Here is a 72,089-nt window from a genome sequence, read left to right on the forward strand (position 1 = left end):
ACCATATGCCGCGAAACGACCGCCGGGCGAACCGCAAGGCCATCTCTAGTCTCCATTCACCAGAATGGAAGAGTGCACAGCAATTTTCGGGAGTCCCATAGAGGTGAATAGATAGGATAGCGCACCACACATGTACAGGCACCTCTCCTACAATACATTCCAACAGGAATCACTTTTCCCCCACCACACTTTCCACTTCCCATAAAGTCCATACAGCGTCCCACTGCTGCGCAAGAGATCCACTGCTTGAGGGATTAATGTATTTTCGTGCAAAGTCTATATGTATGTTGCAAAATGATTTTACAGGCCATAACAACCGATACCAGGAGAAAGATCCAGCCGGAGAGGAGCAAAATCTGTAATGAAAAAGCTTTAAACCAGCTCCTGAGGAGGAAGAACAAGGAAAGAGACATTGTGGAGCATGCCAGTGTGGAGAGGAGGTGCGTGCAGAAATAGAGACTGTGGAGATTACTTGTGGTTACTTATGGACTCCGCAGCTAATGTGTCCAGGGGATAAAAGGATTTGGGAGACCGGACATGCTTTATAAGCAGAAGGAGGGGGGACAAGCGAGCGAAGCTTAGTGTAGGCCTGACATGACAGGGTTTGTAGGTGTTCTGTCTTCTTACGCGTTCTCTGGAGAGGGGTCTTCTGGTTTACCTGATGAGGAGAGATTTTCCTCGTCTTTGTCATTTATTTGGCAAAAGATTCAGGGTAATCTGAAGAGGATGAGTGAGAGATATAAGAGTGTGGCGGATAAGAAACGTGTGCCTGGTCCGGACCTGAATGTTGGTGATCTGCTGTGGTTGTCTACAAAGAATATCAAACTGAAGGTTTCCTCCTGGAAGTTGGGTCCTAAGTTTATTGGGCCTTACAAGATCTTGTCCGTCATCAATCCCGTTGCCTTCCGTCTTGATCTTCCTCAGACTTGGAAGATCCATAATGTTTTTCACAAGTCCCTATTAAAACTTTATGTCCAACCCACTGTACCCTCCTCTTTGCCTCCTCCTCCGATTATTGTTGATGGTAATCTTGAATTTCAGGTCTCGAGGATTGTGTATTCTCGCATTATCCGCGGTTCTCTTCAGTACCTCGTTCATTGGGAGGGTTATGGTCCTGAGAAGAGGATGTGGGTCCCAGTGGTGGACATTAAGGCCACTCGTCTCATCAGGGCTTTCCATAGGTCTCATCCTGAGAAGGTGGGCTCTGAGTGTCCGGAGTCCACCCGTAGAGGGAGGGGTACTGTCACCGCCAGTTCTGTGAGAAGATCTGGCAGACGCTCTTCTCTACCTCTTGTATGATGTTCTTTGTTTTGGTTTCACTTTCTCATCTCCTTTCCTTCTGCCAGGTGTCACTTATTTCGACTAATCGTCTTCCTTTATAATCCCTCCCATACTGCCTCACTTTGCGGTTTATACTACTTCCTGGATGAGGTGTTCACTGCTGGAGGCTGCTTCTGCTGTTTGTTCAGATAAGTAATTTACTTTATTGTGTTTCCTTGCTGGCTTGATTCTAGGTAACCCTGACTCCGTCCGTATTAAGTGCAGGGAGCCGGTGGTCGTGTCCCCTCACTATTATAGGGTTTTCAGGTGTCACACAGTATTAGGTACACGGGTATGCAATCGTCTACCATACAGACCCTTGCATGTGCATAGCAGTCAGGGAGAGCTCTTAGGGTTTTATAGGGCTCACCTATAAGCCCCTTAGTTTGGGATCAAGCCAGTCGCTCGTTTATTTATATGTTCCAGCTATCTGCTAACTTTATCCGTGACAATAACAAACCCTATATGGCATCGTTCTTTGACATCTATGGTCTTTTGGTATGCTACAGCTGCAATTGCCTTGACTGAAGCATCGCAAAAAATATACAGTCTTTGCATCTTGACTTCAGTTGATGGAACGGAAGCATAGGGTCGTGCCATGTGAAGGCTGGTCAAAGCTTGGAGAGACTTCTTCCAACCTGTCCACAGGTCCTTTTTCTCTGTGGGAAGCGGATCATCCCAATCAGACTTCTGTGGTGAAGTCTCCTAACATCATTTTACCTTGGATGGTAAAAGGGGCTACGAATCCCAGAGGATCATATAAGCTGTTTATGGTGAACAGGACTCCTCTGCATGTGAAGGGCTTTTCTTCCTTGCTGATTTGGAAGGTGAATGTGTATGCCTTTAAATCCCAGAGCAAACTGAGGCTCTGCTGCATGGGAAGGGAGTATGTGCTAAGAACCAAGTCCTTTAGATCATTTGAATGGTCTTGGGGTGAGAAGGCCTGGATTTAACTCACAGCTGTTGGAGGCGATTTTGTGCAACCTCAGATTACACAGAACCCAGAGCTCTTTTCAGGAGATTGATTGCAATCTGATTCGTGTGTGTGGATTTCAAGCAGTCGTCCACGTAGAAATCTTTTTCCACAAAGGACCTGACATCCGACCCATACTTTGCTTCACCCTCTCGGGCTGAATGTCTGAGACCATAGATAGCAACTGCAGTGGAAGGACTTTTTCCAAATATGTGCACTCTCATTCGGTACTCTACAACGTCTTCATTGGGGTCGTTGTTGCGGTACCAGAAGAAACTCAAGTAGTTTCTATGAAAATCTCTATGGAAGCGAAGAAGTACCTGTCATTGAGGTTTGGACCAGACAGTTACACATCGTTTAATGACAGATGATGTGACACTTAGATTGCACACAGGTGACATCATTTCACTAATTATGTGACTTCTTAAGGTAATTGGTTGCACCAGAACTTTTTATGGGCTTCGTAACAAATGGGGTGAATACATGCGCACATGCCAATTTTCTGTTTTTTATTTCTAAACAATAGTTTCATTTATATATTTTTCTCATTTCACTTCACCAACTTAGACTGTTGTGTTCTGATCCATCACAAAAATTTCAGATTAACAAAACATTGAACTTAAGTCTGTAATGTAACAAAATACGAAAAAAGTCAAGGGGGGTGAATACTTTTGCAAGGCACTGTATAAAAGGAGGTCTTGAACATATCACTGCTAACCACTGAGGAAGGGGAATGGTCCCCGAAACGCGTTTGGTGTATCAGCAGTGTAAATAACCAGAATAGCCTACAATATTTATCCGTGCCCCGCTAACTGCATCTGTCCCGGACAATTTGGTGTTACACATAAGAAAATTTTTCCTGTCTCCAGCCCAAATCCTCTGATCTGGTAGCGGCACACAGCTTGGAACTTGCGGACCATCGAGTAGCTGGCCGGCAAGTCAATTTACCAGCAAAGGACCGCAGCCAGCAGCCACATAACATCCAGACGAGCTGCATAGAGACCGGGTAAAACAACCAGACCACGTGGGACGCCACGCGATCTTGTGCAGCAACCAGCGGACAAATAGACCTAAAAGAGAGGTACAGCATGGCTACAAGTGAGAGAAGCATCATATCCAAAGGAGCGGTAACGTATACTTGAAAGAATTATTTTTGATATAGCAATCCATCAAGTAACAGTGATATTTTTTGGGAAGAAATTACTTATCATTGGTCGGATGTACAGTACAGACCAAAAGTTTGGACACACCTTCTCATTCAAAGAGTTTTCTTTATTTTCATGACTATGAAAATTGTAGATTCACACTGAAGGCATCAAAACTATGAATTAACACATGTGGAATTATATACATAACAAACAAGTGTGAAACAACTGAAAATATGTCATATTCTAGGTTCTTCAAAGTAGCCACCTTTTGCTTTGATTACTGCTTTGCACACTCTTGGCATTCTCTTGATGAGCTTCAAGAGGTAGTCCCCTGAAATGGTTTTCACTTCACAGGTGTGGCCTGTCAGGTTTAATAAGTGGGATTTCTTGCCTTATAAATGGGGTTGGGACCATCAGTTGCGTTGAGGAGAAGTCAGGTGGATACACAGCTGATAGTCCTACTGAATAGACTGTTAGAATTTGTATTATGGCAAGAAAAAAGCAGCTAAGTAAAGAAAAACGAGTGGCCATCATTACTTTAAGAAATGAAGGTCAGTCAGTCAGCCGAAATATTGGGAAAACTTTGAAAGTAAGGGCTATTTGACCATGAAGGAGAGTGATGGGGTGCTGCGCCAGATGACCTGGCCTCCACAGTCACCGGACCTGAACCCAATCGAGATGGTTTGGGGTGAGCTGGACCGCAGAGTGAAGGCAAAAGGGCCAACAAGTGCTAAGCATCTCTGGGAACTCCTTCAAGACTGTTGGTAGACCATTTCAGGGGACTACCTCTTGAAGCTCATCAAGAGAATGCCAAGAGTGTGCAAAGCAGTAATCAAAGCAAAAGGTGGCTACTTTGAAGAACCTAGAATATGACATATTTTCAGTTGTTTCACACTTGTTTGTTATGTATATATGTAATGACCGGCGTCACGCAAAGGGAGGGAAATGGGAAGGCCCTGTCCAAGAGAGAGGGAAAGGTGGTGACCCCTGACTCACCTTGAGGCTGGCACCTGACTGCCCTGACGTCCCTAGACGGGTTCCTCACCCGTACGCCGATCACGTGCCTAAACCCTGGCTTTCCCTAAGATGAGCCCTATGTAGTGAACGGGGCGGTGGGATCACTAGTCCGCACCACTGACACTAAGAGGAAAACACCAAGGAGAGGACAGACAATACAGACAAACATATAATCCCAGGTGGGCGACAACAGCAGACCACTAAGGCCCAACAGGGATCCGGATGGTAACGTTCTGGAACAACAACCAGGGAACACAGCTACACAGCTCCAGTGGGTCAGTATAGAAGTCCAGGCAGGAAGCTCTATATCTGGCAACCAGAGAAGTGAGAGAGGGGAATATAAGGAGGTTAGGAGTGCTGGACAAGAAACAGCTGAGGAGAAGAAGCTACGGATCCCTGAGTGAGCCAAAAAGGGTTGCAAGGCAAACCCAGAAAGCTACCATTAAGACACAGCACTATCTTTGTACATAGAACGCTCAGCCACCCGCTGCGACTTCCTTACCCCGGGTATAACGGAGTCAGACGTGGCTCTTGACACCCTCGTGACAATATAATTCCACATGTGTTAATTCATAGTTTTGATGACTTCATAGTCATGAAAATAAAGAAAACTCTTTGAATGAGAAGGTGTGTCCAAACTTTTGGTCTGTACTGTATACTTGATCATTAAGACTGTTGGTAAAATATACATTGGAAACAGCACTAATTTGCCTGGATATAGGAACATTATGATTACATTACCAAATACTGTGCAAACAATGTACATATAGCGTTCGGATTTCCCATTGCAGCAGTTGAATTCCAAGCCATTCCAACAAAAAAGAAAGCTTTTTCTCTGCACAGATTGGGGATACACACTATGTGGATAATCCCCATCACCTCATTGAATATTACACGGTTATACTGATTGATTTTATAGTGTTTACAAGTTTCATTTGAATTATTTGCACTTTATGCTCTGTATGTTCTATATTTTTTTATATGGAATATTAGGTGCACCTAGGTTCAAGCAATTTATGTGTTTTATAATTTTGGAATAAATCCGTGCATTTTATAACTAGATTTGAGTGTGTACCATGTGATCTCAGGTAGCAGAGTGCCCTCCTGTTTGTTCCAACAATTACAACTAGCTGAGCAGCCCTGCATAACATCATGTCCCTGAAACAAAGGTAGATCTCTCACCAGATATGCTTTTACAAGGATGGTAGAGTTTGAGAAGGAGATATGCAGAAGTACAGCTCTGAACTATGTCCTGGAGACTGGAGACTTCTCTTTCCCAAAATGCTTTGCACTCCCACAATGCAGCAGTCTTTGTAACAGGAAAAACAAAGTGTAATACAACTTAAAACTGCTAGATGGTGCTATAACTACACTAAACACTTCAGAAATACCAAGACTGAGGCAGACGTGATCTGTAACGATTCTCTAACCCTGCTGGCCAGAACAGTAGGGGAGCAGGATTAGAAAGAGTTAGCTGGTCTGGGCTGGGTAGAATTTACTTTAGAGGGGGTCAGGATTGGCTGTGGAGGGTTGCAATTTTAAGAACGGTGGGGCAAACCAAGGGCTACGTGACTTCCAGCTCTAGGACCTTTAGTCTTGCCAGGAGAGAGGACCAGGTGTGACCAGGTCGCCTTCCTTGTTTTTTGGCTTGTGGTCAGAAGCGCACCCACAGGGTATTCCAACGGGCCTGGACCCCCCCCCCCCACTAGAAGCAGTCCGATTTTTTTCTTTCCAGTCAGGGCCAAACCGCCAATTAGATCAGTGGAGGTTCTGCGGAGCAGTGGGAGTTGAACACTTCCATTGTGCGCTCATTTCTCTATATTCAACTGTATTACCGTCCTTAGGACAGAGATACAGATGAATGATGCCGATCCCTTACCTGTTCCCTCTGATAGGGCACTTGTGCCTGCAGCCTATCAGAGGCCCGCTCAGGTGGCTAGATCACATCATTATCATCACACTGCCTGAGTCGGGCAGCATACAGCGCGGGACACCAGCAGATAGAGGCCTGCATTGCATCACTGCCTGCCGTAAAGAGGTAAGTATTAGTGCTTTTTTTTGTTGTTGGCACAATGCAGCAGAGGAGCACTATGGGTGCATCTAGGGGCACTAAGAAGGGGCATTTTTTACTGGCATATTATGGGGGACACTATGGGTAAGGGAGGACAGAAGCACTATGGGGGCATCTACTGAGGGCACTAAAGGGCATTTTATACTGGCAACAATATGGGACCAATATGGAAACATCTGCTGAGGGCACAAAGAAGAGGTATTTTATTGAGCCATATTATGGGGGCACTATATAGGGGCATTTTATACTGGGACACGTTATGGGGGTACTATGGGGAAAGGGGAAAGATAAGCACTATGGGTTAATCTACCGGGGGCACTATATAGGAGCATTTTATACTGGCATATTATGGGGCACTATGAGGAAGGTGGGAGAGGAGCACTATGGGTACACTTACTGGGGGCACTATATAGGGGTATTTTACACTGGCATACATTATGGGGCACTATTAGCTTAACTGCAGGCACAAAAAGTTTTTGGAACTGGCACACAGAACGGAGGCATTTTTGTACTAGTTCACATAATTAGGAGGGGGCGCATTTTAAAGGTCATTTTTAGTACTTTCTACTGTCACATTATAAGGAGAATTATTACTACTAGGGGGCATTATGGTGTATACAGCAGTGTACTGAATGTGAGGTATGAGGTGTAATAGATACAGTGTGTACAGATATATAGTATATATAGCAGGGTACTGATATGTAAGGTAGTAGGTATAATAGATGCAGTGTGTACAGATACAGTGAGGAACAGAAGTATTTGAACACCCTGAGATTTTGCAAGTTCTCCCACTTAGAAATCAGGGAGGGGTCTGAAATTCACATTGTAGGTGCATTCCCACTCTGAGAGACAGAATAAAAAAAAAAAAGGAAATCACATTATCTGATTATATGATTTTTAAAGAATTTATTTGTCTTGCACTACTAAACATAACTATTTGAACACCTGAGAAACAGCAAGAATTCTAGCTCTCAAAGACCTGTTACTTTTAAAAAGTCCACCTCTACTCCACCCATTAATCTAACTTAGTAGCACCTGTCTGAGCTCTTTAAAGACCTCTGTCCATGCCACAGTCAGTCAGATGCCAACTACTACCATGGGCAAGACCAAAGAGCTGTCAAAATATACCAGAGACAAAATTGTGGACCTCCACAAGGCTGGAAAGGGCTACATGGCAATTGCCAAGCAGCTTGGTGAAAATAGATCAACTGTTAGAAAATGGAAGAGGCTAAAGACGACTGTCAGTCTCCCTCAGGCTGGGGCTCCATGCAAGATCTCACCTCGTGGGGTATCACTGATGATAAGATAGGTGAGGAATCAGCCCAGAACTACAAGGGAAGAGCTGGTCAATAACATGAAGAGAGCTGGGACCACAGTTTCCAAGGTCACAGTCGGTAGAACACTATGCCGGGACCACAGTTTCCAAGGTCACTGTCGGTAGAACACTATGCCGTCATGGTTTCAAATCATGCATTGCACGGAAGGTTCCACTGCTCAAGTCATCACATGTCCACGCCCATCTGAAGTTTGCCAATGACCATCTGGATGATCCAGAGGAGGCATGGGAGAAAGTCCTGTGGTCAGATGAGACCAAAGTAGAACTTTTTGGTCTAAACTTCACTCCTCGTGTTTGGAGGAAAAAGAAGGATGAGTTGTATCCCAAGAACACCATCCCTAAGCATGGGGGGGGGGGTAACATCATGTTTTGGGGGTACTTTTCTGCGAAAGGGGACAGGACGAAGAGGATGAATGGGGCCATTTATTGTGAGATTTTGAGCAACAACCTCCTTCCCTCAGTCAGAGCATTGAAGGTGGGTCGTGGCTGGGTCTTCCAACATGACAACGACCCGAAGCATACAGCCAGGATAACCAAGGAGTAGCTCCTAAAGAAGCATATCAAGGTTCTGGAGTGGCCTAGCCAGTCTCCAGACCTAAATCCAATAGAACATCTTTGGAGGGAGCTGAAACTCTGTGTTGCTCAGCGACAACCCCGAAACCTGACAGATCTAGAGGAGATCTGTGTGGAGGAGTGGGCCAAAATCCCTTCTGCAGTGTGTGCAAACCTGGTCAAGAACTACAGGAAACTTTTGACCTCTGTAATTGCAAACAAAGGCTTCTGTACCAAATATTAACACAGATTTTCTCAGGTGTTCAAATACTTATGTTCAGCAGTGCAAGACAAATACATTCTTTAAAAATCATACAATGTGATTTCCTAAATTTTCACCTACAATGTGAATTTCAGACCCCTCCATGATTTCTAAGTGGGTGAACTTGCAAAATCGCAGGGTGTTCAAATACTTCTGTTCCTCCTCACTGTATATAATATATGCAGCAGTGTACTGATATATGAGGGACGAGGTATAATAGATGCAGCGTGTACAGATCTATAGTATATACAGCAGTGTACTGATATGTGAGGTACGAGGTATAATAGATGCAGTGTGTACAGATATATAGTATATACAGTAGTGCACGGATATATGAGGGACGAGGTATAATAGATGCAGTGTGTACAGATATATAGTATATACAGCAGTGTACTGATATGTGAGGTACAAGGTATATTAGATGCAGTGTGTACAGATATATAGTATATACAGCAGTGGACTGATATGTGAGAGGTACGAGGTATAATAGATGCAGTGTGTACAGATATATAGTATATACAGCAGTGCACTGATATATGAGGGACGATGTATAATAGATGCAGTGTGTACAGATATATAGTATATACAGCAGTGTACTGATATGTGAGGTACGAGGTATAATAGATGCAGCGTGTACAGATATATAGTATATACAGCAGTGTACTGATATATGAGGGACGAGGTATAATAGATGTGGTGTGTACAGATATATAGTATATACAGCAGTGTACTGATATGTGAGGTACGGGGTATAATAGATGCAGTGTGTACAGGTATATAGTATATACAGCAGTGTACTGATATGTGAGGTACGAGGTATAATAGATGCAGTGTGTACAGATATATAGTATATACAGCAGTGTACTGATATGTGAGGTACGAGGTATAATAGATGCAGTGTGTACAGATATATAGTATATACAGCAGTGTACTGATATATGAGGGACGAGGTATAATAGATGCAGTGTGTACAGATATATAGTATATACAGCAGTGTACTGATATGTGAGGTACGAGGTATAATAGATGCAGTGTGTACATGTATATAGTATATACAACAGTGTACTGATATGTGAGGTATGAGGTATAATAGATGCAGTGTGTATAGATATATAGTATATACAGCAGTGTACTGATATGTGAGGTACGGGGTATAATAGATGTGGTGTGTACATATATATAGTATATACAGCAGTGTACTGATATGTGAGGTATGAGGTATAATAGATGCAGTGTACAGATATATAGTATATACAGAAGTGTACTGATATGTGAGGTACGAGGTATGATAGATGCAGTGTGTACAGACATATAGTATATACAGCAGTGTACTGACATGTGAGGTACGAGGTATAATAGATGCAGTGTGTACAGATATATAGTATATACAGCAGTGTACTGATATATGAGGGACGAGGTATAATAGATGCAGTGTGTACAGATATATAGTATATATAGCAGGGTACTGATATGTGAAAGGTACGAGGTATAATAGATGCAGTGTACAGATATATAGTATATACAGCAGTGTACTGATAAGTGAGGTACGAGGTATAATAGATGCAGTGTGTACAGATATATAGTATATACAGCAGTGGACTGATATGTGAGGTACGAGGTATAATATATGCAGTGTACAGATATATTGTATATACAGCAGTGTACTGATATATGAGGGACGAGGTATAATAGATGCAGTGTGTACAGATATATAGTATATACAGCAGTGCACTGATATGTGAGGTACGAGGTATAATAGATGCAGTGTACAGATATATAGTATATACAGCAGTGTACTGATATGTGAGGTACGGGGTATAATAGACGCAGTGTGTACAGATATACAGTATATACAGCAGTGTACTGATATGTGAGGTACGAGGTATAATAGATGCAGTGTGTACATGTATATAGTATATACAACAGTGTACTGATATGTGAGGTATAATAGATGCAGTGTGTATAGATATATAGTATATACAGCAGTGTACTGATATGTGAGGTACGGGGTATAATAGATGTGGTGTGTACATATATATAGTATATACAGCAGTGTACTGATATGTGAGGTATGAGGTATAATAGATGCAGTGTGTACAGACATATAGTATATACAGCAGTGTACTGATATGTGAGGTACGAGGTATAATAGATGTGGTGTGTACAGATATAGGAAAAATTCTTACCTGGGATTTTACTTTCCTTGAGTCCGTAGGCAGCACAGAATGGGTTAACTCTGTTCTCATCCGATCCTAGGACCGCCCACCTAGATAATAGGTACAGATTAAAACAATTAACTCATTAGTAGTGACCTATAAAGGTTGCCTTCTCCAGAACCTCCTTGTGTTAATACAAATAGACTCAGACCAAGAATTATGCCAAAAAACAATATAAGAAATTTATTAGGGAGGGTATACTTGTGCTGCCTACGGACTCAAGGAAAGTAAAATCCCAGGTAAGAATTTTTCCTTTCCCATTTCGTCCTACGGCAGCACAGAATGGGATTTTCATAGATCACAAGGGGGGGTATCCTCACTCAGAGCTGCAGACAGAACCCCGGTACCAAAGGCTGAGCTCCTAGCGTTAACATCCAAACGATAATTCTTGACGAAGGTCAGGGAGGAAGACCAGGATGCTGCATTGCAGATTTCTTCAATAGAGACCTGTGCGACCTCTGCCCAAGAAGTAGCCGTGGCCCTGGTGGAATGTGCTCTTACTGGAAATGGAGGTGATATCTTTTCCAGAGAATAGGCTTCCATTATTGTGGCTTTGATCCATCTTGCCAGAGTATCTTTAGAAGGAGAAGAACCCTTTCTTGGCCCAGAGAAGAGGACAAAAAGGTTTTCTACTGCTCTGAATTCTCTTGTTCTTTGTAAATAGATAAGTAGAGCTCTTTTAACATCCAATGTATGTAAGAGTATCTGGTTCTCGTCCATAGGCTCAGGAAAAAATACTGGGAGGAACGACTCTCTATTTTTGTTTGCTGTTGAAGGGACTTTAGGCAAAAAGGCTGGCATAGTACGAAGTAGAACCCCATCTGGCAGGAAACGTAAGTATGGGAATTTTGAAGACAATGCCTGAAGTTCCCCCAGTCTTTTGGCAGACGTAATTGCTGTGAGGAATAGAGTCTTGCAGGAAAGCCATTTGTAGTCCACTTCTTGTAATGGCTCAAACGGGGGAGCTGCAAGCCTTTTTAGTACCAGAGAAAGATCCCAGATGGGTACTGGGTCTCTATGAACAGGTTTGAGCCTCTTGATTGCCTTGAAAAACCGGAATATCAAAGGATGATGAAGGAATTCATTCTCTGTTACCGAGTTTATTGCCGTCATGTGGGATCTTAGAGTATTTGGCTTGAGCCCTTTCTGGAACCCATCTTGGAGGAACTGCAGGATGGCAGAAATATTGATGGTTTCATGGCTGGTCTGTGACATCCAGGATAGAAATAAATTTTCTCCAGACTTTAGCATATTTTCTGTTGGTAGAGTCTTTCCTAGATGCCAGCAGGGTGTTGATTACCGATTGTGACAAGCCCATTCTCTCTAGTCTACCTCTCTCAGCCTCCAGGCCGTAAGGTGTAGACGTTGTAGATTCTGATGATACAGGTCCTTCTGCAACAGGAGATCTGGCCGCAGGGGGAGTTTCCAGAAGTTCCCCTTGGACAAGTGAAGAAGAAGGGGAAACCACGACCTTCTCGGCCAAAATGGCGTGATCATAATGGCCTGAGGCTTCTCCTCTGCTATCTTCCGAAGAACTCTCGGGATGAGAGGTACTGGGGGAAATATATAGACGAATAGGCGTTCCCAGCTCATGGAGAAGGCATCCACCACTGTTGGACTGTCGAAGCTGTTCAGTGAACAAAACCTGCTCAGTTTTCTGTTCTCTGCTGTCGCCATCAGATCCCATGCAGGAGAGCCCCACTTCTCTGTAATTTGGTGAAAAACGGATTGATTGAGCTCCCATTCGGCTTGGTTCACAGTCTTCCTGCTCAGATGATCCGCTTGCGTATTGCAGCAGCCCCTGATATGCGCTGCTTTTAGTTCCAGCAGGTGTGATTCCGCCCAGCTGAAAATAGTTTTGCACAGCTCCAGAAGAAGTCCGCTCCTCGTACCTCCCTGTTTGTTCAGGTAGAATACGGTAGTCAAGTTGTCCGAACGGATCAGAACGGATCTCCCTACTATATCGGACTTGAAGTGGCGAAGAGCCAACAGGACCGCCTTCAGCTCTTTGTAGTTCGAGGATTTCATCCTGTCCTTGTGTGTCCAGAGGCCTTGCACCCACTTGTTCAGAAGAAGGGCTCCCCATCCTTGGCCGGAGGCATCCGTAGTTATGATCACTGGAGACAGGAACTGGAAGCTCTTCCCTTTGACTAAATTTTCTGTGCATAACCACCATCTGAGGGACTGAATTGTCGCTGGATTCAGCCTTATTCTCGCGTCCAAATGGAGTCTGGAGCATCGCCAAGCTCGCAGCATGTTCATCTGAAGATCCCTGCTGTGGATATTTGCCCAAGGGACAGCTTCTGAAACTGACGTCATATGACCCAGAGTCTTCATCACCCTTCGTACTGAAGGAGAGTGGAGGGACATCAGAGTTTTTATTTCCTTCTTCAGTGCTTCCACCTTTGGCATGGGAAGATAGAGCTTCATGGTGACAGTATTCACTAGGAACCCTAGGAAGATCTTGGACGTTGCTGGGACCGTGTCCGATTTTTCCCAATTTATTAGGAAACCCACAGACTGTAAGAGGTCCACCGTCTGTTCCAGATGTTGATGCAGGAGTTTCTCCGTACTGGCTACCAGCAACCAGTCGTCTAGGTATGGGAAGATCTGGATCCCCCTCAGGCGAAGTTCTACTGCAATAAGTACTGCTATCTTTGTGAAGATCCTCGGGGCTGAACATAACCCGAAGGGAAGAGCTCTGAACTGGTAATGCAAAATTTCTCTTCCTCTTTTGATGGCAACTCTCAGGAATCTTCTTGACTGTGGATTTATAGGAACATGCAGATAGGCGTCTTTGAGATCTAAAGAAGCCATAAACAGGTTCTTCCTGAGGACAGCAGCAATGGATCTCATCGTCTCCATTTTGAAATGGATCTTCTTCAGATGATGGTTTAAGTAGCGCAGGTCTATGATCAGCCGACTCTTCCCATTCCCTTTGGGTACGCAGAAAATTCTGGAGTAGATTCCGGAGTTTTTTGAATCGTTTGGAACTGGTTCCAAAGCCCCCTTTTCTATGAACTCCCTTAACAAAAGAAAGATCTGTGGATCTCTTGGTTTGTTCACAGTAAACCTGTCTTTCGGAGCGCGACTGAACTCCAGATTGTAGCCATCTTGTATGATGTCCAGAGCCCAGCTGTCTGATGTAATTTGAAGCCAGCTCCGGTGAAAAAGGGATAATCGACCTCCTACCCTTACAATTCTGGCGTCAGAATTCCTGCTTCTGAGGCCTATTGTCTTCCGTTTTCCTTTTAGGTTTCTCCGACAAACCCCAAGTTATACGGTCAGTTCTTCCTCGGCTTGAGCGACTTCTATAGCCTGATCTTCTAGGATCCTGTCTGTAGGAACGAAAACTCCTGGGTTTCTCCTTCCGCTTGGCTTGAGGAAAACATAGTACTTTATCCTCCATATTCGCCTTCAAGAGTTTATCCAGATGAGACCCGAACAATTCTCCTGGCTCAAAAGGGAGGGAACATAAATTGTTCTTAGAAGATGGATCCCCAGACCAGAGCTTCAACCAGAGCGATCTTCGTATGGAGTTGGTGAGAGCCATGTTCTTCGCCGTAAACCTTATCGTGTCTACTGGGAAATCACAGAAGAATTCCGCCGCCAGCTTCAGGTTAGGTATTTGCTTCAGGAGGTCTTCTCTGGGGACCCCGTCTTCAATGTCCCTGCCAAGATGGCTTAACCATACTCTAAGAGCTCGCGCCACTGGGACAGACGCCATGGCCGCTTTATTAAGAGACGCTAGATAGGTGTGAGACCTCTTAAGGAGGCCATCCGCCTTCCTCTCCATAGGGTCCTTCAATAAAGCCGAGTCATCTGATGGAAAGAATGATTTTCTGGCTAATCTCGTCACTGCTGGGTCTACCCTAGCAGGGCCTTCCCAGCTCGAGGATTCCGCTGGATCTGTTTTATAAACTGCTCTGAATCTGGAGCCTAAGTTCAGCCTTGCCACTGGATGTTCCCACTCCTTATGCATAACTGCATCAAGAACAGGGTGACCTGGAAACACTGACGCCTTCTTCTTCGGAAAGTAGAAGAGATTATCCTCGTCATGGCTACTGGCCTTTTCCTTACTGGTTTCCATGATACTCTTTACCTCCTTAATAAGATGATTCGTGTCAGATTTATTGAATAGAAAGTTATCCTCTAGAACCGGCGACTCCGAACTATAGGAGACTTCGCCTTCTGACCGTGAATCCCCAGAAGAGGAAGATGGAGACCGACGTCTCCTCTTTTTTGATGACTTTTTAGGCTTAGTTTGTTTGAGAAAAGCCTTGAACAGAGACATCATCTTGGCGGTGTCGTCATCTGATGTTTCATCTGGATGGGAACACTGCTCGCAGATGTTAGAGGTATGGTCCTCCAGTAAGGGCTGCAGACAGAAGATGCAGAGTGCAGGTTCAGCTCTCTGTTTCTTCTTAACAGGTGCAGTTCCCTGTGCGTCCTGGAAACACCTGAGGCAGAGATCCTGCAGGAAGTCGTCAGGAAGGGGTTGGTCTCTTGCGAGCCCTCTTGCTGGATGTGGAGGACATCTGTAATAAAAAAATGAAGGAATAAATCATTCCAAATAACAGCAGGGCAATGAGGGGTTAACTGCCTGGCATAGGACAGGCAAATACCTTCAAATCGCTAGAGCTCAGCTGCCTAGGCACCAGGGCAGCTGAGCACTGCATAGTCCCGCTTTTTATACCTGACATTTGAATTTGGCGCCCAAAGGAATGGGCGTGCGCCTATGACGTCAGACGCCGCCGCGTCTGCGTTCCACGATGCGATCCACCTGCGAAACCGGAAGTAGAAGATAGCCGGCAATACCTGAGACGGCACAGCGCTTGTCAGCCAAACCAATGGCCGGACGCTGAAGGGACGCAGGTGGGAGGTAAGCGGGACGAGAGTGGAGCCAGGGAACCATACATGGCTGTAACCACTCTCCGGCCTGGACCTTGGAAACAACAAGGTACAAACGGCCATCTCCAAGGTGGATCCATAGGTGGGCTTCATCCTCTGATGAGGACAATAAAAAAACACAAGGAGGTTCTGGAGGAGGCAACCTTTATAGGTCACTACTAATGAGTTAATTGTTTTAATCTGTACCTATTATCTAGGTGGGCGGTCCTAGGATCGGATGAGAACAGAGTTAACCCATTCTGTGCTGCCGTAGGACGAAATGGGAAATAGTATATACAGCAGTGTACTGATATGTGAGGTATGAGGTATAATAGATGCAGTGTGTACAGACATATAGTATATACAGCAGTGTACTGATATGTGAGGTACGAGGTATAATAGATGCAGTGTGTACAGATATATTGTATATATAGCAGTGTACTGATATGTGAGGTACTAGGTATAATAGATGCAGTGTGTACAGATATATAGTATATACAGCAGTGTACTGATATGTGAGGTACGAGGTATAATAGATGCAGTGTGTACAGACATATAGTATATACAGCAGTGTACTGATATGTGAGGTACGAGGTATAATAGATGCAGTGTGTACAGATATATTGTATATATAGCAGTGTACTGATATGTGAGGTACTAGGTATAATAGATGCAGTGTGTACAGATATATAGTATATACAGCAGTGTACTGATATGTGAGGTACGAGGTATAATAGATGCAGTATGTACAGGTATATAGTATATACAGCAGTGTACTGATATGTGAGGGACGAGGTATAATAGATGCAGTGTGTACAGATATATTGTATATACAGCAGTGTACTGATATATGAGGGACGAGGTATAATAGATGCAGTGTGTACAGATATATAGTATATACAGCAGTGCACTGATATGTGAGGTACGAGGTATAATAGATGCAGTGTGTACAGATATATAGTATATACAGCAGTGTACTGATATGTGAGGTACGAGGTATAATAGATGCAGTATGTACAGGTATATAGTAAATACAGCAGTGTACTGATATGTGAGGGACGAGGTATAATAGATGTGTTGTGTACAGATATATAGTATATACAGCAGTGTACTGATATGTGAGGTACGAGGTATAATAGATGCAGTGTGTGCAGATATATAGTATATACAGCAGTGTACTGATATGGGAGGTACGAGGTATAATGGATGCACTATGTACAGATATATAGTATATACAGCAGTGCACTGATATGTGAGGTAGGAGGTATAATAGATGCAGTGTGTACAGATATATAGTATATACAGCAGTGTACTGATATGTGAGGTAGGAGGTATAATAGATGCAGTGTGTGCAGATATATAGTATATACAGCAGTGTACTGATATGTGAGGTATGAGGTATAATAGATGCAGTGTGTACAGATATATAGTATATACAGCAGTGTACTGATATGTGAGGTATGAGGTATAATAGATGCAGTGTGTACAGATATATAGTATATACAGCAGTGTACTGATATGTGAGGTACGAGGTATAATAGATGCAGTGTGTGCAGATATATAGTATATAAAGCAGTGTACTGATATGGGAGGTACGAGGTATAATGGATGCACTATGTACAGATATATAGTATATACAGCAGTGCACTGATATGTGAGGTAGGAGGTATAATAGATGCAGTGTGTACAGATATATAGTATATACAGCAGTGTACTGATATGTGAGGGACGGGGTATAATAGATGCAGTGTGTACAGATATATAGTATATACAGCAGTGTACTGATATGTGAGGTACAAGGTATAATAGATGCAGTGTGTACAGATATATAGTATATACAGCAGTGTACTGATATGTGAGGTATGAGGTATAATAGATGCAGTGTGTACAGATATATAGTATATACAGCAGTGTACTGATATGTGAGGTACGAGGTTTAATAGATGCTGTGTGTACAGATATATAGTATATACAGCAGTGTACTGATATGTGAGGTACGAGGTATAATAGATGCAGTGTGTGCAGATATATAGTATATACAGCAGTGTACTGATATGTGAGGTATGAGGTATAATAGATGCAGTGTGTACAGATATATAGTATATACAGCAGTATACTGATATATGAGAGGTACGAGGTATAATAGATGCAGTGTGTACAGATATATAGTATATACAGCAGTGTACTGATATGTGAGGTACGAGGTATAATAGATGCAGTGTGTGCAGATATATAGTATATACAGCAGTGTACTGATATGTGAGGTACGAGGTATAATAGATGCAGTGGGTACAGATATATAGTATATACAGCAGTGTACTGATATGTGAGGTACGAGGTATAATAGATGCAGTGTGTACAGATATATAGTATATACAGCAGTGTACTGATATGTGAGGTACGAGGTATAATAGATGCAGTGTGTGCAGATATATAGTATATACAGCAGTGTACTGATATGTGAGGGACGAGGTATAATAGATGCAGTGTGTGCAGATATATAGTATATACAGCAGTGTACTGATATGTGAGGTACGAGGTATAATAGATGTGGTGTGTACAGATATATAGTATATACAGCAGTGTACTGATATGTGAGGTACGAGGTATAATAGATGTGGTGTGTACAGATATATAGTATATACAGCAGTGTACTGATATGTGAGGTACGAGGTATAATAGATGTGGTGTGTACAGATATATAGTATATACAGCAGTGTACTGATATGTGAGGTATGAAATGAGGTTTCTCTAACCTCATTCACATTGCTGATACTGTATATAGCGCTGTGGTTTTTCTGCACAAGAATCCACATGGAAAAACAGCACACAATCTGCAACGTGTGCAGGTGTCTCTAAGGGTGGCGCCTCATTTACAACCTCCCCCCATTCATTCAGGACCTCCATAAATTGTTGGACATGAGAACAGCTGCAAAGAGCTTCTCTGACCCTGGAGGACCTAACAAGTTCATGCATTGCACAGACAGCCGGTTGATTTCAATAGAGACATCATGTAATACTTTATTTGGCCTGTGGCGGTGCTGTAGAGAAATCTCACACTTACTGCCTGGTCCCCTCGCAGATCGCAGCCGATCACTGGGATTTCCAGCATCCGGGACGCACTGAGAACAGTTCATTTTCTGGAGGGGCCGGGAATGAATTAAAATTGCACTTCGTAGCAGTTTATATATTTCGACTTCTAAGCCATAAAGATGCCGGGATGTCAGATCGCACTTACTACAGAAGTTTAACTGCTCCTATACTGCAGCGATCAAGGCACTAAACCGCGGGGTCTTAATAACGTATTGTTACGGCCCGATTTGGCACCCGGCAGCCATTGGCTGATTCTCCCTCTCTGTATCTCTGAATACCGCAGGGCACGCTCTCTCCCTTCCCAGGCCTGATGAGATGAATAGCTATTATTAAAGTAGCCGGGCCCGTTAAAATATAAAATCCGACGCCGCGCGCTCAGCCCCCGTGGAGGATCATTAAACTGAATCTGTTCAGGCGATGAAGTTTCTGCGCAGAAAGGACTCGCGAGAAATGCGCGGCCACAAAAGAAGAAATCTAATTTTCAGATCCTGACATCCTGATTGATGGGAGATGCCTCGCTCCGAGCGGCGCAGGCTTTGTGGAGTCGAGCGCCGCTGGATTTTTTCTTCTATTTTTTTTGGTGGAAGAACTTCCCGAGCCGAGATAAAATGTGACAATAGGAAACTGACAAGCAGGAATAGAGACAAGAAGAAGAAGAAGAAGGGGATAATTTGTAGACGCCGACAGGCAGGGGAGCGGGGAAAGCGTCTGAAGCGACCGCAGACTCCGGAAGAGCGAGAAGAGACAGATTAACATCAAACAAAAGGAAGAGTCTGAAAATAAACCAAAGGAGAGGAGCGGGCACAGAGCCCAGGAAGACATGGTATCTCCTCCCAGGCTCTGCCTCCCCCCGCAATCGCTGACTAATAGACCGTTCTATTATTGGTTAGATAGTGATACTATGTTGCAATTCTTAAAGGGGATGTCCATTTTACTGTAAAAATAACTTTAAACAGCTCGTAATAAAAATTCATGAACTTTCTGACAGACTTCAGAGCAGATTTAGTAAAATTGGCGAAGGCCTTTTAGGTAATTTGGCGCAACTACTGGCATTCCATATACCGGAAAAGCAAACCTGTGCCATAAAAGACCTCTGTTTTTAAAAAAAAGCTCCACCCACTTTGGCAAGATAAGAGTAGCAACGAAAGACTTCACAATTGTTTGCGCAAAATTGCGCACTTTCGCAAAAATCTTCAACTTTGGAACGGCTGCATAACTATATCTAAACTCCCCTTTCCTGCTTCAGTTCGCCACCATTTTTGAAGATCCCTGCTTGCCGTCAGTGAAACAGAGCACTGTTTAAATCCATCCTGAGCTATCTACAGCTGGGGGTTTGTTACAATGTATCGGTGTAGGTAAAGATGAAGAATGAAGGTCAAGACAGGATATTAGTTTGTTATATTGTTGTGTTCAGATCTTAATTAAAAGAAGAGTCTTTCTGTTCACTGAAAGCAAGCAGAGCTGGTGAGGATTTGAAATGATCATTGCTTACATCCATAACTACCGAATGCTGCCTACAACTGAGGGTTTGTTACAATGTATCAGTGCAAGGGTCCATTTACACGTGCGTAATTTGGGTCCGCATTCGTTCCGCAATTTGCGGACCCATTCACTTTCAATGGGGCTGGAACGGATGCGAATCCGCATTTCTGGGATCCACATATGCATTTTCGGGATCCGCATCTGTTTTTTCGGGATCCGTTTTTTCGGGATCCGCAATTCCGTTCCAGAAAAAAAAAAAACATGTCCTATTCTTGTCCGCAATTGCGGACCAGAAAAGGCATTTTCTATTATAGTGTCTGTGATGTGCAGATCCGCAAATTGCAGGTGTCCGTGTTTTGCGGATCTGCAAAACACTTACGGACGTGTGGATGGACCCTTAGGCCTCATGCACATGGACATATTTTTTTTTTCCGTTTACGTTCCGTTTTTGCGTTCCGTATACGGTACCATTCATTTCAATGGGTTTCCCCCAAAAAACGGAATGTACTCCGTATGCATTCCATTTCCGTATTTCCATTTCTTCGTTCCGTTCAAAGATAACGGACAAGGATAGTACTGTTCTATCAGGGGCCAGCTGTTCCGTTCCGGAAAAAACGGAATGCACACGGACGTCATCCGTATTTTTTACGGATCCGCTTTTTGCGGACCGCAAAATATTGAAAAAGCCATACGTTTGTGTGCAATAGGCCTAATGAAGATCAGGACAAGACAGGTTTGCTCTGCAGTTGTATTTAGATTTGAATGAAAGGAAAAATCTTTATGTTCACTGACAGCAAGCCGAGATCTGAGAAAATGGTGAGGAACTGGAATGTTCATTATTTACATGGTTCCTGACCTAATGCTGCCTACAGCTGAGGGTATGTTTCAATGCATCAGAGTCGGTAAGTATGGCGAATGAAGATCAGGAGAGGAGACAGGTTTGTTCTGCGGCTTTGTTTAGCTGTAATAAGAAAGGAGAATCTTTCAGTTTACTGACAGCAAGCAGAGATCTGACAATATGGTGAGGTATTGAACAGCTATTAGAAATTCATCTATAAAACAATTTTCATCTGATCGTCGCTGTATAAAGAAAAGTTCAGCAGTTTTCTAAAAGGATTTTTGGGACAAGTCTTCTCCTCTTTCAAGATCCCTGCTTGCTGTCAGTAAATTGGAATATTCATCCTGACTTAATGCTACCTACAGCTGAAGAGCAGTTACAAGGCAGAAAAGAAGGATGAAAACAGGTTTGCTCTGCTGCTTAGTTTAGGTCTAAAGGTAAAGGAGAATGTTCCCATTCACTGTCAGCAAGCAGACATCCCAAGCAATAGATTGTGGCGTTGCAGAAATTTTCATTATATGGTGATACTTTGAGTTCTCATTTTTCTTCATTACAGGGGGTGACCACTTTGTTTTAAAGATAATTCATCATATAAAAAAAAAGCTGGAAAACCCCTTTAATATCTCTGCTTGCTGTCAGTGAATGTCGCTGATACATAGAATGAGTGGCAGGAGTGAGAGCTGGATATGGAGCAGGGTTTTAGGATGTGACCGTTGCCCGAGGACAACACCCCCTGCATTTTGGTAGCTTGCCATGCATCATTTCACCACTAGGGGGGCTGTGGTACTGCGCTTTATGGGATTGGTCACATGATCAGGCAGCTCCTCTATTAAAAATACACAGAAAAATCGGTATCTCTGGCAAAATGACTGATTTGCTCTTTTCCCATACATTTCTCTATTTAAATAAAGCTAATCCTGACTCGGGCGTCCCAAATATCTGATGTTACACAGATTTTTAATTATCTCTGTTGATAAAGGGTTAAGTGACCTTTAAATATTAAAGGGCTCCACATCCCGGGAGCCTTACGTGCGAATATCCACGCTGGAAATGTATCCACGCCGCCTTGACATTTTATGCTGTGAGGGCCGCAGGATACCTCTGGGTACAAACGTCTCACAACAGATGTAGGGTCTGTTATATAACTGCGGGCCCTAAAGGTCCCAGGGGCCCGCTACCGTATCTGAAGAGGTTTCCATCAGCTGTCGGCACTTATATGCCTTGCAAGCAGATGGCACAGCAGAATTCCTCTGCCCAGATCGTCTTTAGGTTGGTGCCCAGAATTTGTGGACGCTGTGGGGCTCTGACCTTTAGGTCGATCATGGGGCGCAACTTTGGGAATCTAGGAAAGTCGGTGACATGTAACATTGTAACTGATCAGTTCTGACATTGTATAGAAGCGTATGGCCCCTTTATACAGTGCTGTGCGGTACTATGTGGCCCCCAGGTCACCATTTAGGCCCCTGGACTGAAATTCCCCCAGCTGATCTGATAACATGGTCATTACCAGCTCCTGCGGATGATACCGCCACCCCGTGCTCCTAATCTGCTTAATGCATTAAAGGACGGCATGAAATCAATTTTTAAGCAGCACAAATGTCTCTAAAGAGGAATCAAGGCAGAAAAATCACATTTCATTTGCTCCAGAGGAGACGCGATGATTGTTCTATGGAGGTCACGGTCTGTACTGTCAGAAACTGAAGTGATAACGAGACTTGTATGTATTCAATATCGTTATATAGCAGACAACACCCAGGTTATACCAGCATGGTCCATATCATACAAGAAGATGTATAACTTATACCAGCTGTACATATAGAACAATATAATAGGAGATGCCCAGGTTATACCAGCATGGTCCATATCACTGTATACAGGAAGATGTATAACTTATACCAGCTGTACATATATAATTATATACAGGAGATGCCCAGGTTATACCAGCATGGTCCATATCACTGTATACAAGAAGATGTATAACTTATACCAGCTGTACATATATAATTATATACAGGAGATACCCAGGTTATACCAGCACGGTCCATATCACTATATACAAGAAGATGTATAACTTATACCAGCTGTACATATAGAATTATATACAGGAGATGCCCAGGTTATACCAGCATGGTCCATATCACTATATACAAGAAGATGTATAACTTATACCCGCTGTACATATATAATTATATACAGGAGATACCCAGGTTATACCAGCATGGTCCATATCACTGTATACAAGAAGATGTATAACTTATACCAGCTGTACATATATAATTATATACAGGAGATGCCCAGGTTATACCAGCATGGTCCATATCACTGTATACAAGAAGATGTATAACTTATACCAGCTGTACATATATAATTATATACAGGAGATACCCAGGTTATACCAGCATGGTCCATATCACTATATACAGAAGATGTATAACTTATACCAGCTGTACATATATAATTATATACAGGAGATACCCAGGTTATACCAGCATGGTCCATATCACTATATACAAGGAGATGTATAACTTATACCAGCTGTACATATATAATTATATACAGGAGATGCCCAGGTTATACCAGCATGCTCCATATCACTGTATACAAGATGTATAACTTATACCAGCTGTACATATATAATTATATACAGGAGATGCCCAGGTTATACCAGCATGGTCCATATCACTATATACAGAAGATGTATAACTTATACCAGCTGTACATATATAATTATATACAGGAGATACCCAGGTTATACCAGCATGGTCCATATCACTGTATACAAGAAGATGTATAACTTATACCAGCTGTACATATATAATTATATACAGGAGATACCCAGGTTATACCAGCATGGTCCATATCACTATATACAGAAGATGTATAACTTATACCAGCTGTACATATATAATTATATACAGGAGATACCCAGGTTATACCAGCATGGTCCATATCACTATATACAAGAAGATGTATAACTTATACCAGCTGTACATATATAATTATATACAGGAGATACCCAGGTTATACCAGCATGGTCCATATCACTATATACAAGAAGATGTATAACTTATACCAGCTGTACATATATAATTATATACTGGAGATACCCAGGTTATACCAGCATGGTCCATATCACTGTATACAAGAAGATGTATAACTTATACCAGCTGTACATATATAATTATATACAGGAGATACCCAGGTTATACCAGCATGGTCCATATCACTATATACAGAAGATGTATAACTTATACCAGCTGTACATATATAATTATATACAGGAGACACCCAGGTTATACCAGCATGCTCCATATCACTATATACAGGAAGATGTATAACTTATACCAGCTGTACATATATAATTATATACAGGAGATACCCAGGTTATACCAGCATGCTCCATATCACTATATACAAGAAGATGTATAACTTATACCAGCTGTACATATATAATTATATACAGGAGATACCCAGGTTATACCAGCATGGTCCATATCACTGTATACAAGAAGATGTATAACTTATACCAGCTGTACATATATAATTATATACAGGAGATACCCAGGTTATACCAGCATGGTCCATATCACTATATACAAGGAGATGTATAACTTATACCAGCTGTACATATATAATTATATACAGGAGATGCCCAGGTTATACCAGCATGGTCCATATCACTATATACAGAAGATGTATAACTTATACCAGCTGTACATATATAATTATATACAGGAGATACCCAGGTTATACCAGCATGGTCCATATCACTGTATACAAGAAGATGTATAACTTATACCAGCTGTACATATATAATTATATACAGGAGATACCCAGGTTATACCAGCATGGTCCATATCACTATATACAGAAGATGTATAACTTATACCAGCTGTACATATATAATTATATACAGGAGATACCCAGGTTATACCAGCATGGTCCATATCACTGTATACAAGAAGATGTATAACTTATACCAGCTGTACATATATAATTATATACAGGAGATACCCAGGTTATACCAGCATGGTCCATATCACTATATACAAGAAGATGTATAACTTATACCCGCTGTACATATATAATTATATACAGGAGACACCCAGGTTATACCAGCATGGTCCATATCACTATATACAGGAAGATGTATAACTTAGGCTACTTTCACACTAGCGTTCGGAGCGGATCCGTCTGATGTTTCATCAGACGGATCCGCTCCTTTAATGCAGACGTTCGCATCCGTTCAGAACGGATCCGTCTGCATTAAAACTTAGAAAATTTTCTAAGTCTGAAAGTAGCCTGAGCGGATCCGTTCAGACTTTACATTGAAAGTCAATGAGGAACGGATCCGCTTGAAGATTGAGCCATATGGTGTCATCTTCAAGCGGATCCGTCCCCATTGACTTACATTGTAAGTCTGGACGGATCCGCTCGCCTCCGCACGGCCAGGCGGACACCCGAACGCTGCAAGCAGCGTTCAGGTGTCAGCTCACTGAGCGGAGCGGAGGCTGAGCGCTGGCAGGCGGATGCATTCTCAGTGGATCCGCCTCCACTGAGAATGCATTGGGGCCAGACGGATGCGTTCGGGGCCGCTCGTGAGCCCCTTCAAACGGAGCGCACGAGCGGACACCCGAACGCTAGTGTGAAAGTAGCCTTATACCCGCTGTACATATATAATTATATACAGGAGATACCCAGGTTATACCAGCATGGTCCATATCACTATATACAGAAGATGTATAACTTATACCAGCTGTACATATATAATTATATACAGGAGATACCCAGGTTATACCAGCATGGTCCATATCACTATATACAAGAAGATGTATAACTTATACCAGCTGTACATATATAATCATATACAGGAGATACCCAGGTTATACCAGCATGGTCCATATCACTATATACAAGAAGATGTATAACTTATATCAGCTGTACATATATAATTATATACAGTATATACCCAGGTTATACCAGCATGCTCCATATCACTATATACAAGGAGATGTATAACTTATACCAGCTGTACATATATAATTATATACAGGAGATACCCAGGTTATACCAGCATGCTCCATATCACTGTATACAAGAAGATGTATAACTTATATCAGCTGTACATATATAATTATATACAGGAGATGCCCAGGTTATACCAGCATGGTCCATATCACTATATACAAGAAGATGTATAACTTATACCAGCTGTACATATATAATTATATACAGGAGATGCCCAGGTTATACCAGCATGCTCCATATCACTATATACAAGAAGATGTATAACTTATACCCGCTGTACATATATAATTATATACAGGAGATACCCAGGTTATACCAGCACGGTCCATATCACTATATACAAGAAGATGTATAACTTATACCAGCTGTACATATATAATTATATACAGGAGATACCCAGGTTATACCAGCATGCTCCATATCACTATATACAAGAAGATGTATAACTTATACCAGCTGTACATATATAATTATATACAGGAGATACCCAGGTTATACCAGCGTTCTCTATATCACTATATACAAGAAGATGTATAACTTATACCCACTGTATATATATAATTATATACAGGAGATGCCCAGGTTATACCAGCATGGTCCATATCACTATATACAAGAAGATGTATAACTTATACTAGCTGTACATATATAATTATATACAGGACATACCCAGGTTATACCAGCATGGTCCATATCACTATATACAGGAGATGTATAACTTATACCAGCTGTACATATATAATTATATACAGGAGATGCCCAGGTTATACCAGCATGGTCCATATTACTATATACAAGAAGATGTATAACTTATACCAGCTGTACATATATAATTATATATAGGGTATACCCAGGTTATACCAGCGTTCTCTATATCACTTTATACAAGAAGATGTATAACTTATACCAGCTGTGTATATATAATTATATATAGGGTATACCCAGGTTATACCAGCATGGTCCATATCACTATATACAGAAGATGTATAACTTATACCAGCTGTACATATATAATTATATACAGGAGATACCCAGGTTATACCAGCATCGTCCATATCACTATATACAAGAAGATGTATAACTTATACCAGCTGTACATATATAATTATATACAGGAGATACCCAGGTTATACCAGCACGGTCCATATCACTATATACAAGAAGATGTATAACTTATACCAGCTGTACATATATAATTATATATAGGGTATACCCAGGTTATACCAGCATGCTCCATATCACTATATACAGAAGATGTATAACTTATACCAGCTGTACATATATAATTATATACAGGAGATACCCAGGTTATACCAGCACGGTCCATATCACTATATACAAGAAGATGTATAACTTATACCAGCTGTACATATATAATTATATATAGGGTATACCCAGGTTATACCAGCATGACATTCTATTGGTATTACTATTATTACACTTCTACACTGCGTATTGCCTATGAATATTGCTGCTCTGCTACATTTTCTGGGCTCAGAAGACTTTCCGTGTGTTACTGTAAATTAAACATCGCTCTTCCGATTTTATGATCCATTATTGATTTGGCGCTTCTACAGGAAAAGGTCACGGTGTATAATTTAATAGGGTCAGGAGTGAGTGAGGGTCCTGTGCACTGAAGGGGAATGTTTGCTGTAGTAAACCTCAGCTGCTCCCTTGGTGGAGGTGGCATGGTTTGTATTACGAGTGCTCCCTCTAGTGGTGAAGCTGGGAAGGACGAGCAGAGGGCATGTATATTCATAATGGTATATACACACTATACAGGTAATTGAGTCCTGTGAAATATCTGGGGTGTAGGATTGGTGATCCCCATCATTTACTAGAATAAAACCTTATGGTGTTTACCTTTGAGGTGATCAGGGCTCTAATGGCGTGGATTCTAGTTAAGTGGCCACCTGTAAGGTGATTTTTGAAGGGTCCCAAATAAGGATGAGCGAAACAGAACTTTGCTATTTTTCGGACAGCAGACGAGGCTAAATATTTTCTGGTTCGTTTCGGACAAATTTTAACGCCATTTTAGCGTTCATGTCGGCCGGAAAACAGCACTAGGGAGGAAGAAGAAGTGTTCTCACATGACTCTGAGAGGAAGTGGTGGGGGGAGGGGCCCGAGCAGAACATCATTCTGGGCTTGGCTGTGAATGAAGATGGATGGGTCTTACAGTGTCTGCCTGGAAAACTACCAACCAGGGAGTCATGGAGAGGCCGAAATCAATCAGGGAGATTCAGAAATCAATCAGGGAGAGTCAGAAATCAATCAAGCTTGAATTCTACTGCCAGGGAAAGCTAAGGGAAAGGATAGAAATACAAAGAAGAAGAAGAATTGTGTGTGTGTAGAATAGCGACAGGCAGGGAAAGCTGTCAGCCAGGAAGTGAGAAGTGTGGTGCTGAGGCTGGTTGTGCCTCCCAGCAGAACTGAGGCTGCTGCAAGGAGATAGTTTTTTTTCCCATTTTCACAGAAATCCTTTTATTTGGGGGGGAAGGAGGGAGGTGGTGGAATAAGCAAAAACGGTACCAACACGTGTACTACCATTAATCTAGCGTAGCATATAGAATACTAGTGAGAACTCTGTGTCAGGTCATCTCACATATATAATGGTTTAGTTTGTTTCGTTTGAAAAAACGTATACATCAGTGAGAGCAAAATATTAGGGTTAATCCATCTATTATCTACACACACACAGAGTTCAGTTCCAGGTTTTATTTTTATTTTTTGAAGGGGGAGAGTTGAATTTTATGAAACCAGCATGTAGGTGATCAGTACACCAATACATACTAGGGTAACAATTTACCTGTGAGCGTCTCCGTATATTCAGTTTCCACACAGTTGAGATTATACATTTTTGGGGATTTTTTCAATTTAATAAACCAGAATATATACATGATTACTACAGTGACACACAGGGTAGGGCAGCAATCTACCTGTGAGTGTTAACATGAAATTGTGCATCAAGCCTTAAATGTCCGTTTCCATGAATTTCACTTCCACGCGGTTGGAATTTATTTTTATTTTTTGGGGGTTTGGCGGGTTCAATTTCAATTAAATTAAACCAGCATATAGGTGAGCAGTACACCAATGCAGACTAGGGTAACAGTTTACCTATGAGTGTTAAAGGGGTTGTCTCACTTCAGCAAATGGCATTTATTATGTAGAGGAAGTTAATACAAGGCACTTACTATATTGCTTCCTTTGTTGGCTGGATTCATTTTCCATCACATTATACACTGCTTGTCTCCATGGTTATGACCATCCTGCAATCCATCACCTATTTTGTGGCTGGGACCGTGGTAGCACACAGAGGCTAGTGGTTTTTTCGATAGTGTGCAAGCATGACCATCACTGATGGATTGTAGGGTGGTCATAACCATGGAAACGAGCAGTGTAGTGTTGATCGAGCACCAAAGTGCTCGTGTGCTCTACTGAACACAATGGAAGTCAATGGGAGAACCCCAGGCTCCCCCTGCTCGGAAGAGAAGAGGGTGTCTGGATCACAAAAAAAAGATTAGAAATTGATGGAAACCCCATCAAAATGGTTTGGAAACAGGATTAAGAGGATAGCTGGATGCGTCTTGGACTTCTATTATGTACGACATACAATAGACAACCACATGAAGGCTATATGCCAAAAGCCAGTTATGTGCAAGCCATCAATCTATCCATGAGACAGATGACAGGCTTAGTCATCATACCTTACAATGGCAGCCTCATCTTACAAACCAGCTCTCATCTGACTGAGAGCCAGTAAGCTTCAAAATTACTTCAGATCTGTTGGATGGCTTGGGTGGACCTGCGCACCTAGAAAAATATCATTAGGGAGACAAAAAGTTTTCTGATTGTCCTAACATAATATTTAATAACCTTTCTATACAGTTTTGTCATGTAAAAACTCATTTGCATAAACATGGGCATATGGGAAAGACATGCAAATGATCAGAATCTGCCTTGTTTTTCAGCTGAAAACTCATTTGCATGGAAAATTCGCGCTCTACACTACTCATGAACAGCGCCATCTATTGTATTCATAGTCTTATGACAAGAATAATAGTCTTTGAGGTTTACTGGTTCTGCACACAGTTCGTGAAAAGTTCTTAAAGCAACCATGCATGAAAATCGCACCGCATCCGCACTTGCTTGCGGATGCTTGCGATTTTCACGCAACCCCATTCATTTCTATGGGGCCTGCGTTACGTGAAAAACACACAAAGAGGAGCATGCTGCGATTTTCACGCAACGCACAAGTGATGCGTGAAAATCACTGCTCGTGTGCACAGCCACATAGAAATGAATGGGTCAGGATTCAGTGCGGGTGCAATGCATTCAACTCACGCATTGCACCAGCGCGGAATACTCGCCCGTGTGAAAGGGGCCTTAGTCAATGTCCACCTGACAGCACTTCCTGCTGATGTCTTCTGTACCACTGGGCAGCTTTATACCAAGTGTAACGCCCCGAGTGGCATTACCACACTTACGCCATGTTTCTATCTGGGTATGCAATCTTAATGTCATTTTATACAGTACATTTATTCCAGGTCCCATATATTGTGCATTTCCTGTTATGCATCTGTTTATGTTCAAATGTAATGTGCCTGGTTCACCAGCAGGTGGCAGAAAATATGGCAGAGCAGTATATAGAATAGAATGGAACCTTCCAGTCCATTCTGACCCCCCTGTGGAAGAGTGGGTAAGTCCCATATCCTGCAGGAAGAGTAGGGACCAGTTAGTTCTAGCTCATCCCCTGCTAAGGTAGTAGGTGTGCAGAGCTGCGTCCCTCCTGGATGTGTGTTGCCTACGCCAGACAGAACACCTTCAGTTCTGCTGGAACAGAGAGACCACATCTAGAAGTCTCATTAGCCCGGAAGAAGTTGCCCTGTGCCTAGCCATAGAGTCAGACAATGAGAGAAGTTGCAGCAGAAAGCCAAAGGAAAAGTTCCTACTGTATTTAATCCTGTCAGCATAGCAGAGCCGAGAGGGTTTGCCTGCCATTTGTATGCTAAAGCTTGCTGGAAACCAAGAACAAGTCTGTAAACCGCTTGAAGAAACGTTTATGCAAAGTAAAGCTGCAGTTGAACTTCATACAAGGTCGGGACTCCATTTATTTCATCATCTCCTTCATCAACTATCCCTTGATCTGCTTTGTCCGACAACGCCAGGGGTCCAGTGTATCCAGGTAGGAGCACTGTGACACGTGCAACACCATTAAGGGACATTATAGGCTACCCTTACACCACTCTGGCATTCCTACACCTGGGTACCACCAACACCATCTACTTAAGGTGACTCAGTGCAATGCAACTGGCGTCACAACAAAACTCTTTCACTTGAAGAGACCCCTGGTAGTACCCCGTCCGTTGCACAAGCAATTAGGCTTCATTTCCCTACTTGAGTTAAAAATATGATAATAAAACTGGCTGCTATTGCAGCGGTCCCAGGAGGAGCCAGAGAAGAGGATGAGAGTGGTAGTGGCTCTGGCTATGACAGTGACTTTCTTCACATTGTTGCTCCCTAGGGCAGGGCAGAGACTAGAGGGCAAACCCTTTCTTCCTCCAGGACACAACCCGACTCTGGGGCTCCTGCCTGATTGTAGTTGGGTGTCCGTGATGCTAAGTGATTAAATGGGTGCCAGGCAGGGCGTGTAGAGTGCAATGGTCAGAGTATGGTGAAGGAGTTAGTAACAAAGCCAGTGGTTAATAAACATCTTTTTTTTTTTTGCAGAATTGCAAAATAGGAGTTGTGGTACACCCAACGATAGCAAAACACAGTTCCACCTGTACACAGCGCAATTCTCTTCCAGTTAACGATGTATGGATTTAGGCAAGGATGAGCGTTATGGACCTCATCCCTCTCGATCTGTCTCAATTCTCTTCCAGTAGAATTTAAGGCGGACAATAGTACTCTTTCTATGGTGGCTGTAACGTCCACTGAGGGATATGACTGGCCAGGTTGTATCCGGGTGTGAAGGGTGTCTTAACAGTGCCCCTCACTGCACTAAAGTCTTAACAGCAGGTTACAGTATCTTACTGACTCCAAAGCATGACCATGTAGACCATAAATTCTCTATTTCTCTCCTTAATCTTACTCCTTCTCCTCTTCTGTAGATCATGCAGAGATCGGTGAGTCTCTGTAGCTTTTTGGGCCTAAGAAGAGGCAACACAAGTTACAGCTTCCATCCTCTACAAACCTTAGTCTGGATTAACAGAGCTCGGGGGAGGATCCTGGATCCCCACCAAACTTCCTGCAAGGTCTGAGCTAGGATTGTTGACCCTAGCTGCGCCTTCCATAAATGGCTATGCTTTATGTGAAGTACCCCAGTGCAGGGGTTATCTGCAAATAGGTTTGTTCTTCAAAGCTATGTAATGCATTGGTATACCATATGTTACATATTTCCACCAGTATAGTGTACATGGATGGCAGGATGGAGGGTTAATAATCCTGGCTCAGCCCTCTTAGGAGGTTATATGTGGGGTGGCCCCACCCCTAACCTTTAGGGGGAGTGTAGACTGGACTTTCAGAGAAAAAAGAAGCAAAGTCCATGTGGTCCTTTTCTTGGGTCTGAAGTTCCAGAGACTAAAAGATCTCCACAAAGAAAAAGACAGAGAAAGAGAGAGAGAAGAAGCGAACTTCGAATCTGCATTGCCAAGCATAGGAGTCAGTGATGTAACCTGCTACTACAGTCATTCAGACCTTACTGCAGTGGAGGGACACTAGAGAGGAAACAGAGCCATAACTCCCATCCTTGCCTAAATCCATTCACCGCTATCTTGGAGAGAATTGAACTGTGAACAGCTGGGACTGTGTTTGTTGTGTTTGATGTACTACTACTCCTATTTTTCACTGCAGTAAAGAGAGACCTGGTTTCCTGACTCCTACATCATATGCCAGCCATTGCACTCTACACTCCGTGCATTGCACCCATCCAAACAACTAACATCCAGGGCACCCCAACTACCATCAGGCAGGAGCATCAGAACCAGGGTGTGCCCTGGGGGAAGAAAGGGTGTTCCCTCTCCTTATGTTGCACTGATATTAGGTCGCTGCAGGTGCAATACATAGCATGACATAACATTACATTATATAACATAATGACATTTGCAGATTCCCCTTTGCTCTGGGGTACTGCACTATGGGGCTCAGTGTCCCTATGATAACACTGTTCTGCCAGAGCGAGCAGCAGGTAGTGTTATCATGGGGATGATGTAACGTTTCAGGTTGTTCTCCTTTAAGAATCCGCAGCCGTGCATGGAGGTAACATTCAATGTGTATTCTTCTTAAATTCCATATCTCAGCACGTGGCAATTACCGAAAAGAAGGCTGCTGATCCGAGCAGCCCAATTATAAGGGGACAGCAATTTTCCAGCCCATCACGTTTTCAAATGAGACTTCTTGTCCTGTTCCATGTAAACGCACCAGAAGAACATTTGGGGAATGGAAAGAGATTGTTAATTAGTGGGAAGAGAGACCCCCCCCCTCCCCCCTGAACTCAGAGGAGAAGAATCACTGACAACTTCTCACCTCATTAATGTGCACCGACAACTTCTCACCTGCTTAACATAAATCAAGAACATTCCCAGCCCACTCTATACAGGGAGGATACATACAGCTCTGCCAGCTGTTGGCAGACATGACAGCTGGGCGAATAGTCAGCAATAGATAGACACCCCCCCCCCCCCCCCCCCCCCCAAACGCCACAACTACCAGGGCTACATGATCCAACTCGTCCAGGAAGCCAAAGGTTGTCTATGGACATCTCTGTGTGTAAGGGAGAGAGACCTGATATATACATTACTTATCATGTTCCTGAGTTACATCCTGTATTATACTCCAGAGCTGCACTCACTATTCTGCTGGTGCAGTCACTGTGTACATACATTACATTACTTATCCTGTACTGATCCTGAGTTACATCCTGTATTATACTCCAGAGCTGCACTCACTATTCTGCTGGTGCAGTCACTGTGTACATACATTACTTATCCTGTACTGATCCTGAGTTACATCCTGTATTATACTCCAGAGCTGCACTCACTATTCTGCTGGTGCAGTCACTGTCTGTGTACATACATTACATTACTTATCCTGTACTGATCCTGAGTTTTACAGCAAGACACGGAGGCTCATATTGCAATCTCCTTCTTTACTGTCCACCAATAGCAGCAAAGAAATTTACATAACAGAATGAAACCATAGTAACAGAAACACCCTCCCCTCACAGTCCTTATAACCGACAGCTCCTCCTATAGATCCTCCTCTTTCTTTGCTGCTGCCACCAGATAAGTACACGTTTTTTCTGCTCTTTCTATCCCAAAGCTGATTGTGGGTTTTTCTTTCCATTAGTCGTATTTGGGGTTTATCCATTATTGCTGTGCTCTTTCTGGGGAGCTATTTACTCTTGTTATTCCCCTGTGCCGCTCTCTCCCCCTTCCCTGGGCAGAGCTTCTCCTGGGACAGTGGTTTATTGTCTGGCTTTTCTGCTATTTTTTCACCACTCTCCTCTCCCTCCGGTTTCCTTCTTCTCCGCGGCTTCCCGATACTGCCTAATTGGTTTTTCGCCGCATCCTACCTTTTCTGCGCTTCTCCGCTGTGTCCTGCGCTTCGTTCTCCGGCGGCCGCGAGATGTCAGCGGCCATTTTTTCCCCATTCATGGCCGTTCTCGCCGATTCTCGCGCGATTTCGGCGGCCATTTTGCATCCTTTTGGCCCAAACGCACCGATTCTAGCGGGACTTCGGCGGCCATCTTCATTTCGTCCCCTGCTACCTGCGCTCCGGTCGTGACGCTGCTGCGCTGCTCTGCATACCGGGTGAATAACCCAGTTTTCTTTAGTTCTTATTGCCCTACTTCCCCTGCTATAGGCGCCCACCTGTCCCTTAGGGGGATTAGATTAGGATATAATATCAGATTATTTTGCTCTGACGCCATGCCCCGCTCAGACCCACCACCTGAGGCTGCCTCACCCTCATCCCCTGAGAGGGACCCTCAGGTTAGGGAGGATACCCAGGCAGTAGCGCTGCAACGCTCTGTCCCCGCTGCCATTTCGGCTGCTATGGATTCTATGTCCTCGGTGCTGTCTCAAACTATAGCACAAGCACTATCGGCCCATCCTGTCACAGGAACCTTACAGGCCGCTTTCCCCACGGCTCCGCAACCTCCCATTATGAACCCTCCTGTTTCACAGGAACCATTGACTGGTGCGCCTTCGGCCACCCATGAACACGTGCGCAGATCACGTAAAAGAGCCTTTCCGCGCCAGGCAGAACGGGCACGGCTTTGGAAATGCGCTAGAGCGCAATAAATGAGTGATTCTGAAGCCGATATAGGCTCAGACGAGGAGGCCTTTGCGGACGCTAGTGTTGACTCGGAGGAAGAGTCCCCTTTACAACCCAATGCCCCTGTTAGCCCCACTCCTTCGACTTCCTTAGTCAAGGATTCCTCTTCCTCCTCCGCAGTCATTCCGGCACCTTCCCTTGTAGACCCTTTGGGAGAGCCCATGTTTGATCCGGACACCCTCCACCATCCTAGATCAGCGGAGTGGCTCCCTACGGATTATGTGGGCAGATACTTGGAGCATTGGGTTCACCGCCCCCTTAGCAAGGAGGTGCGTAGTAAAATGAAGGCGGAATGTTCCAGGCCTATAGTGCCTAATAAGGTGTGTGACACCCCAGTAATGGACCCTAAAGTCACGCAATTTCTATCCAAGTCCGGCTGGAATCCCCGTAAAGGGTTAGATTCCGCGTTGCGTAGCTGCCAGGATAAACTCCTGGATGTGTTCGGACCTCTGGCCAAATTATTTGAACTGGCTGAGAATGCCAAGAATGCCAGAGCGGATGGATCCCCTATAGACCCAGAGGAGCTGAGAGGCTGGGTCCAGAGAGCGATCTGTATCGCTGGTAATGCCAACTCCTCTCTGGCGATCGAACGGCCATTCTGTTTAAAATCGATCCTAAACTGGCCAACCTGGCCCTGACTGAGGCCGGCGCAGATGCCCAAGGTCACTTATTTGGCGACTCGTTCATAAAAGAGTCAATTTTTTGGGAGTGTTTACTGCCCTAGATAAGGCCCAATCCTCTATGAGGAGAGTCTTCCAGGGGCGGGTCTCCACCAGGGCCGGCAGTAGCAGGGGCCGCCGTTCCAGCTTTCAAGCCTGCAGCTTGGGCAGAGGCTCCTTTCACCAACGTCCTTCCTTCCAGGAACACAGGTTTCCGTCCCCTTTCTTCCCAGCCAGAGGCGGACAGTGGCGTGGCAGGTCCCACAGAGGAAATCCGGGTTCCAGATGCCCTTTCGGTAAGTCCTCCCCCGATGGGGGTTTCTTCGAGTCATTGCATAGAGGGCAGACTCCTTCATTTTTTCCCTGCTTGGGCAGCAATAACATCCGACCCTTGGGTTTTATCCACGATAGAGGGTTTCCACGTGGAACTCATGGGCTCACCGGACCTCATTCCCCCCACCTTCCTCATGTCTCGCCCCGACTCCGCTCTGGTAGACCTAGAACTCAGGTCCCTATGCCACAAGTGGGCGATCGAGCGGGCTCCGCCATCCCCAAGGGGGGTCGTCAGCTCTATTTTTCTGGTCCAGAAGAATGGGGGTCAGATGTGCCCAGTCATCAATCTTCGAGCTCTGAATGCTATTGTCCGATATCGCCATTTCAAGATGGAAGGCATTCACCTGCTCCGAGATCTCCTCCTGCCGGGAGATTGGTTGGTGAAGTTGGACCTCAAGGTCGCTTACTTGACGGTTCCCATTTCTGTTCCATCCAGAGATTTACTTTGTTTCCTGTGGAAGGGGGAGACCTGGCGGTTCTCATGTCTCCCGTTCGGTCTGTCCTCGGCACCTTGGTGTTTCACAAAACTAATGCGTCCGGTCGTGGCCTGGCTCCGCAGTCGTGGAGTCCGCCTTATAATAAACCTGGACGACATTCTCCTCAGGCACCAGTCGGCTGCGACCCTGTTGGATCACCTTCGCTGGACGACGGATCTTCTCTTCCGGCTCGGGTTTCTCATCAATCACGAGAAGTCGTGCTTGGTGCCATCGCAGAGGATGGAGTTTTTGGGGTTTACCGTGGACTCAGTGGCGGAATCCCTCTCCCTTCCCGTGACAAAACTGCGTTCCATACGCAAGTAACTCATACATCCGCTTTCCATGCCTCGGTTGTCTCTACGCCATCTGGCCAGGATCATCAGCCTCCTCGCATCCTCGATCCAAGCTGTGTTTCCGGCTCCTTTGCACTACTAGGCCCTTCAGCGCTTGAAGATAGCACACCTTCGCTCCGACGCTGCATTCGCAGACACTCTGACCCTGGACCCGGAGTCGCGGGAGGAACTCACGTGGTGGATCGAAAACCTGGAAGCATGGAACGGCAGGCCGATTTTTGGTTTCCAACCCAAATTCACTGTTGAGTCGGATGCGAGCCTTCATGGCTGGGGTGCGCACTGCAACGGAATACTCCAGAGCTGCACTCACTATTCTGCTGGTGCAGTCACTGTGTACATACATTACTTATCCTGTACTGATCCTGAGTTACACCCTGTATTATACTCCAGAGCTGCACTCACTATTCTGCTGGTGCAGTCACTGTGTACATACATTACTTATCCTGTACTGATCCTGAGTTACATCCTCTATTATACTCCAGAGCTGCACTCACTATTCTGCTGGTGGAGTCACTGTGTACATACATTACATATCCTCTGCTGATCCTGAGTTACATCATGTATTATACTCCAGAGCTGCACTCACTATTCTGCTGGTGGAATCACTGTCTACATACATTACATTACTTATCCTGTACAGATCCTGAGTTACAACCTGTGTTGTACTTCAGAGCTGCACTCACTATTCTGCTGGTGGAGTCACTGTGTACATACATTACATTACTTATCCTGTACTGATCCTGAGTTACGTCTTGTATTATACTCCAGAGCTGCACTCACTATTCTGCTGGTGGAGTCACTTTGTACATAAATTACTTATCCTGTACTGATCCTGAGTTAGAACCTGTGTTGTACTTCAGAGCTGCACTCACTATTCTGCTGGTGGATTTCCTTTTTTACAGGCACTTTAGCAAAATAGCGAGCTGCAAATCTACCCAAAGATTTTGTGTCAGGGTGGGCCTAAACTTAAGACTTGATGATGGGGGCCCCTTTTTTAGTATTGCTGTGGGGCCCTGCTCCTATGCAATACAATAGCCAAGCAATGCACATGGTGTCTTTACACCTGGGTCTATGAAATGTGAATTTGGGAGAGGAACTGGAAAGTGTCCCCGGGACCTCCTTTGGATGGGTCTAGCAGGTGTCCCTGGGACCTCCTTGGGATGGGTCTAGCAGGTGTCCCCGGGACCTCCTTGGGATGGGTCTAGCAGGTGTCCCCGGGACCTCCTTGGGATGGGTCTAGCAGGTGTCCCCGGGACCTCATTGGGATGGGTCTAGCAGGTGTTCTCATGATGCAGTAACTGAAGGGTCTCAGTTTGCAATGCATTGGGTTCTGCTTCAGATCTCCTGCCCATTTATAATGGTGTTTACCTGGGAGTCACGAGTTTTTGCTCGCAGCCTGGATGACAATTATCTTGTGTTCAGCTAATGAGGAGACTAATTTCCTGTGGGAATAAATAATATTAAATCAATTAGCGCTTTATTCCGATGGAGACCTCAATCCCATTAAACCAACGTCTTCTTCCGATTACTCCGCTCAGTGAAATCTTCACCCTTCCAGGGATCGTCTTCTGTAATGAGGTTTAATATCAGTCAGGGCGAAAAGGAAACGAGATCTGATCTCCAGACAATGGTTCATCTACAAATGTGAGGTCTACATCACCGGGGGCTCGAAGGTCTGGTGGAGGAAGATGATGGATATAAGCAGAAGGACAACCCGACAGGCAGGTTTGTTTCTTCATTTTTTAGTTTCGATTAAGGAGAACTTCACCTCAGTGACTGATGAGAAGAGGGCCACCATGAGTCCCCAAATGATGGAACCCTAGGCCATCAACCTAAGGTGTGCAGCCTACAGAATGCGGTCATACAGGGCATCAGTGCTGAAGGGGGCGCTACATTTCACCTGGCACCCAAGACTAGAGTATTTTTTAGAAACTACTGCATTGTTATTAGATTGCATCATGTATAGAGTTTTTGACACTGTGTGGCGCCTTTAGTTACTATACAACGTTATTATTTGGTAACTATATTGTGGTGTTATTTCATTACTATATGGAGATAATATTTTGTCGCAATATTATTTATTCAGTATATGGTAGTATTATTTGGTCACTATATGGTAGAATTGTTTGGTCACTATATGACGGTATTATTTATCACAAAATGGCATTATCATTTGTTAACTGTATGGTGGCATTATTTGGTCACTATAGGATGGTATTATTTGGTCACTATACAGCAGTATTATTTAATCACTGCATGTTGGCATTATTTGATCACTATATGGTTGTATTATTTGGTCATCAAATGGCCAGTCTCCGTTGCGGCCCTCACAAAAGAGCAAGCTGCGCATGCGCAGAGCACGGGTCTACAGCAGCAGCTACAGACGGACCTGCAGGCTGAGGAGCGGAGGCAGTTCACACAGCATGAAGGGTAAGTTACCGTAATGTACTATAGTGTATTACTATGTGTGCATCCAATATACCAGGCTGTTGTAACGGTCACGTCCACACACACACAGGGGGAAGGGTAGTGACCACTGCGCTCCACCCTCACCCCTGGCCCTGCCTACTTGCCTCACGAGTCCTGATGACAGGGGACAACTGGACAGCAGTCCCTAACTTAGGATATGTGCAGGGAAGACAGACAAGACAAAATACGGAACATGAACGGACCGGGTCAGAACCAAGAGAGCTACGCAGTACAACGGATTAAGCAAAGAATGGTCAGGAGAAGCCGGGGTCAAATACCAGGAGAGTAGCGAAGTACAAGAGGAGTCCTAAGAGAGTAGTCAGGTGGGAGCCGAGGTCACAATACCAGGATGGACGCGCAGTACAGGAGGAGCAGGCAGAGGATCGTCAGGGAACAGGATCAGGTAAGTATTCAGTAGTCCAACAAATAGCCAGGAACCTAGAAATTAACAGGCAACCTGTGGCCAGCAGGCTGCCTGTATTTATAGTGGGGAGTGAGGGTCATGTGACGTGGCCAGCGTCACATGACTGACAGACCAACCAGTCGAGCACCGAGTGATCAGCTCGGCGCTCAAGGCAGACTAGGAGCAGGGAGCCACCCAGCCAGCAAAGCCGCCCTGGGAATGAGGTCAAGCACAAATCCTCATTCCCAAAGCTAAGCAACAGGTCTGCGGGCAATGGGGGGCCGAGTGCACCTTCGGAACCCCGTGACAGTGCCCCCCCTTTTACGAGGGGCCACCGGACCCAAGACTTCAGGCGATGGCTTTTCAGGGTGTTCTAAATGAAATTTACGAACGAGTCTAGGAGCATGAACCTCCCTAGCAGGTACCCAAGATCTCTCTTCAGGTCCATACCCCTTCCAGTGAATCAGGTACTGCAAGGCATTACGCACCTTCCTGACATCCACTATTTTAGACACCACATACTCGACAGCATCATTAACAAGAACCGGCGGAGGCGAGGCTTTTGATGGTACTACCGGTTCAAAATATTTTTTAAGCAGAGATTTATGGAACACATTATGAATGTGGAATGACTCGGGCAGCTCCAACCTAAAAGATACCGGGTTAATCACCTCCGTGATCTTATATGGTCCAATAAAACGAGGAGCAAATTTTTTAGAAGTTACCTTGAGAGATAGATTCTTGGAGGACAACCATACTTTATCCCCAACCTGAAAGTTCACCCCCCTTGAACGTCTCCTATCGGCCTTGAGTTTTTGAGAACTTTGAGCCTTTTCTAGGTTCGATTGAACCCGGGCCCAAACTGTGCACAGTTCGGAGGAGAGTTTATCCGCTTCAGGGTTAGAGGAGGAGACGGACGACCCAGAATGAAAACGGGGATGAAAACCATGGTTACAAAAGAAAGGGGAGACCCCAGCAGAAGAATTGACACGGTTATTCAAAGCAAATTCAGCCAACGGAAGGAATTTGACCCATAATTACTGGTCATCAGCAACATACAACCTCAAGAATTGTTCCACAGACTGATTAAGGCGTTCAGTCTGCCCATTACTCTCAGGATGGTAGGCGGAAGAAAAAGACAGTGAAATTTTACATCTTTGACAGAAGGCCCTCCAGAATTTGGACACAAACTGCACACCCCTGTCAGAAACAATGTTTTCCGGGATGCCATGTAAACAAACAATCTCTCTCACAAAAATAGACGCCAGGGTTTTAGCATTCGGAAGTTTAGACAGGGGAATGAAATGAACCATCTTGCTAAACCTATCGACCACTACCCAAACCACAGTCTTACCCTCCGCCAGCGGTAGGTCAGTTATAAAGTCCATCGAGATATGGGACCAGGGTCTACTGGGAATGGGTAGGGGTCGTAGGTTACCAGCAGGGCGAGTCCTAGGTGTCTTAGACCTGGCACAAACCTCACAGGCTGACACGTAGGGCTTGACATCCTTGGTCAGAGTGGGCCACCAATAGGATCTAGAAACCAGATCCTTAGTGCCCTCAACACCCGGATGTCCACAAAAGGCAGAATCGTGACACTCCCCCAACAGCTGGAGACGAAATTGTACGGGAACAAACAACTTATCTGTTGGGGTGGATGCCGGTGCCAGATGTTGTTCAGCCTTAATGCGAGCCGAGATATCCTGGGTTAGAGCTGCTAAGAAGATGTTTGCTGGTAGGATGGATTCAGGCGGCGGCTCAGTGGGTTGAAAGGCATGGAAGCTCCGGGATAATGCGTCTGCTTTCACATTTTTACTTCCCGGCCTGAACGTAATGGAGAAATCAAAACGGGTAAAAAACAGAGCCCATCGGGCTTGTCGGGGATTCAACCTCTTAGCCGACTCGAGAAACATTAGGTTTTTATGATCAGTGACAACAGTTACTCGATGCCTTGCCCCCTCCAAAAAATGCCTCCACTCCTCAAATGCCCATTTAATAGCCAGCAGCTCCCTATTCCCAATGTCGTAGTTTCTCTCCGTGGGAGAGAATTTCCTGGAGAAGAAGGCACACGGTCTCAGGTTAGTGGGGCTAGCAGGACCCTGTGAAAGAACTGCTCCTGCGCCGTCCTCGGACGCATCTACCTCCACAATAAAGGGTCTCTCCTGATCAGGCTGGATCAGAATGGGAGCGCTACTAAATGCCTTTTTTAATGTTTCAAATGAAGAAATGGCCTTGGTAGACCAATTCTCCAAATCCGCCCCTTTCTTAGTAAGGTCGGTCAATGGCTTAGCAATTACAGAAAAATTCATAATAAATTTACGATAGTAATTAGCGAAACCCAAAAACCGTTGTAAAGCCTTTAAGGATGAAGGCCTTACCCATTCCTTAATTGCTAAAACCTTACCAGGATCCATCTTAAAGGCGTGAGGAGTCAAAACATGCCCTAGAAACAGTATCTCCTGTACCCCAAAGACACATTTCTCTTGCTTAGCGGATAGCTGGTTCTCCGTCAACACCTCTAATACTTGTTTGACATGAGACACATGAGATTCGAAATCAGGAGAGAATATCAAAATGTCGTCAAGATAGACAATAATAAATTTACCTAAATACTCTCTAAGAATATCGTTCATTAAGTTTTGGAACACAGCTGGGGCATTGCTGAGTCCATAAGGCATCACCTGATATTCAAAGTGTCCTATCGGAGTATTGAACGCTGTCTTCCATTCGTCTCCCTCCTTGATTCGGATTAGATTGTATGCCCCTTTCAGGTCAATCTTGGAAAACCAGGTTGCCCCCAGAACCTGGTTAAATAAATCCGGAATCAATGGGAGAGAGTATCTATTTTGGACAGTGATCTTATTTAGTCTCCGGTAATCAATACAAAGCCTAAGACCACCATCCCTCTTTTTAACAAAGAAAAACCCTGCTCCCATAGGAGAGACTGAAGGTCTAATATGCCCATTAGCAAGGCTCTCCTTAATATAATCTTCCATAGCCTTGCGTTTGGGCCCTGAAAGATTATAAATTCGCCCTTTAGGAAATTCGGCACCCTCTATTAGCTCTATGGCGCAATCATACGGTCTATGGGGCGGTAGAACCTCTGGAATAGGGGATGAGAATACATCAGAATATTCTTTAATAACTGAAGGCAATGTATTAGACCTTACTGAAACCCCAGCCTGGACCACGGACAAGCATGAGTCACACTTTGGTCCCCATTTCACCAACTCTCCTTTGAACCAATGAATTGTGGGGTTATGTAAACTGAGCCAAGGCAACCCTAGTACCACCTCAACCGGTAGGTTCTCCAAGACAAAAAGAGAACATCTCTCAGAGTGGCACACACCCACGGTCAGAGAAATTTCAGAGGTACATGACCTCACCGTACCACCAATCAGAGGAGTAGCATCAATAGCCATGACATGGATAGGTGTAGGTAAAGCAAACATTGGAATACCCAATTTACTAGCAAATTCTAAGTCAATAAAGCTGGCCGCTGAACCGGAATCAATAAAGGCCTTACCCGGCCACTTATTAACCCCCAGAGAAATTGTTATGGGTACCAAAATCTTATATTTAGAAAAATCAGGGTGTACCTGGTCTTTAGGTTGTAGTGCCTTAGGAGACTTGTCAGAGAGGACCCTCTTAGGACACTTGTTGATCCAATGGCCAGGATCTCCACAGTAGAAGCACTCTCCGCGTTTGCGACGAAGATTACCCCGGGTCATGCCAACCTGCATTGGATCCTCGGTGGAGACCTCAGTGTTGTCCCTGGAAAAGGCCTCTGGCTGGACCACCATCTGAGAACAGAACTGTCGTTCCTGTCGTCTCTCTCTAACTCGTCGGTCAAGTCGGACAACTAGGGTCATCATCTCCTCTAAGGTCTCTGGAACTTGATAACTGACTAATAGATCTTTTAAAATATCAGACAGACCAGACCTAAACTGACTCTTCAGGGCTGGTTCATTCCATCCAGAGGGGACACACCACCGTCTGAATTGGGTGCAATACTCCTCCGCAGGGAGATGGCCCTGAACCAGTGCCCTAAGAGCCGTCTCGGCTACCAGGGCCCTGTCTGGTTCGTCATAGAGGGTACCCAGGGCCTGAAAAAAACCCTCCACGGAAGTCAGACAACTGGCCCCAGGAGGTAACGAGAATGCCCAGTCCTGGGGATCACCCTGTAGTAGAGAAATAATAATCCCCACGCGTTGGCTCTCGGGACCGGAGGACACGGGGCGCAGACGGAAGTAGAGTTTGCAACTCTTCTTAAAGGAGAGAAACCTCCTCCGGTCTCCAGAAAAAGGTTCTGGGAGCTTGATCTGGGGTTCAACATGTGGACTGGGGGGCAGAGGAGTGGAAGAACCTTGCCCTAACTCAAAAGAAAGGAGTTTCCCTCCTAGCTCCTGCACCATCTGTGTCAAGTTAGAGACATGGTCAGTCAGGGTAATAAGAGGATTCATGATACAGTGGTTGTTGGGCCTGTTAATCTGTAACGGTCACGTCCACACACACACAGGGGGAAGGGTAGTGACCACTGCGCTCCACCCTCACCCCTGGCCCTGCCTACTTGCCTCACGAGTCCTGATGACAGGGTACAACTGGACGGCAGTCCCTAACTTAGGATATGTGCAGGGAAGACAGACAAGCCAAAATACGGAACATGAACGGACCGGGTCAGAACCAAGAGAGCTACGCAGTACAACGGATTAAGCAAAGAATGGTCAGGAGAAGCCGGGGTCAAATACCAGGAGAGTAGCGAAGTACAAGAGGAGTCCTAAGAGAGTAGTCAGGTGGGAGCCGAGGTCACAATACCAGGATGGACGCGCAGTACAGGAGGAGCAGGCAGAGGATCGTCAGGGAACAGGATCAGGTAAGTATTCAGTAGTCCAACAAATAGCCAGGAACCTAGAAATTAACAGGCAACCTGTGGCCAGCAGGCTGCCTGTATTTATAGTGGGGAGTGAGGGTCATGTGACGTGGCCAGCGTCACATGACTGACAGACCAACCAGTCGAGCACCGAGTGATCAGCTCGGCGCTCAAGGCAGACTAGGAGCAGGGAGCCACCCAGTCAGCAAAGCCGCCCTGGGAATGAGGTCAAGCACAAATCCTCATTCCCAAAGCTAAGCAACAGGTCTGCGGGCAATGGGGGACCGAGTGCACCTTCGGAACCCCGTGACAGCTGTGCCCTCTAATGCACTCCGTCAGCTTACATATAAGGGATTTACATTAATTATCTTCTGTACATGGATGGACATGACTCATGTATGTAGCAGTTGCATCCCATGGGGATGACTTCTGCATTGTTATAAAGTCATTTACATGTATGTCCTATGGGCAAAGACTATAAAGTGTCCACCTGAAATTGTGCATGGCTATTTATTTTTTGCTTCCAGGACTAGGTCAGCGTCAGCCACTGTTCTCCTCTGTGTGGTCCTGGTATCTTCTCTCTGGGCTCCCGACAAGTTTAAGGACCTCAGCCAATCAGTGGCCGCAGCTGTGTCACGTGTCAGGCCAGTGATTGGCTCAGCGGGAAAGGTCCTAAAACCAGTGATTGTCTGAAGCAGAGAGAAGATACCAGGACCACACAGAGGAGAAGGGGAGCTGCTGCAGAAGAGACCAGGGCCAGGTGAGCTGCGAGCATAATGTTTTTTACACAACATTAATCAGGGGAGACATGGGAGGGGGGAAATGTGCCATGGAGGGGGGGGGATATAATCCTCCATATATATATATACTATACAGCCCTATAATTCATATATACACTATACACCCCTGTGGCGAAACCAACCTCGCCACTGGGTTTCGGAGGGGCCTGGCTACCAGCCTCTTGCCTCAGGATTATGGCCCATACTAACTTTAAAGGAGAAGACAGACCGGCCGCACAGCTTAAATCTGTCTTTGGAATTGTATTTTTTTTATGTTATGTGAGGGTACCCAGATAGCTAATTTTATTGTATTCGTGTAGTCTGAGTGCCATTCACCTAATAATATGCACTCAGACTTGAGCTATCTGGGGATATGTTAAATGTCTGTATTTACTGTAAGGGTTGTGACATTGTATGTTTAAATGGTGATTTCTGTCCTGTTGTCCCCACATGTGTATTGGCGATTTCCCTATGTCCTGAGAGATAATTGAATTACTGGGTAACTGATCGACACTGGGGGATTGCTATACGCTGGGAGATTTGCTATACTCCCCTGGCTTTACTACTAGCTCTTGTAAGAGCTGTTCCTGCTCTCTGGTTTTAGGAGAGGTTCACCCACTGGAGCCTGGAGCCTTGTCGTAGGTCCAGGGTGGGTAGGAGACGGTGAGCTTCGCGGTTCGTGGGGTCTGCAGTGCGTACGGTGTCAAGTGGAGTGCTTGGAGTCCTCGGAAAGCACTAGGAGCACTATCAACGGAGGTACCCGGTCGGGGTGCCAGGAGATCCGTTACATTTGGTGGCAAGCAGTGGGATGGCATCCTAGTGAGAGGAGAAGCAGCTCGGAGACACCATTCGTGGATTTACTAAATTTAGGGCAACGCTAGTATCCGTACAGCGCCCCTGGCTACAGCAGGATGGAATCGGCTAGTCTTCGGACAGCGTTCTATGACGAGGAGGAGGAGGAGGCAGCCGCAGACTACAGGGATGCAGACAGAAAGGAAGTCTGGTATGATGCCCTGGAAAATGCCCAGCGGCGGCGAGGTGAGAGTCTCCCCAGTTATGAGCAGCGGTTACAGAAGCGTGTGGCGATGCGGATGGGTCTCTTGGGAGAGCAGCCCCTGGATGACTGGGTAACAGAGCTCCAGAACCTGGTATGTAAGGAGCTTTGGCTAGAGGACGCTTACCAGGCCCTAAGGTGGCATGTCATTCAACATTCCCCCTGGATGGCTGAGCACGACAGACCCGAGGGTGAGGATTATGATGGACCTGGGTTACTATGGGATGCCTTGGAGGAGGACATTGATCTTGGCAGCACGGAGGAGTCTAGGTTTTGGGACATCTACGACTACCGGATGGGCATGCATGTTTATGCTGACGGAAGGGAGGTGAGCAAAGACATGACCCACCTGGTAACAAGGGAGTGGGAGCTGGAGCAGACCTACCAACACCTGCTCAGCTCCATTCATCCCCAACCTACTCGACAAGCAGAGCCAGATCTGCCCTCCTACAACTGGGAAGACTTGCCGGCGATACCCCCTGCTTCCCTACCAACTCCCAAAGTAGGGAACTTCATCGACTGGTTCTGGGAAGACCTCCCGGTGGCAGGTGGAGATGGGACCGAGGTCTCTCCACCGGCCCTACAGAGATGCTGGGCAGTCGGCCCAGATCCCAAACGGCAGCCGGAGTTTCAGGGAGTTGAGACAGTTGGTCTGACTCCCCAGCAGCAGTGTGTTGTAAAGAGAGAAGAGACAACCGATCTCTCTCCCCAACCACAGGGGGACAGCACCCCTAACTCCGATGGTGCAGATGGGACAGCGGTCTCTGCACCAGGCCTACCGGGATGCTGGACGGCCGGTTCAGATCCCCCACCAACCCTGCAGGAATGCCAGGAGGAGGAGGTAAGCGATTCCTCCTCTCCACAGCCGATCTGCAACAAGGTCCTGGGGATAGGATTCCCTGACCACATCCCAGCGGAAGAGCTGGCATCTGGGCAGAGCGCAGTCAGCCTCTGCCCTCCCCTATCCTCTTCTCCAGAGCCGGACATCCCACAGGCTACCCCAGCGGAAGAGCTGGCATCTGGGCAGAGCGCAGTCGGCCTCTGGCCTCCCCTATTCTCTTATCCAGAGCCTGACTCCCCACAGGCTACCCCAGCAGAAGAGCTGGCATCTGGGTAGAGCGCAGTCAGCCTCTGCCCTCCCCTATCCTCTTCTCCAGAGCCGGACATCCCACAGGCTACCCCAGTGGAAGAGCTGGCATCTGGGCAGAGCGCAGTTGGCTTCTGCCCTCCTCTATCCTCTTCTCCAGAGGCTGACTTTCCAAAGGCTACCCCAGCGGAAGCGCTGGCATCTGGGCAGAGCGCAGTCGGCCTCTGCCCTCCCCTATACTCTTCTCCAGAGCCAGACTTCCCACAGGCTACCCCAGCGGAAGAGCTGGCATCGGGGCAGAGCGCAGTCGGCCTCTGCCCACCAAGTACCTACAGCTCCAAGCTAGAGAGCAACAAGGAAGCAAGGAGTAGCAGATTTCCCCTCAACAGCTGGGGACATACAGAACAGAGCCAGGCCCCAAAATTCAACAGGTCCAGTATTGGGTTGTGGGTGGAATGCCAGACTAACTCAGATACCGACCGGCATGAGGTCAGGTATCTGGTTAGTTTTCCCTGGGAGGGGGAGATGTGTGGCGAAACCAACCTCGCCACTGGGTTTCGGAGGGGCCTGGCTACCAGCCTCTTGCCTCAGGATTATGGCCCATACTAACTTTAAAGGAGAAGACAGACCGGCCGCACAGCTTAAATCTGTCTTTGGAATTGTATTTTATGTTATGTGAGGTTACCCAGATAGCTAATTTAATTGTATTCGTGTAGTCTGAGTGCCATTCACCTAATAATATGCACTCAGACTTGAGCTATCTGAGGATATGTTAAATGTCTGTATTTACTGTAAGGGTTGTGACATTGCATGTTTAAATGGTGATTTCTGTCCTGTTGTCCCCACATGTGTATTGGCGATTTCCCTTTGTCTTGAGAGATAATTGAATTACTCCTCGGGTGTCTCCAGGGCAGAGAGGAGGAAACCATGATGCATTGTGGGGATGTATTGTGTCTGTGTATCCTGAATTGCTGCATATCTGTCCTGTGTCACAGTCTTCCTTCTGGTCCCCTAGGGGCGTGTCCACCAGATGGGGACCAGCATAAATACGGGCGGGTAGCCCTCAATAAAGAGTGCCTGTTTTATGCTTCATCATGTTGAGGCTGGTGTTTGGGTAACTAATCAACACTGGGGGATTGCTATACGCTGAAGATTTGCTATACTCCCCTGGCTTTACTACTAGCTCTTGTAAGAGCTGTTCCTGCTCTCTGGTTTTAGGAGAGGTTCACCCACTGGAGCCTGGAGCCTTGTCTTAGGTCCAGGGTGGGTAGGAGACGGTGAGACCTCAACCAAGCTTCGGCGGTTCGTGGGGTCTGCAGTGCGTACGGTGTCAAGTGGAGTGCTTGGAGTCCTCGGAAAGCACTAGGAGCATCTATCAACGGAGGTACCTGGTCGGGGTGCCAGGAGATCCGTTACACACCCCATATACAGTTGCAAGAAAAAGTATGTGGACCCTTTGGAATAATATGGATTTCTGCACAAATTTGTCATAAAATGTGATCTGATCTTCATCTAAGTCACAACAATAGACAATCACAGTCTGCTTAAACTAATAACACACAAAGAATTCAATGTTACCATGTTTTTATTGAACACACCATGTAAACATTCACAGTGCAGGTGGAAAAAGTATGTGAACCCCTAGACTAATGACATCTCCAGGAGCTAACAGGAGTGAGGTGTCAGTCAACTGGAGTCCAATCAATGAGAGGAGATTGGAGGTGTTGGGGACAGCTGCCCTATAAAAAACACACACCAGTTCTGGGTTTGCTTTTCACAAGAAGCATTGCCTGATGTGAATGATGCCTCGCACAAAAGAGCTCTGAGAAGACCTACGATTAAGAATTGTTGACTTGCATAAAGCTGGAAAGGGTTATAAAAGTATCTCCAAAAGCCTTGCTGTTCATCAGTCCACGGTAAGACAAATTGTCTATAAATGGAGAAAGTTCAGCACTGCTGCTACTCTCCCTAGGAGTGGCCGTCCTGTAAAGATGACTGCAAGAGCACAGCGCAGACTGCTCAATGAGGTGAAGAAGAATCCTAGAGTGTCAGCTAAAGACTTACAAAAGTCTCTGGCATATGCTAACATCCCTGTTAGCGAATCTACGATACGTAAAACACTGAACAAGAATGGATTTCATGGGAGGATACCACAGAGGAAGCCACTGCTGTCAAAAAAACATTGCTGCACGTTTACAGTTTGCACAAGAGCACCTGGATGTTCCACAGCAGTACTGGCAAAATATTCTGTGGACAGATGAAACCAAAGTTGAGTTGTTTGGAAGAAACACACAACACTATGTGTGGAGAAAAAGAGGCACAGCACACCAACATCAAAACCTCATCCCAACTGTGAAGTATGGTGGTGGGGGCATCATGGTTTGGAGCTGCTTTGCTGCGTCAGGGCTTGGATGGATTGCTATCATCGAAAGAAAAATGAATTCCCAAGTTTATCAAGACATTTTGCAGGAGAACTTAAGGCCATCTGTCCACCAGCTGAAGCTCAACAATAGATGGGTGTTGCAACAGGACAACGACCCAAAGCATAGAAGTAAATCAACAACAGAATGGCTTAAACAGAAGAAAATACGCCTTCTGGAGTGGCCCAGTCAGAGTCCTGACCTCAACCCGATTGAGATGCTGTGGCATGACCTCAAGGAAGCGATTCACACCAGACATCCCAAGAATATTGCTGAACTGAAACAGTTCTGTAAAGAGGAATGGTCAAGAATTACTCCTGACCGTTGTGCACATCTGATCTGTAACTACAGGAAAAGTATGGTTGAAGTTATTGCTGCCAAAGGAGGTTCAACCAGCTATTAAATCCAAGGGTTCACATACTTTTTCCACCTGCACTGTGAATGTTTACATGGTGCATTCAATAAAAACATGGTAACATTTAATTCTTTGTGTGTTATTAGTTTAAGCAGACTGTGATTGTCTATTGTTGCGACTTAGATGAAGATCAGATCACACTTTATGACCAATTTGTGCAGAAATCCATAACATTCCAAAGGGTTCACATACTTTTTCTTGCAACTGTATACACTATGCAGCCCTATAACACCCCATATATGCACTATGCAGCCCTATAATCCATATATACCCCCCTATAACACCCCATATATACACTATGCAGCCCTATAATCCTCCATATATACACTATAGTCCTATAATCCTCCATATATACACTATACACCCCTATAACACCCCATATATACACTATGCAGCCCTACAATCCCTATATATACACTATATAGTCCTATAATCCATATATACACTATACACCCCATATATACACTATGCAGCCCTATAATCCCCATATATACACTATGCAGCCCTATAATCCTCCATATATACACTATAGTCCTATAATCCTCCATATATACACTATACACCCCTATAACACCCCATATATACACTATGCAGCCCTACAATCCCTATATATACACTATATAGTCCTATAATCCATATATACACTATACACCCCATATATACACTATGCAGCCCTATAATCCCCATATATACACTATACAGTCCTATAATCCATATATACACTATACAGTCCTATAATCCTCCATATATACACTATAGTCCTATAATCCTCCATATATACACTATACACCCCTATAACACCCCATATATACACTATGCAGCCCTATAATCCCCATATATACACTATATAGTCCTATAATCCATATATACACTATACACCCCATATATACACTATGCAGCCATATAATCCCCATATATACACTATGCAGCCCTATAATCACCATATATACACTATACAGTCCTATAATCCATATATACATTATACAGTCCTATAATCCTCCACATATACACTATGCAGCCCTATAATCCTCCATATATACACTATACACACCTATAACACCCCATATATACACTATGCAGCCCTATAATCCTCCATATATACACTATACACACCTATAACACCCCATATATACACTATGCAGCCCTATAATCCCCATATATACACTATACATTCCTATAATCCATATATACACCCCTATAACACCCCATATATACACTATACAGTCCTATAATCCTCCATATATACACTATACACACCTATAACACCCCATATATACACTATACAGTCCTATAATCCTCCATATATACACTATACACCCCTATAACACCCCATATATACACTATACAGTCCTATAATCCTCCATATATACACTATACACACCTATAACACCCCATATATACACTATACTCCCTAACACCATGTTAGGGGGAGTTCTGGAGGGGGGGGGGGCTGCGCCAAAATGTAGCTTCGCTTGTGTTGGCAAAAATCCTTGCACCGGCCCTGATTAACTACTTTTTTGCAATGCGGAGGCAAGGGCAGAAAACCCGTGGAAGCACTCTAATCCATGCCTCCGTTCCACACCTTATCTTCCAGATTTCCGACCCATTTAAGTCAAAACGGCTGTTTGCGGGCCGCCATACGGTCACGGACCTACTACAGTTGTCTGCATGAGTCATTGTGAGGCAAAACCAGGAGCGGGTCAAAGACACAGAACAGGTGCAGATCTTTCTATTATACCTGATCTCTGTGGAGGCTTCACTACTAGTGTTGAGTGAACCCGAACTGCAAAGTTTGGGTCCGTACCGAACTTTGCCACAAAAGTTCGGGTTCGGTGTTCGGGCATTTAATAAAGCTTGTTGAAAGACTGCAGGGCAGCCAATCAACAAGCTTTTAAGCTGTGGGCACTTAGAAGCCATCACAGCCATGCCTAGTAATGGCATGGCTGTGATTGGCCGGGGCATCATGCGACCGCCCATCAGCTTTGAGTATTGCAGGGGCAGGAAGCAGCTGAAGTGAGGAAGAGTGTTAGGAATCTCATCTGGATATTTATTCTATGGGTGACCTACTGTATAGTGATTTTTTTGTGTGTGCAATACACCTCCTTTGCACCCCTGACACAAAAATATAATAGTTAATTTGGCTGTTAGTTCGGTGGGTGACAGAAACCCATTTTTGATGTGAGGTACACCAGCACTTCATCCATGACAGGGAAATTAATATAGTTAATCCGTCTGTTAGATCGGTGGGTGGGGGTGATCACAGACAAGCGCAGCTGCCTGTCCACAGCCAACATGGACAAGCTCACGTTAATTAACCCCTTAAGGACCCACGCCGTACATGTATGGCGCAGCTGGATGTGACTTAAGGACCAGCGCAAGGTCCGGCGGGTGCTGGGGCAGGATCGCGGTGGAATCGGGGCACCATGGCTGCTCTTACCGGCAGGCATCCATGCCAGGTAAGGGCAGCATGGTGTCTTTCCGCCCCCCCTGCAGCTCTAAGCCCTGCAATTGACCGGTCAATGAAGACCGACACATCGCAGCGCGGGAAGCAGAAGGAAGCTGCTGAGCGGGTCGGGGGGGGGGGGGGGTCATGGGGAGGTGACTGGTGCTGAACCGGTCAGCACCAGTCTTCTCCGAGGTGAGGCAGGGGACTCCAGTGTTTGGCGGCGCTGCGATTGGCTGGAACATAGCTCCAGCCAATGGCAGCGCTATAGCTGCACAGGAAAGGGCTGAACCTCCCTGCATGCAGCCATTCTAGCTGGTGACTGCATGCAGAGAGGTTCTGTGCTTCTCTCTGCTGCTTGTTGGCTTGCTGGGACTTGTGGTGCACCACCACTGTGATTTGAGCTTTTCCTGCAGAAAAAAGAAAGAAGAAAAGAGGAAGAACATCTGGAATAGCTGCACTGATTTTTTTTTCCTTTGCAGCTGTTCCACATCCCTAAACCACCCTCTGTCCCTTCCGGCCCCCTCTTCCCCCCCTCCCGTCCTTTTTTTCAGACGCCATTCGGTCCGTGCACTTTTTTTCTGCGTGCGAGCTGTGACCGCCAATAGCTAATCAGTCCGTAATCCACTGTTCAGCACCTGGGTCTTATTTTTTAGTGCAGATATATATATTTTTTTTCATCCGTGCTTTTTTTTTTTGAAGTACTAGTTAGAATCCTATATACACTCACCTAAATAATTATTAGGAACACCTGTTCTATTTCTCATTAATGCAATTATCTAGTCAACCAATCACATGGCAGTTGCTTCAATGCATTTAGGGGTGTGCTCCTGGTCAAGACAATCTCCTGAACTCCAAACTGAATGTCAAAATGGGAAAGAAAGGTGATTTAAGCAATTTTGAGCGTGGCATGCTTGTTGGTGCCAGACGGGCCGCTCTGAGTATTTCACAATCTGCTCAGTTACTGGGATTTTCACGCACAACCATTTCTAGGGTTTACAAAGAATGGTGTGAAAAGGGAAAAACATCCAGTATGCGGCAGTCCTGTGGGCGAAAATGCCTTGTGGATGCTAGAGGTCAGAGGAGAATGGGCCGACTGATTCAAGCTGGTAGAAGAGCAACGTTGACTGAAATAACCACTCGTTACAACCGAGGTATGCAGCAAAGCATTTGTGAAGCCACAACACGCACAACCTTGAAGCGGATGGGCTACAACAGCAGAAGACCCCACCGGGTACCACTCATCTCCACTACAAATAGGAAAAAGAGGCTACAATTTGCATGAGCTCACCAAAATTGGACTGTTGAAGACTGGAAAAATGTTGCCTGGTCTGATGAGTCTCGATTTCTGTTGAGACATTCAAATGGTAGAGTCCGAATTTGGCGTAAACAGAATGAGAACATGTATCCATCCTCTGATGGCTACTTCCAGCAGGATAATGCACCATGTCACAAAGCTCGAATCATTTCAAATTGGTTTCTTGAACATGACAATGAGTTCACTGTACTAAAATGGCGCCCACAGTCACCAGATCTCAACCCAATAGAGCATCTTTGGGATGTGGTGGAACGGGAGCTTCGTGCCCTGGATGTGCATCCCTCAAATCTCCATCAACTGCAAGATGCTATCCTATCAATATGGGCCAACATTTCTAAAGAATGCTATCAGCACCTTGTGGAATCAATGCCACGTAGAATTAAGGCAGTTCTGAAGGCAAAAGGGGGTCCAACACCGTATTAGTATGGTGTTCCTAATAATTCTTTAGGTGAGTGTAGACTGGGAAACTGAAACCTGTATATCTCATAAAGGAAACAGGTTCTTTCCAATAACCAAAGACAATTACCTTCCCCAACTGGTTCAGGACCCAACTGGACTTAGTATTAACCAATAGACCCGATAGAACAACAGATGTGCAGGTTGGGGGACACCTGGGAAATAGTGACCATAAAGTAATAACCTTCCAATTATCATTCAAAAGAGTGTTTCTTCAGGGAGGAATAAAAATACCAAACTTCAAAAAAGCTAAATTTAGTCATCTAAGAGAGGCCATAGGCCTAACTAACTGGGACAAAATGTCAAAAATAAAAATACAGCCACAAAATAGGATATTTTTAAAAGCATCCTAAAATCTAATTGTGAGAGGTACATACCTTATGGAAATAAAAGGTTAAGGAACAAGAAAAAATCAATGTGGATAAATAGAACTGTAAAGAAAGCAATATATGACAAAAAGAAAGCATTTGAATCACTAAAACAGGAGGGTAGCAATGAAGCACTGAAAAACTATAAGGAAAAAAATATAATTTGTAAAAAGCAAATAAAAGCAGCCAAACTAGAGACCGAGAGATTAATTGCCAAAGAGAGCAAAACTAACCCTAAAATGTTCTTCAATTATATAAATGGTAAAAAGTATAAATCTGAAGGTGTCGGCCCTTTACAGAGTAATGAGGGGGGAGTCGCAGAGAGCGAAGAGGAGAAAGCAAAGCTATTAAATATTTTTTTCTCCACTGTATTCACTAAGGAAAATAAACTGTCAGATGAAATGCTGAATGTTAAAGTAAATTCCCAATTAAAAGTGCCCTTTCTGACCCAGGAAGAAGTACAGCGGCGTCTTAAAAAGATTAAAATAGACAAATCACTAGGACCAGATGACATACACCCCCGTATCCTAAGAGAATGAAATAATATCATAGCCAGACCCTTATTTCTGATATTTGCAGACTCTATACTAACAGGGAGTGTTCCACAGGATTGGCGTATAGCACATATGGTGCCATATATTAAAAGGGTCCAAAAACAGAGCTCGGAAACTATAGGCCGGTAAGTTTAACATCTGTTGTGGGTAAACTGTATGAAATCTTTCTAAGAGATGCTATCTTGGAGTAGTACCTCAATGAAAATAGGCAAATAACGCCATATGAGCATGGCTTCATGAGGGATCGGTCATGTCAAACTAATTTAATCAGTTTCTATGAGGAGGTAAGTTCTAGACTTGACAGCGGCGAATCAATGGATGTTGTATATCTAGACTTCTCCAAAGCATTTGACACTGTACCACATAAAAGGTTAGTATATAAAATGAGAATGCTCGGACTGGGAGAAAACGTCTGTATGTGGGTAAGTAACTGGCTGAGTGATAGAAAACAGAGGGTGGTTATTAACGGTACACACTCAGATTGGGTCACTGTCACTAGTGGAGTACCTCAGGGGTCAGTATTGGGCCCTATTCTCTTCAATATATTTATTAATGATCTTGTAGAAGGCTTGCACAGTAAAATAAAAATTTTCGCAGATGACACTAAACTGTGTAAAGTAATTGACATGGAAGAGGACAGTATACTACTACAGAGGGATCTGGATAGATTGGAGGCTTGGGCAGATAAGTGGCAGATGAGGTTTAACACTGAGAAATGTAAGGTTATGCACATGGAAAGGAATAATGCAAGTCACTCGTACATACTAAATGGTAAAACACTCGGTAACACTGACATGGAAAAGGATCTAGGAATTCTGGTGAACAGCAAACTAAGCTGTAGCAACCAGTCTCAGGCAGCTGCTGCCAAGGCCAATAAGATAATGGGTTGCATCAAAAGGGGCATAGATGCCCGTTATGAGAACATAGTCCTACCACTTTACAAATCACTGGTCAGAACACACATTGAGTACTGTGTACAGTTCTGGGCTCCTGTGAACAAGGCAGACATAGCAGAGCTGGAGAGGGTTCAGAGGAGGGCAACTAAAGTAATAACTGGCATGGGGCAACTACAGTACCCTGAAATATTATCAAAATTAGGGTTATTCACTTTAGAAAAAAGACGACTGAGGGGAGATCTAATTACTATGTATAAATATATCAGGGGTCAGTACAGAGATCTCTCCCATCATCTATTTATCCCCAGGACTGTGACTGTGACGAGGGGACATCCTCTGTGTCTGGAGGAAAGAAGGTTTGTACACAAACATAGAAGAGGATTCTTTACAGTAAGAGCAGTGAGACTATGGAACTCTCTGCCTGAGGAGGTGGTGATGGTGAATTCACTAAAAAGGTCCAAGAGGAGCCTGGATATATTTCTGGAGTGTAATAATATTACAGGCTATAGCTACTAGAGAGGGGTCGCTGATCCAGGGAATTATTCTGATTGCCTGATTGGAGTTGGGAAGGAATTTTTTTCCCCTTAAGTGGGGAAAATTGGCTTCTACCTACAGGTTTTTTTTTTTTGCCTTCCTCTGGATCAACTTGCAGGATAACAGGCCGAACTGGATGGACAGATGTCTTTTTTCTGCCTTATAAATTATGTTACTATGTAACCCCTTGTGAAAGTGAAAAATTGGGGTTTGCTAGTAATTTTTCACTTTCACAAATGTGTGCTTTGAAATCTTTTAACAAGTGTTTTTGCCTTCTGTGAGACACCTGTTTGCTGAAAAGTGCCCTTTCCCCCACTTAAGATGTTCGTACAGGGGTGTTCTTTCCAAAATAGGGTCACTTCTTGGGGTTTTTAATTTTTGGGGACCTCAAGAATCTTTTAAATGTGACATGGCACCTAAAATCAATGTCTGCCAATTCAGGTCAACAAAATCTATATTTTGCTGTTTGACTCTAAAGCCCTGCTGTGAGCCCATACGTCATTTTTTGAGCACATATGGGGTGTTGTCGTATTCGGGGGGAAATGGGGAACAAAAAGTGGGGTGCATTTTGTCCTGTTACTCTTTTGGAAAGTGAAAAATGTGGGTGTAAAGCAACTTATTTGTGAAAAATCTTTTATTTTAATTTTCACTGCCAAGTGTTTCCTAATTCTAGGAAACACCTTTGAGGTCAAAGTGCTCACTACGCACCTTGAAAGATTGTAGTTTGGTGTAGTTTCCAAAATAGGGTCACTTTTTGGGGGTTTCCACTGTAGGGCCACCTCAGGATGTCTTCATATGCGACATAGCTCCCAATTACCATTCCAACTAAATCCGCTCTTCAAAAGTCATATGGTGCTCCTTCCACTCTTAAGCCTGCTGTGCGCCCATACATCAGTTTTTGAGCACATATGGGCTGTTTCAGTAAACTCCAGATTCAGGGTAATAGATTTTGAGTTTTGTTTGGCTGTTAACCCTTGATGTGTTACAGAAAAAATAAATACAAATTTAAAATCTTTTGAAATTTCATTCCCATTTTCCTTTAATTCTCGTGGGACACCTAAAGGGTTAACATAGTTTGTAAAATCAGTTTTTAATAGGTTGAGGAGTGTAGTTTCTAAAGTGGGGTGATTTATGGGTGGTTTCTAATATGTAAGCCCCACAAAGTGACTTCATAACTGAACTGGTCCTGAAAAAATTGGGTTTTGGAATTTTCTTAAAAAAAGATTTACTTCTAAACTTCTAAGCCTTCTAACGTCCCCCAAAAAATCTAATGTCATTTTCAAAATGATCCAAACATGTAGACATATGGAGAATGTAAAGTAATAACTATTTTTGGAGGTATTACAATCTATTTTAAAAGTAGAGAAATTGAAATTAGCAAATTTGCTCATTTTCAAAATTTTTGGTATTTTTTGTTTTTTATAAATAAAAATGAAATATTTTGACTCAATTTTACCACTGTCATGAAGTACCATATGTGACGAGAAAACAATCCAGAATGGCCTGGATAAGTAAAAAAAATATTAAAGTTATCACCACATAAAGTGACACATGTCAGATTTGCTAATAATGGCCTGGTCCTTAAGGTGAAAAATGGCAGGGTCCAGAAGGGGTTAAAATGAACCAGGAATGGATCCCACAGGACTTGTCCGTACCTTGTGCTGAGTAGACAAGTATATTGGGTGCACCCAGCCATTGGTATACTCCAGCGCACTTTCTCTTTGCGTTCTCTTTTCCATTTCCTAATGTTTTGGGGACTTTCCAAATGTATACAAAATAAATAAATAAAGGAAAAAAATAAAAAAAACAACAAAAACAATCTTGGCTACCTACTCCTCCACCGCTGCTTCCACCTAGGCCGCCACGTCCACAGCCTCCTCGACTTCCTACTCCACTTGGACCTGAAGATTATAATTTTTTTCTATTCTATGTTATATTAAGTCATTTCCCTATCCACATTTGTTTCAGGGCAACTGTCCGAACCCGGCGAACCCGAACATCCACGGGTCCGCTCATCCCTCCCTTCTCACTACTGGTTTCGAGTCACAATAACTGATGAAAATAACTGAAGTGTGAACTTGGCCTTATTTGGTATCTATATGTTAGGGTTATGTGATCACCAAATGACAGAATTATTTGATCACTAAATGGTGGTATTATTTGGTCACTGTTTAGTGGTATTATCTGTTCGCTATATGATGGTATTATTTGGTCACTATATGGCGGTATTATATGGTTACTGTATGGTGGTATTATTTGGCCATTATATGATGGTTTTATTTGGTTACTATATGTTGGTATTATTTGTTCATTATTTGGCACTATTATATGAATACTATAGGGGGGTATAGTACATTGTGTTTGCAGTATATGGTGATGGCAGAACGGTATGACATAGTGAATTGTGAAGTGCTTCTTTTGCCATCACACTGTATGGTGACAATAATTATACCAACATGACAGTGCACCATATGAGGGGTGGTGCTAATAGTGGGTGCCACACGGGACAGATGCCACAGGGGACATCACAAACATAAGGTTGACTTGGTTTCTGTCATTCCAGTGATTGGTGTCGACCTGGAGCTCTGCGGCCGCTTCATTTTTAGAAATTATGGAGGACTGAGGGGCGATAGTTTCCTCCCAAATTACACCGTGTGAAACTGAAGCATAACATGAGGTGGACACAGATATTCGGGTTTGGCGATGAGACTTGACATGAAGCTGGCACATGGCATGTAGCAGACATAAAGGCAGGAAGCCAACATCTGACGTGAGTATAATCTCTGATGAAGTCAGTGAACGGAATGAAATTATGAGGGACCCCTGTGGGCACTGATATAGCAGCGTCAAACCCTGTCGTATGGCATGAATCTGGACATGATATCAGTCTAGTACAGTCAGCATGACATGAAGCTGGGCAGGAAGCATATGATATGGAAATGGACCATGCCAGGAGGGCGGAAACATGGCATGAGAGAACAAACAGCATGGCAAGAAGCTAGGACATAGCATGGAAAAGACAGGCAGTATAGTATGAAGCCAGGACATGGCATGAAGAGGACGGGCAGTATAATATGAAGCTAGGACATAGCATGGAGAAGACAGGCAGTATAGTATGAAGCTATGACATGGCATGAAGAGGACGGGCAGTATAGTATGAAGCCAGAACATGGCATGAAGAGGATGGCCAGTATAGTATGAAGCTAGGACATGGCATGAAGAGGATGGCCAGTATAGTATGAACCTAGGACATGGCTATAGTATGAAGTTAGGACATGGCATGAAGAGGACGGGCAGTATAGTATGAAGCCAGGGCATGGCATGAAGAGGACAGGCAGTATAGTATGAAGTTAGGACATGGCATGAAGAGGACGGGCAGTATAGTATGAAGCCAGGGCATGGCATGAAGAGGACAGGCAGTATAGTATGAAGCTAGGACATGGCATGAAGAGGACGGGCATTATAGTATAAAGCCAGGACATGGCATGAAGATGATGGGCAGTATAGTATGAAGTCAGGACATGGCATGAAGAGGACGGGCAGTATAGTATGAAGCTAGGACATGGCATGAAGAGAACGGGCATTATAGTATGAAGCCAGGACATGGCATTAAGAGGACGGGCAGTATAGTATGAAGCTAGGACATGGCATGAAGAGGATCGGCAGTATAGTATGAAGCTAGGACATGGCATGAAGAGGATGGGCAGTATAGTATGAAGCCAGGACATGGCATGAAGAGGACGGGCAGTATAGTATGAAGCCAGGACATGGCATGAAGAGGATGGGCAGTATAGTATGAAGCTAGGACATGGCATGAAGAGGATGGGCAGTATAGTATGAAGCTAGGAAATGGCATGAAGAGGATGGGCAGTAGAGTATGAAGTTAGGACATGGCATGAAGAGGACGGGCAGTATAGTAGGAAGTTAGGACATGGCATGAAGAGTACAGGCAGTATAGTATGAAGCTAGGACATGGCATGAAGAGGACAGGCAGTATAGTATGAAGCTAGGACATGGCATGAAGAGGACAGGCATTATAGTATGAAGCTAGGAAATGGCATGAAGAGAATGGGCAGTATAATATGAAGTTAGGACATGGCATGAAGAGGACGGGCAGTATAGTATGAAGCTAGGACATGGCATGAAGAGGACGGGCATTATAGTATGAAGCTAGGACATGGCATGAAGAGGATGGGCAGTATAGTATGAAGTCAGGACATGGCATGAAGAGGACGGGCAGTATAGTATGAAGCTAGGACATGGCATGAAGAGGACGGGCATTATAGTATGAAGCCAGGACATGGCATTAAGAGGACGGGCAGTATAGTATGAAGCTAGGACATGGCATGAAGAGGATAGGCAGTATAGTATGAAGCTAGGACATGGCATGAAGAGGATGGGCAGTATAGTATGAAGCCAGGACATGGCATGAAGAGGACGGGCAGTATAGTATGAAGCCAGGACATGGCATGAAGAGGATGGGCAGTATAGTATGAAGCTAGGACATGGCATGAAGAGGATGGGCAGTATAGTATGAAGCTAGGAAATGGCATGAAGAGGATGGGCAGTAGAGTATGAAGTTAGGACATGGCATGAAGAGGACGGGCAGTATAGTAGGAAGTTAGGACATGGCATGAAGAGGACAGGCAGTATAGTATGAAGCTAGGACATGGCATGAAGAGGACAGGCAGTATAGTATGAAGCTAGGACATGGCATGAAGAGGACAGGCATTATAGTATGAAGCTTGGACATGGCATGAAGAGGACGGGCAGTATAATATGAAGTTAGGACATGGCATGAAGAGGACGGGCAGTATAGTATGAAGCTAGGACATGGCATGAAGAGGACAGGCAGTATAGTATGAAGCTAGGACATGGCATGAAGAGGACAGGCAGTATAGTATGAAGCTAGGACATGGCATGAAGAGGACGGGCATTATAGTATGAAGTTAGGACATGGCATGAAGAGGACGGGCAGTATAGTATAAAGCTAGGACATGGCATGAAGAGGACAGGCAGTATAGTATGAAGCCAGGACATGGCATGAAGAGGACAGGCAGTATAGTATGAAGCAAGGACATGGCATGAAGAGGATGGGCAGTATAGTATGAAGCTAGGACATGGCATGAAGAGGACGGGCTGTATCAGGGGCGTAGCCAGAAATGACTGGGCCCCATAGCAAAAAAAAAAAAAATTATGGGCCCCCCCTCCCGGATCTCCCATCCCCACATACCTCTCGGACCTTGCCGCCACATCCACAGCTCCTCATGCACTTGCGACGGTTACGCGTAGGACTGAGCACAGACAGTTGGTCACTGGCAACGCATTTGTGCCAGTGTAGGAAATGTATGAATCTAAATGTCTGTGTATTAAAGTAGGACTAGTCAGAACTGCCGCCCAGACTGCGGGACCACTCCAGGGGTCAAGTCCTGGGAAAAAAAAGTGTGGGAACTCACCCAAGATCCACATTGCAATGCTTATAGCAATGTGCTGCACAGACCTGTGAGTTACAAGAAGAAGGAGAGCCAGGCGGCCACAGCGCATGTAAGTATGCTGCTGACTAACTGACCATGGCAGCCAGGACTTCAGTAGCGTCATGGTAACCGATCAGAACCCAAGCATTACACTGCTGGGACTCCGATCGGAACTGCCGCTGCCACCAATGATGGGGGGGGGGGATCGGGGAGGGGGTAAGGCCGCCCCCTATCGTACCGCCGCCCTCACCTCACTCACTCTCTAATCTGTCACTCCAGCAGGCGCTGCCTTTACCGTCCTCTTCCGGCCACTCTGCCGCCCAGACGGGAGCGGGACCACCCCCTCTCCTGCACGCACGGCTCTGCCTCCGATCCCATATGTGAAGCTGCAATATTATAGGGCTGCCCGCTGCCGCTTTACTCTGTCTCTCCTGGTTGGGGCCCCATGGGCCCCCCTGACTTAGGGGCCCGGTCGAAATTGCGACCGCTGCGACCCCTATAGCTACGCCACTGGGCAGTATAGTATGAAGCTAGGACATGGCATGAAGAGGGCAGGCAGTATAGTATGAAGCTAGGACACTGCATGAAGAAGACAGGCATTATAGTATGAAATTAGGACATGGCATGAAGAGGACAGGCAGTATAGTATGAAGCCAGGACATGGCATGAAGAGGACGGGCAGTATAGTATGAAGCTTGGACATGGCATGAAGAGGACGGGCATTATAGTATGAAGCTTGGACATGGTATGAAGAGGACGGGCAGTATAGTATGAAGCCAGGACATGGCATGAAGAGGACGGGCAGTATAGTATGAAGCTTGGACATGGCATGAAGAGGACGGGCATTATAGTATGAAGCTTGGACATGGTATGAAAAGGACGGGCAGTATAGTATGAAGCCAGGACATGGCATGAAGAGGACGGGCAGTATAGTATGAAGCTTGGACATGGCATGAAGAGGACGGGCATTATAGTATGAAGCTTGGACATGGTATGAAGAGGACGGGCAGTATAGTATGAAGCTTGGACATGGCATGAAGAGGACAGGCATTATAGTATGAAGCCAGGACATGGCATGAAGAGGACGGGCAGTATAGTATGAAGCTTGGACATGGCATGAAGAGGACGGGCATTATAGTATGAAGCTTGGACATGGTATGAAGAGGACGGGCAGTATAGTATGAAGCCAGGACATGGCATGAAGAGGACGGGCAGTATAGTATGAAGCTTGGACATGGCATGAAGAGGACGGGCATTATAGTATGAAGCTTGGACATGGCATGAAGAGGACAGGCATTATAGTATGAAGCTTGGACATGGCATGAAGAGGACGGCAGTATAGTATGAAGAGGACAGGCAGGATAATATCAAGCTAGGACATGGAATGAAGTGGACGGACAGTATAGTATAAAGTTAGGACATAGCATGAAAAAGACGGGCAGTATAGTATGAAGCTAGAAAATGGCATGAAGAGGATGGGCAGTATAGTATGAAGTTTGGACATGGTATCACGAGGACGGGCGGTATAGTATGAAGCTAGAACATGGCATGACAAGGAAAGGCAGTATAGTGCAAAGCGAGGACAGGGCATGAAGAGGACAAGCAGGATAATATGAAGCTAGAACATGGCATGAAGAGGAAGGACAGTATAGTATGAAGCTAGGAGAGGTTATGAAGAGGACGGGCAGTATAGAATGAAGCTACCACATGGCATGAAGACAATGGGCAGTATAGTATTAAGCTTGTAAATCACATGAAGAGGACGGGCAGTATGGCATAATTTTGGTACATGGCATGAAGAGTATGAAGCTAGGACATGGCATGAAGAGGACAGGCAGTATAGTATGAAGCTAGGACATGGCATGAAGAGGACAGGCAGTATAGTATGAAGCTAGGACATGGCATGAAGAGGACAGGCAGTATAGTATGAAGCTAGGACATGGCATAAAGAGTACGGACAGTATAGTATGAGGATAGGACATGGCATGAAGATGATGGTCAGTACAGAATGAAGCTAGGACATGGCATAAAGACAATGGCAGTATAGTATCAAGCTTGTAAATGACATGAAGAGGACGGGCAGTATGGCTTAATTTTCGGACATGATATGAAGAGGACAGGTAGTATAATATGAAGCTAGGACATGGCATAGAGAGGACGGGCAGTATAGTATAAAGCTAGGACATGGCATAGAGAGGACAGGAAGTATAGTATAAAGCTAGGACATGGCATAGAGAGGACAGGAAGTATAGTATAAAGCTAGGACATGATATGAAGAGGACAGGTAGTATAATATGAAGCTAGGACATGGCATAGAGAGGACGGGAAGTATAGTATAAAGCTAGGACATGGCATAGAGAGGACAGGAAGTATAGTATAAAGCTAGGACATGGCATAGAGAGGACAGGAAGTATAGTATAAAGCTAGGACATGATATGAAGAGGATGGGTGTTATAATATGAAGCTAGGACATGGCATAGAGAGGATAGGTTGTATGGCACAATTTTGGGACAATGCATAAAGAGGACAGAATGAGTTGAAGCTAGAATATTGTATGAAGCTGGCATGAAACAATGTGGTTTACAGGAGATTCCAGGAACTTCTTATAGTCCTTACAGAAAGAACCAGTGAGTTTAGTTTTGATCCATCGTTGGTTCTGCTGCAGAGATGAATATTCGTGAGGTCCCCAAAAGCTCCCAGACCTTAAATGCAAATGGGAAAATAATTTTAAAGCTTTCAAGCCACTTTCAACCTTTCATCTGCTCAGCTGGGGTCATCACCTCTCAACATTGCAGAGTTGCAGCCGATCAAAACTGTTTCCATGGAAACACAATCGCCGCAAAATCCTTAAAAGCTCAAGTCCATTTCCTCCAGCCACATCATCTGCAGTGCACTTACTGCAAGTGGGATCAGTACAAGAGTTCTCAGACTCCACAAAGTCACCCTGAGTTCATCTCTAATGGATTCCAAAAATGGAAGGAAAAAGTTTACCCTCAACAGAGATGCATTAGCTGAATATTATGGTGGCTACAACTTTGAGCATCTTTTGACATGGGTATCATGGAAGGAGGGGGGGGGGGGGGGCGGGGTTGTCAGCCCAGTGTTGACAGATTCCATGTGGCAACTAGTAGAATTTTTCATGCAGCTTTAGGTGTTAGTTGGGTATAAAACATGAAGTAAAAAGTTTGGTAGAAAATAGGTTTTTGCAAAGTAACTCATCACAATCTGTAGGTATCCACCACATTATCAATGACTAGCCTGAGTTGTCCAGTGTCCTAGGACCTGACGTCCTGTGGTAGATAGTCAGGCGGTAGTGGTGCCCCTTAAACCTCTCATATTCATCTTATGAAAAGTTCTCCTGAAAGACTTTTTTTATTTCTGATTTACAGCACATTCAGAAAATCTTAGGAAATTTTTACTTTTTCACATTTTGTTATCTTCCTCCTTGTGCTAAAATCATTAAAAAAAAATTACTTTTCCCCCTATCATTCTACACTTAATACTCCATAATGAGAAAGTGAAAAGAGATTTTTAGAATTTTTGGCAAATTTATTAAAAAGAAAAAATCTAAATTTATGGACATATGTAAAGACCTTTTGCTATGACACTTGACATTTAGCTCTGGGGCTCCCATTTTTCTTGATTATATTTGAGATGTTTCTACAACTTGATTGGAGCCACCTGTGGTATATTCAGGTGATAGGACATGATTTGGAAAGACATAGCCCTGTCTATATAAGTTCTCACAGCTGACAATACATATCAGAGCAAAAACCAAGTCATGAGGAGGAAAGAACTGCCTGTAGAGCTCAGAGACAGCATTGTGAGGAGGCACAGATCTGGAGAAGGGGACAAAAAATCCTGGTCTGCTGAAAGTTCCCAAGAGCAGAGTGGCCTCCATAATTCTTAAATGGAAGAAGTTTGGAATAACCAGGGCTCTTCCTAAAGCTGGCCGCCCCACCAAACTAAGTAATCGGGGGAGAGGTGCCTTGGTAAAAGAGGTGACCAAGAACTCGATGGTCACTCTGGCTGACATCCAAAGAGCCTGTGTGCAGATGGGAGAAACTTCCAGAAGGTCGACCATCACTGCAGCCTCCACCAATCTGGGCTTTATGGTAGAGTGGGCAGAAAGAAGCCTCTCCTCAGTAAAAGACACATGAAATCCGCCTGGAGTTTGCAACAAAAAAAAAAAGCACCTAAAGGACGTGCGAGAAATGAGTTTTTTTGGTGTGATGAAAATTAAACTTTTGATTGAACTTTATGGCCTCAGTTCTAAGTGCCATGTCAGGAGGGAACCTGGCACTACTCATCGCTATCCCTACAGTGCAGCATGGTGGTGACAGCATTATTACTATTTTACTCACTTAGGGTACTTTCACACTTGCGTTAAACCTTTCCGGTTCCGTCCTAGGGGCTCAATACCGGGAAAAAACTGATTTTATCCTAATGCATTCTGAATGGAGAGCAATCCGTTCAGTATGCATCAGGATGTCTTCAGTTCAGTAACTCTTACGGTATTTGGCCGGAGAAAATACCGCAGCATGCTGCGGTATTTTCTTCGTCAAAAATTCCGGAACACTTGACGGAATGCCAGATCCAGCATTATTTTCCATTGAAATGCATTAATGCCGGATCCGGCCCCAAGTGTTCCAGAAAAACTGATCCGGTTTTGTGGTCTGCGCATGCGCAGAGCTTTAAAAATGTGAAAAAGATAAATACTGGATCCGTTATTCCGGATGGAAACCGTTTGCATACAGATTGCCGGATCCGGCAGGCAGTTCCGGCGAATGAACTGCCTGCCGGAATCCAACAACGCAAGTGTGAAAGTACCCTTATATAGCGCTGACATATTCTGCAGCATTTTACAGACATTAGCATCAAGCTGTCCCCAATGGGGCTCACAATGTAAGTTCCCTATCAGTATGTCTTTAGAGTGTGGAAGGAGACCGGAGTACCCGGAGGAAACCCACCCAAAAACAGGGAGGACATATAAACTCCATGCAGATGTGTTCCTTGGTTGGATTCAAACTCCAGTGCTAACCACTGAGCCACCGTGCTGCCATGATGTGGGGGTGTTTTTCAGCAGCTGGAACAGGATAAATGGAGCAAAGTACAGAAATATTGTTAATAAAAACCTGTTTCAAAGCTCTGGACCTCAAACTGGGCTGAAGGTTCACCTTCCAACAAGACAATGAGGCACACAGCCCATACGACATAGGAGTGACTTAGGGGCAACTTTGTGAATGTCCTTGAGTAGCCCAGCCATAGCCCTGACTTGAATTGACCCAATTGAACATTTCTGGAGAGACCTGAAAATAACTGTCCACTGACAGTTCCTATCCAACCTGACAAAGCTTGAGAGGATCTGCAAAGAAGAATGGGAGAAGATCCCCAAATCCAGGTGTAAACCTTGGGACATCATCCCCAAGAAGACTGGAGGCTGTAATCACTGCCAAAGGGGCTTCCACTAAGTCTGGAGTAAAGGGTCTGAATACTTATGTCAATGCAAAATTTTGCTAATTTATTAAAATAAAATAATAAAGATTTATACTATTCTGCTTTCACATGTTGTATTGAGTACAGAATGATGGGGAAAAAAGTGAACTTTTTTTATTTTATCAACATAACAATATGATAAAAAAGTGAAAGATTCTGAAGACTTTCTGAATGCATTGTATATTCACATCAGACAAGGTCCTATCTTCTCCGGCAGATTATAAACTCCATCCCTGCCACTTCAGTGAATTCAAAGCCCTCTCACCGACTCCTGACATTTTTACATGCAGATTTCAAGGGCTTATTTTCTCAGCATCGCTGATTGCTCGCCACTTTTCATCATATATGAGTCTATGAAGAGCTTGGCTTTTCTTCAGCTCCGCACGTCAGAACCGCTTTTAGGTTTGATCTTTCAAACCCTAAGACCCTAAAAACAAAGTGAGTCTTCTACCCCCACACACGTATGCAGCGGCCAGGTACGGGTGGATACTATTCTGTATTTGTCGTGACGCCAATTGCAGCGTGCGCAGGGTACTATCCCAGGGCCCTTCCAAGGTGTTTTAACGCAGGTCCCAGGTTAGGAATGCCAGAGTGGAGTAATGGCCTATAATGTCTCTATAGTTTTGTGGGAGTTGTGTCACAGTGTCTCCTACCTAGGTACGGCCGGACTTCTGGCTCCTGGCTCACTTGCAATAAATTTGAGTGTAGTGATAGTAGGAGTAATAGAGGAACTTTGCAGAATAAATGATGTCCAGACCTTTAGATGAAGTTCAAACGTTGCTTTACTTGAAATAACTTGCATGCAAACAGTATACAGCTTTGGTCCCAGCAGGTGTAGACAATGATTGGCAGGTATGAGTACTTCTGCTTTAAATGTGTAGCTTGCAGAATAAACATCTGCTTGGTAGCTCTATAACTGTGGCAGGATTAGCTTCTGCACTTATCTGTAACTTATTCTGTGTGGGGACAGACTAGCTGAGGAGGAATAGGCTTCTCCTAGGTCTCTGTACTTATCTCACAGATGTATTCTTCAGATGGATTATCTCAGGGGATGCTTTCTTCCTGGAACTCTGGAGTTTGTCTGTAGTTTCTGCTCTCTTCATTCAGCAGAGCTGAGGGTGCTCAGACTGGGTATATGGCCACGTCTCAGCTGAGACTATGTCCTTGCTGTCTTCCCTAAGAAGGGGTTCTCCTGAACACTATCACACAGCCTTCCCTTAGCAGGGGGTGGCTGGCACTCTGACTCTAACTTCCCTCTCCACCCATACTGCAGTATGTGGGACCAGCCCACCTCTCCACAGAGGGGGAGCTAAGCTGGAATAGACCATTCCAGCTCAGATATACTAAACTGTAACTTGCCCCTGCTAATGAGTTGCTGCCACCTGCTGGTAACCAGGCTAATTACATGAACAATTTTAACATAGCTTTATATGCACATTTGTGGAAGACATAATGTAAATTATATCAGATGACAGTATAAAGGCTCTTAGGAGATAGTAGCGGGGTAGAGGAGTGTTTATGTTAACCTCCTAAATCTTGAATTGACTCTTTACTGACCCTCTTGCCATTTTGTCATCTTATTGCTTTAATGTCCATTGCTCCCGCCCATGCAGAACAGCTTGTATTATTTTTCCTCCAAGATTATCGTAAGCCCTTGAATAGTGAGATCATTAAATGGCTGCAGCGGAGCATGTCACACTTCTGGTCCACATGGGACAAGAAGAAGCAGTAGGGATGAACCCCGAGTGCTAAAATGTTGCATCATTGAACAGGTGAACGGCTTTCTTTTTTAATGTTACATGCATACCAGATATTAATTATTTTTAGCTTGATGGCCAGGCAACCCCTTTAAGCTCCTTACATCTAGTCTTGCTGGATTCTAAGTGTTCACATTTTGTCAGCCAATTATTCTCAGCACTGTGACTATTTAGAACTTGATAGTCCATAGCTCCACCCCTGCGGAACCCCTTCTCTATTCTGAGCTCTCTTATGTGGTCACTCCATTATTCTCAACACTGTGATTAATTGCTGTTTGAAGATACATTGGGGGGGGGGGGGGGCGGATTTATTATAGGTTTTACACCACTATTGTGGCGTAACAAAAGTCAAAAATTATGGCGCACACCATATTTGTGCCATAACCTTTTACTTCTAGAGTTTCTTGATACTTTTCAAAAGTGACAAGAAAAGGGATGGGGCTTAGCACAGTTTTCCAGATTTACTATAAACTTAAGCCAGAAACTGGCATAAGATATGGCTAAAAACTGTGCCAGCACCTAGTGGGCATAGACTTCAATTTCCAGAGATGTGCCTAACTTATTAAGAGGCAGGTGGAGATTGGGGAAGGCGTTCCTTGTAAGTAATGAGCCTGAGCCTGTACTAGGCTTCCAGGCTCATTACTTGTATATTATAAATCAGACCAGCAGGTGGCAGCACTGAATTGTAATATAGTGATCTATGTATAGGTTAAAGGGGTTATCCGAGTTAATAAAAAAATAAAAAAAAACACTTAAAATCCATCAGGATATACATATAATTTGGTTAAGCTTGATTTCATCAAGTTAAAACCCATATTTGCACCTTTTCATGGTTCTGTCATTGCTTTGTTTACATGCTGAAGTACATGCTGAGGGGGCGTATAACAACAAAGCCTGAGCTCTGCCTCATGAATATTTCTGGGCGTGAACAACCTGACCTTCCCCTCCCCCTGCTCTGCACTTTGCATAAAAATAAATAAATACACACACAGGGCAGAAGATCTTCCTGTCACATTGCAGCTGCACAGTGTTAGGCTACTTTCACACTTGCGTTCAGAGCGGGTCCGTCTGATGTTTCATCAGACGGATCCGCTCCTATAATGCAGACGTTTGCATCCGTTCAGAACGGATCCGTCTGCATTATAGTTTAAAAAAATTTCTAAGTGTGAAAATAGCCTGAGCGGATCCGTCCAGACTTTACATTGAAAGTCAATGGGGGACGGATCCGTTTGAAGATTGAGCCATATGGTGTCATCTTCAAGCGGATCCGTCCCCATTGACTTACATTGTAAGTCTGGACGGATCCGCTGCAAGCAGCGTTTAGGTGTCCGCTCACTGAGAATGCATTGGGGCCAGACGGATGCGTTCGGGGCCGCTCGTGAGCCCCTTCAAACGGAGCTCACGAGCGGACACCCGAACGCTAGTGAAAGTAGCCTAAGTTATGTTATTTTGCATACATTTCTTTCATGTTTGGTTTTGTTTCTAGTCTAAAAATTTTCTTTCTGTTATTACAGTATATCAAGGAGGACGTATTTGCACTAATTCCAAATTCCGTCACCATAGAAAATGAATGGGTCCGCACCCGTTCCGCAAAATTGCAGAACAAATGCGGACCCATTTGCGGATGTGTGAATGGAGCCTAAGGCTACTTTCACACTAGAGGCAGGATCGATCCAACAGGCTGTTCACCCTGTCGGATCCGGCCAGCCGCTATTTGGCCGTGCCGCTGGACTGCCGCTCTGTCCCCATTGACTATAAAGGGGACGGTGGTGGAGCTATGGCGCAGCGCGGCAGTGCACAGCGAGCGGCCACTTGACTAAAAGTCCTGGATTTTCGACTTTTTATGGTACTTTCACACTAGCGTTAGTGTGATCCGGCAGGCAGTTCCATCGTCTGAGCTGCCCGCCGGATC

Source organism: Bufo bufo, chromosome 1 (genome assembly GCF_905171765.1).
Source record: "Bufo bufo chromosome 1, aBufBuf1.1, whole genome shotgun sequence".
NCBI lineage: Eukaryota > Metazoa > Chordata > Amphibia > Anura > Bufonidae > Bufo > Bufo bufo.